The sequence below is a fragment of the Nyctibius grandis genome, chromosome 2 (genome assembly GCF_013368605.1).
Source record: "Nyctibius grandis isolate bNycGra1 chromosome 2, bNycGra1.pri, whole genome shotgun sequence".
Taxonomy (NCBI): Eukaryota; Metazoa; Chordata; class Aves; order Nyctibiiformes; family Nyctibiidae; genus Nyctibius; species Nyctibius grandis.
The window spans coordinates 17,106,099-17,177,986 of record NC_090659.1 but is presented as its reverse complement, the minus strand read 5'-3'; the positions used below and the strand labels follow the sequence as shown (position 1 = coordinate 17,177,986).

General features: G+C 43.9%; 1 protein-coding gene across 1 annotated transcript; it reads left to right on the top strand.

The window, feature by feature from the left end:
* The first annotated feature begins 13,068 nt into the window (after positions 1–13,068).
* CYYR1 (cysteine and tyrosine rich 1) lies at positions 13,069–70,988 on the top strand. Its single transcript, XM_068421612.1, has 4 exons — positions 13,069–13,138; positions 13,861–13,963; positions 66,861–67,018; positions 70,142–70,988. Exons 1-4 carry the CDS (start codon positions 13,069–13,071, stop codon positions 70,273–70,275), a joined length of 465 nt encoding a protein of 154 aa, XP_068277713.1. The 3' UTR covers positions 70,276–70,988.
* The last annotated feature ends 900 nt before the right edge of the window (positions 70,989–71,888 follow it).

Sequence of the window (71,888 nt, the reverse complement as noted above, 5' to 3'; positions counted from 1 at the left end):
TGAGACCATTCTTAGAAATATAAAAAATGAGGCTTTTTCATCCTTTTATTTTTGTACAGAAGAAGAGTATGCCCGAATTGATGAATACCCAGATTTATCATATCCTAGATACCTGTAAATGGCTTACAACAATTAGACAAGTCATTTACTGTCAGGAGTAAGAAAAGCAGTTATTTTTGACAAACAAGTGAAATACCATTGCAGATGTTTAATACTGTCATCTCTCAGCATAACCAAATGCATTTTTACAGGGATTTTTTAAAGGTTTTTATGGAACAGAGCATTTAGGCAAGAATTATTTTTGAAACTAGGAGGATTGTGGTGGTGATCTTTGTTGAAGAATTTGAAGAAGAGATTGAGCAGGAATCCCTGGGCTCAAAGAAATGCTTCTTTTTTCTTTACTCAACAGAGAGAATGGCAATAAAAAAGCAGCTCTTGTAGGAAACAGACCTTTAAAATCCAAGCCTATTAAAATCTGTAAAATGACCTCTGTTCTGGAAAATGTGGATGATGCTGATTCTTTTTCTTCCTCCAAACAACAAACGGCCTTGGATATATTCAGCTGCTTTCCAGCCTTCAGACGTGGATGCTGCCATGAACTATGCATTCACTTGCACAGCATATTAGTAAAGATTTCTTTTATCCTGGTATAACAATGGAATAAACAATAAGAAAAGTTTAAAAAGCCTTGTTTTTACATTCTCTGTTGGCAAGCGATCAAGATTTTTCTTCTCTGAATTTTGGTTATGATGTTTCTTACTATAGCACAAGTTCATCAGCAATCTTAGTGTTATCAAAAAACCCTTCCTTCTTTTACTGTCATGCTGGCAATGCTAAAAGTGTTATACATTTAAAATTATTACTTATTGATTTATTATATCTGTAGCGTTTGAACCATAAGATATAACTTACCTTCTATTGCAGATTCTCTTGATGGTTTTCAGTGTATTGTACAAAACAATAGTGAACTAAGCACTCTGTGGGTAGCTGTTATTGTCCAATTTAATTTATGGTTTGATAAACAAGGAATAGAAAGGTTAGGGAGCTCACAAAGGAAATCCTTGCCACTTCTGAGAATAACTCTCATTTTTTGCTTTCAGCTCTCTGTTCCTGTTATTCTTTCTGTTTCTTATTGTGGCTTCCAAAAAGTAATTGGGATTTGATCCTGTGGTTCAATACCTTCCCAGTTTATGACTTTGCATTTATGTTTTCCTGCAGTCTGCACCTTCTACAAGCTTTATGCATAGGCATGGAGAGCCAGATCCTTATTTTCTGTAGACTGGTGTAACTGCTCAGATTTCAGTGGCTCTACAGCAGTTTACAACAACAGAGGCTCTAGTCACGAATTCCAAACATAAATGGCATGTTTCAAATATCTTTCATTAATTTAGTGGGGTTTTCTAATCTGAATGCTAAAGCAGGATTTACCTAATCCTCAAGAACACTGCTTTTTTATGGGTATTTTCCTTTTTTTTTTAATTATCCCAGGTGCCATCGTTCCGTGTAAGAATATCTCTGTCAAACAGGAGTTAGAATATCACTGTTTCCTGAAGAGGTCACTCCTTGACTGCTCGTCATGTGAACACAGATACTATTGACCAACAGTACTGCCTTTAGGAAGCCAAACCAGTATTTCTTTCGAGAGTTATGGTTACAAACACATATGTATTATATGTGCCAACTTCTTTTTTAATGTTTTAGTATAACTGTATGTGGCCAGCTGGTGTAATACAATGGTTATAATTAAGACATCAGCTTTTTTTTAATAGGTAGAAATATTTTCTGTTCTGAATAGAGAAAATATCAATCATTGTGCAATAACTGTCTGCAAATCCTAATTTTCATTGACAAACACTTTATTGTAACTAATGACATGTAAACTTATGCATAGGCTCTGAAACATCTTTGAGATTACTTGTATTCATTGCTACTTTTTTTTTTTAATCAGTGTTGCATTACTAGTGAAGTATACCACCAAAAGTAAGAGACCTTTGGAGAAGATTTTCAGGAGAGGAACTGATTAAAAATGGTCTTTCATAGCTTCATTTTTCCAGCTAATTTCCCTGAAATGACCCTCATTGGTCATCAACCAGTTACAATAATTACCTCTGAACACCATAAACAGGTGAATGGAATTTTAAACTCATGCTTTATCACAGGAATGTTTGACAGGAAGAGAAATCATGAATACAATGTAGAAAGCTGGTATCTTAGACAGACAGGGACTCCAGACAGAACAAAGGAAATGGACAAGGATATGCTCATTATATATGTTGTGCCTTGCATAGACATCTGGCCCCATTTTGCTCTCAGAAAATCACCCAAACAGAAAAGTTAATTAAAAAAAAAAAAAGTAATAGTGGTTAACTCAGAGCAGTTTCCCAGTCCTCTTCACCAGGTGATCCCACCAATTCCCAAGTCAGAACAAGCGAAGGGGATACCAGAAGCAGAAGGGGAGCATGGGTGAATGATGAGGTGGCTTCTTTTGGAGGCAGAGGTGGTACAAGGTGTTAGCAGGACTGAGCTCAGTTACAGCTGTCTGTACTGACATTGATTTTCACAGGGATTGCTCCGAGCTGGTAGGAGAGTCTAGGCAGCTCTCCTGTAAGTGAATTACGTGACTGCATTGGTGTGCTCTTAGTAAAATCCCAGCCCTATCACGTTTGACACATGAACAAGCTAGGTGCCTAAGAGCTGTAAAGACACAATTTTCCAAGAGGACAGATTTTTAGTCACTCAGCATCAGCACATGGATATAGAGTTTCCCTATGTCCCTTCCTCCTACATCTCCCACCTTTCTGGGACCCTAAATAAGTGTGCACAGAGTGTTGCTTTCAGGACACGGTGAGGACAAGGTCCTGTGCTGCAACAGTTTTCACAAACTGACCCATTCTGGTGTCTAAATGGGATCTTCAGAAAGCATGTCCCTACGGGTGAGGGCTGAAGTACTTGATAACTACCGCATCCAGTGCATGCAGATTAATACAGGAGGGAAGAGCTCACTTTTTCCCTACCTTTATACAAAATAGTTACTAATTGTATATTGGGTAATCCATTGTGTGATCCATTATAACAGGATAATTCTGGATAGATGCAATTAAATCTAAATGTACACGGAGATGCCTTCTCTTCTGATTAAGTTAGTAATCTCTTGGCTTAACTCCTACAATCCATTTTACCAAGTCTTTCATCCCTCTGAAAAGATAATTTTTCAGTTCCAAACCAGAATGTATATGGCTTGATGATAACGATCCCCTTTTATGATTATACGCCTGTGCTGTTCCAGCCCTTTGCTTTTCAGTTCCACATCTTGTGTCACCACATGACGAACTCTACAGAATAAAATTAACAGCTGTTGTGCTGCTGGCAAGGGTGACATTGTGTATAAGCTGCCTCCCAATTCAAAAGAAAAACCTTAAAAAAATGTTAAGAGAGATTGAAAACCTTCCACCCCACAAAGTTAAAGCATACCATCAAAAGTGGGCCATTGCTTGAAAATCAATCAGCTGAACTGTTATGGTAGCTGGCCATGAAATCTCTAGAAAATGTTTTCCTCTTCCAAAATTATTCCTTAAACAAAAGCCTCTGAGCTTTGATCTCTGTAGGAGAGAGCAGGACCTCCGAAGACCCAAGTGTCTGAGAAGAATAAAGAAGGTGCATTTGTCACCATTAATGGTATTTTTGTGCGTGTGTTAACAGCTCCTTGATTCCAGTAAGTCCTTCTTATGGCAAGAAGTCATTGTAAGATGTCTGTGGGGCATTTCTCAGAAGGGTGAGCTTTAATTTTTCATTTATTAGCCCTTGGCACTTAGTTCTGAATCCCTGTGCTTTTTCTCTGTCTCTAGCCCCAGGATTGAAGACTGTCAGATCTCAGGGTCTGAGGAGGAAGACTGTGGCCGCCTTGAATAAGGGCCAGAACACAATGCCACCACAGAAGAGCATGGGGAGAGTCTCTGAATGCTGCAGTTCCTTCCTCTGAATCCAGTGCCTGCTATGGACATTGCCTCTTAGCCTTAGCCAGAAGCACTGATTCTCCACAACGAGCATCTTGTGCAGCTGGTGCACCCAAAGGCCAGACAGCCAAGAATCAGACCAAACAGCTCTGGTTTTCCATGCTGTCTGCTACAGTGGAGACTTACCACTACTCACTCTTCTGAAATCCTGCTGTAACATCTTGTGAATCTTGGAAGTGAGGAGTAAGGCCTTGGGTTACCCACTGTCTAGCTAACAGAACGACAACAACGTTAAGAGGATACCATTAGCCTGTGTCCCTTGTCCTCTTTCTGCAACATTCAACCTCTTCCGTTATTACACAGGTGATAGGTATGAATTCTGCACTGCACTTCAGTTTCCTTCCTCCAGCTTCACTAAACTTCCAAATGGATGGGTATATCAGAACGCAGGCTAATTGCCTATTTATATAATTACACATATATAGTGGGTGTGTAGGTATGTATGTAAAAATATTTATATATACACACATATATATGAAATACATATATATGCATGTATGTGTGCATTTAGTGTATTACTAGGAAGAACAACATGTTTATAGCTTTTATATGGTTTAAAGCTTTTATAGCTTTAATTTATAGCTTTATATGTTTAAAGTTTTCATAGCTTTAATTCACAATCTCTGCATTTTGAACCAGAGCAGAGCCACAGTTCTTCAAGCAGCTTTTTTCATTTATGTGCGTGGCCAGAGTGTGATGGCACAGTATGGCCAGTTTTACCTTAACTTTCTCACCAGAACCTGTTGATGAAACTAGTCTACCTAATATCTCTAGTGCTGTGTTCCGGATGTCATTCATGACTGCACTTGAAGGAGGAGCTCAGGATCATTTAGATGCAAATCTTGATTCTGTCACTGGTTTCTCATAGTGGATTAGAAAAGGCATGTAGTGTCTCTGCCTTATTTCCTTACAGACCAGGGAGCAGAACACCACTGTAAGAATACTGACAATATTTTTATTCTAACATCCTCTACTTCATGTGGATTGATACAAAGATGCTTGCATATAGCATTGAAAATAGGAGACATAAGTTGTTCAGCTGAGTTTTTTTGGGAAGATGAAAAACATCTAGCAATTGTGAAGATGTGCTTTTTCCCTGCAGTTTATTAATAAAAATCACTTGCTTCTATTGCCAGTTCTAGTGAACTAGCAAGTTGCCAAGGTGCTGATGAGTGTGCAGTCTGAATAGTAATTCCAGTGCCACTGGCCATGATGATTAGGAACATTGCTGAATATAGATGGTGCTGTCTTGACCCTTCTCTCTGCCTCCAACTTGAATGAGTTCTACCCTGCTCCAAAACATTTGTCATCTTCTTTAACTGAACAGTTTAGAACATTTTGTTTTGTTTTTCAGTGAAAGCACACTGCCACTTCTGAAAGCATCCTTATGTAAGACAGAGAAATAGCCAGAGATTTGCTTCCATACCCTGAAGTTGCTCAAGGAAGAGCAACTGCATTTTGACTAGAGCAATTCAAATACCGAAGCTAATAAAAGTAGTCATCTTCAGACATGTGACTTTGAGCCCTTTCATATTTGAAGAATTGTGATTATGGTAGTTGGGTTTCTCTCTCTTCCCCATCTCACCAATTCCTACCCAGTGTGCTCCTTTTCACTTGCCACCAGTCTTAGCTGGTTTCTGCTACTTGCTATTTCATTTTTATTCAAGTAAATAAGTGTATTAATTTGTAATTCAGTTGACGAGTGGACTGGAATAAATAATCTGTAGTCTGGTGTTTGTTTCTATAAAACATTTTACTATATAGATCTGTTTAGCAAAGAAGAAAAGTAAATTTAGCGATATTTTTCACAAAGTTCTCTGAAGGTCACAAATACCAGCCAAGCATCAGTAATTACAACGGACACCGATAAGGGAACTTGAGGCTACTCACCCTATGTGCTGGATGCTGCAGGAAAAGGTGACATTTGGCTGTTTGCACAGTATATTTCTTAGGAAAAATAATTGCAGTAGGCTCATTATATGAGGGGGCAAAAATCCCCAAACCCGGAGACCTTCCTACCAGCCCTTCATTCTGCTCTTATCATAGGTGCTAAATAACAAACTGAGATAATACATGATGTGCTGGGAAAACACAAGATAGAGAAGACTTTGTAAGAGAAAATGTACCATACCAGACAGAGCTGTTCTTTGGATGCTAATGCTTCCTTCACCAGCAACTGCTGATCCAAGGAAACTTTCATCTATCTGCTCCCAACATAAGCTTTTAAAATCCCACTCAGCATTGAATGGTGGAGGCATCATGACTGTGCTCTGAATTATTCATTTCAAAACTAAAAAAGCATTCTGTTTGGAGCAGAAATTTGAAGTTCACTGAGTTAATTGTTTCTTAATTGGGGATATTCATCTGCTTCTTGTAAATAGTTCTTTAATGTTAACCTCTGTCATGTCTTCAGAGGTCTTGCTTTGTTTGCATTGAATGTGACAGAGGCCAATGCTTCCTATGAAGTTTACAGCACAGTAATATATATTTGTAAACAAACAACTTTATTAAAGAGAAGGTAATCATATTTTCTAAATATTTTCTGCAAGTATTTTATATAATTTAAAAATTCCAGGCCAAATTCTTAGGTGTGGCAACCCCAAATCAACGTGAGAGAGAGCTTTAAGTCATATTCATGGTTCCCCAAATCCTGGGCTGCTGGATTTTTCCTAAGGTACAAAACTAAGTATTAGAATAATGCTAAATCTTGGCTGCTGGTAATAGCCCCTGAAAAACTGTGGGGATTTATTCCTTTCTGGGGTACATCACTTTTCTTGGCACAGAGCTCTTCACAGTATTTCACTGCTTTCCAATGTAATTGAAGGTTTGGCTGATCATTTAAAACATTCTGTATAAGGAATGTGAAAAATAACAGTGACCAGGACATTGATACCACAATTTAGCTTACTAATCTCCAGGTTGTTGCTCATCCCTTTACATACATTCCTCACTGACTGTCATTCTAAAAAAGGATGCCGTTCACAAAAACTTACCATTGTCCCCTAAAACCATGTGCAGGATAAAATTTTCAAAATAAAACCCCTGAAATTTAAAAAAAAAATAGGATTATTAATCAGATGGTAAGCTAGCTCTCATGGTACATTTTACTTTGATAGTTAACTCACTTCAGCCACTTATTTTATGTCATGAGTGTTTAATGGCTAACACTTAGTTCAAAAGGAAATAAAAGTCTAATTTGGATTAAGTTCTTATATTTGTGATTTTGATCTTGTCAAATCATACATCCTCAAAAGCAATATAGATATTTCAGAAAGACTATTTCATGACTCAGATTCTGAATTTCTTATTGAATTATGAAAAAAATTGATTATTTGGGAGGAGGGGGTTTGGAAGAGAAAACACATCAGTGCTAACTCCTAGACCCAAGACTTCTGTGGTTAGTGAATTTTCCCCAGATGTTGTTACTATTTGCTAAGCTTCACCAAGCACTACTGATTAGTTTATTAAATAAATGTTTCATTAAGGAAACCAATAAAGCACACAAATGCCTGTATTTTTAAATAGTGTTTACCAAGTCTGAATGAATTTCAGCCTTTCAGCAGGTGCCTGCTGTCATCATAGGTTTATAAATCACTGTCTGGTGCTCTGTCAGGAAGGGTACAGTGTTTTTGAGACACTCCTTTCTCTTAATAGAAATAATGCCAAAGGTGTTCCGCTATTTCCCTTCCTGTATGAAGATGGTATGAACAGTGAAATTTCTGACTTGCAAATAATTGAAAAACATCCACCTATCTTCTTGTCTGCTGCCTTGAGTTTTTCTGTAGGCAAAATACAGGTAAAGATTTCACTAGCTTTTATGCAAGTTTACAAAAATAATGTATTTCTACGTGTAGAATTAGTCTATTCTGTGTAATATAACTGCTATACTGCAGAGATTACGTCTACCTTAACACGGTAGATATACGTGAAGGGGCCATAAGGTTTGCTGTTTGCTGCCTAGGAATAATGGCATTCCTGCATTATGCTTTTTGCCAGCTGTATACGGCAACAGGCAGGAATGTTGAATACATTCCTCCTGTGAGAGAGACCGGCAGTCTGTGCAGAGAAGAACAAGACTGTCTCGTAGCCTTCTAGGAGCTCTGTGATAAATTCTCCAGTGTCAAAGATACTGGCAGAAATCAGAAACCCCGAAGGACATAATAAAGTGGCTTTTGTGGAGATAAATAGCAATGGAATCATAGACAACATTTTTGAAAAAGAAAACAAGCATGTATTTTTTTGTGTTACAGTCATTAATAGTGTATGTGTAACTATATGCCAATACTACAATAGACCTAATGCGTGCTAATGGAGTGGTCAGGAAAAGACATGGCACTCTGTCAAAGCAGGACAGAGTTTGATATCGAAAATCCATTTTAAATATTGCATTTAGTATTCAGACCATCCTCAGAAAAAGATTTAGCAGAAAGAGCAACCCAAAGTGGCAATGAAACTGATTAGAAGTGCAAAAAGATTTCCATTTAAAGGAGGAGAAAAAATTAAGTCTTTTTGACTAGTGATAAGTAAAGGGAGACAGGAGGGAATCAGAAATCAAAAGCCCAGTTCAGCTAACAGTGGAGTCATTGGGAAGCATTCTGTTAACTTCAGCAAAGGTTGGAGTATGCCCTCTTTCAGCTAATGCTGGTTGTTCTTTCATGGTGGAGGAAAAGAGAAGATATGAAACGAAATGTACAATGAAATTATATCTCCCATCTGAAGTACAGTGTATCTGTTTTACACCCTTTTGCTGGACATGGACACATGGAACCTACAGGAAATAAGGGTGAGATCCACACTTCTCCCAGGTACCAGAGCAGATACGGCCACCACACGTGACTGAGAACCACACATCTGCAGAGCCAGGAGGAGACGGTGGTGCTCAGAGGCGACTAAGGCTCAAAAGATGAAACTACCCTCAGTGCCATTACGGGATAACATGGGGCAGAGATGAAAAGACATCATCCCAGACCCCCTCTTTCCAGAACCAGGGGTTTGCCCAACTCAACAGCTCCCCTTCTGCCACGAAGTATGTCCAGGCTCTTTTGGAGGTGCCCTTAAGTTGGTTGGCTGGTTACATGCTGGAAAACATGTAGAAGATTTATCATTCCTCATGTTCAGCCAGTTAGCAGCTTGAGTTCAACAGAAGACGTCTTCAGCATGTATATAAGATATCCTCTTAATTGTTTGAAGTGATTTTTCTAGAGGTAGTCTAGAGATAAAGCAGTTTAAATGCTTGTGTTAAGCATGTGCCTTTTTCTCTATTAGTGCTCTCCGTGCGTAATTACTGTTTCTAAACTGCTAATTAAGCTTCTGGAGACAGAGATGCCTGCTTATAGTGAGTTTCAAAACACTAGTGCACCGGGAGTGGGATTTTCTCCTTGAATGGTGCCTGAAGATTAGCACTTCAGGGTTTGTACACTTAAGATAATTTTATCAATCCTGCATGCTTTTCAAAATCATCTTTCAAAAAACATTTATGATAAGATATGATTTTGCCATCATGTGGTGCTGATATGGAGTTTTCTAAGGAGTATCGTTGTGGCTAGGACCTTAGCTCTAATCTTTTGTTGTTCTTTGCTATGAAGTAGTCAACCTTTAAAATCTCTTTCTGAGAACAAGAAATAGCTTTTGGTCCCACAAGACCCTCACCTCACCCCACCCCAGCACAACCAGATGACACCACCCTGACACAGTTCTCCCTCTTCTCAGCCTTCTGCAAATGCCCTCCATGATGCTGGGAGCAGTGGAAAGAGAACAGAGATATTTCTTTTTGTGTCAGATGGACCTTTCAATCATTTGTCCAAAGGACAGTACTTGGGAAGTAAAAATTAGGGCTGGAGAGTATTAGAGAGGTTCAAAGGACTTGTCCACTGCTGACAGAAAGAAGTAACAGCCACAGAAGGTCCATAAGCTTGTTTTGTGCAAGTCAGTACTGAAGTCAAACGTGCTACACTGGCTTACAACTACTGGGAAAAATTTAGCCAACATTTTTGGGAAATATTGAAATGTGACTTGCTGAGAGAGCTATGAAGGAGAGGGGACTACAACAACAAAATCAACAACAAATCAACAACAAAAATGGAAGAATAGAAAATAAATGCCAACAAAAGACTTTTCAAAGACAGTCTGGCATGGTGATCAAAGATGATTAATTAAAATTAAAAAACCTGGAGATGTCAGAGTTTCTGGGAGTTACCTACCAGATCTGAGTCTCCTTTATCTGCTAAGTTCTTTCATTGTGCTACCAATGCTATCTATTAGCAAAACTGTGCTATTTTTTCAGGGATTTCTTCAGGGACAGACTGTGGCCTGTGACCAGACAAAGACACAGGGAACAGATGCAATTCTTTTGAAATGAAGTTACACCCCTGGTGCAAGTTTTACTCTCAGCAGCTAACATGTAACTGAAATTTCCTTTTATACATTTAATTCTGGCTGTTGCATAAACTAGGGGATACACACTGCAGGGTAGTTAAAAACATGAAACGTTGTTTTTCTTTGTTGACGGTCAGGTTCTGGCCTAGGTTTGAAAAAGCACTCAGCTGTGCCTTGATAAACAAAACAATCGGCTTTCAAGTGATTTGTCTTTGTGGTTTGGGTTTTTGTTGCTGTTGTCTGTGTAGAATAGCTAAATCCTTTAAAAAAAATTTCATTATCTGTTTCTGTGTCAGGCTTCCCCTCTAAGCTGGCAGCAGCAGGAAGCCCTTTATGAGCAGAAACACCTGTGGATGTTTCTCATTTTTGTGTGCATACTTCAACCTTTCAAAGGGCATTCCTCGACTTGCAGCTCCTCATGCAAAGTCAGAGCTAACTCTTTTGTTTTGTGAGACCACGGGGTAAATGTTTTGGCCTCTGGGCCCTGTCTGTGGCAATTCTCACGCAGGGTTAGTTACGGCGGCATTAGCACAGTTGTGAAAAGTGACTCTTGAAAAACACTTCAGGCAGAGTATGGTTCTGGCCTGGTCATGGAAAATCTTTAATGTCGAAGAGCGTGGACAAGCGTGTTCGCGGTTTTTAGCCAGCGGCACGGTCACACCATGGGTCCCCGCAGAGCGGAACACCGAGCTGGCTCCGGCAGAGAGCGACGGGCACCGGCAGCCGCGCTGGGACAAGTCCGGTTCTGCGGCCACTGCGGCCACCAGCACGGCCGGCGTCCCCCCGTTTCCAGAGCCCACCCTGTCCCACCCGTCGATTCTGCTCTTGCGCTTGCAAACAATCACGATTTTAATCCCACTTTGCAAACAATCACGATTTTATTCCCACTTTACAAACAAACACGATTTTATTCTCTGCAGAAAAAGCCCTCGAACGCAGCGTCTGACCGGGGCAGCAGAAGGGAGACGGGCGCAGCCCTTCACACCCCTTCGAGGCTCCCCCCGCGGGTCCAGGCCCGGTCGAGCGGGGACCGAGGCGGACAAAGGCGGCGGGAGGGCGGGGAACCGTTGAGGGGCCGTGCCGCGACGGGGCGGCCCCGCCGCCGCCACCCACGGCGCAGCCGGCCAGCCCGGGGGCGGCCCCGGCGCGGCGGGGGGCAGCGGGCCCGGCCCGGCCCCGACGGTGCCGCCCGCCACCGCCTTCCTCCCCACCCCGGCCCGCCTCCGCGCCGCGACGGGGCGGTCGGCGGCTCCGCGCCCGCCGCCGGCATGGAGGCACCGGGGCGGCGCGGCCGGGCCGAGGGGCTCCCCGCCTGGGGGGTGCTGCTCCCCCCCTTCCTCCTCCTCCTCCTGGCAGGTCAGCGGGGCCGGGCGGGTGCGTGGGGCAGGGGGGAGGTGCGAAGCCGCAGGCAGCGGGTCCGAGCGGGGCTGGGCGGGCGGCGAGGGCCGGGGCCCGGCGGTGGTCCCCGCGCTGCCCCCCGCCGGCAGCCGCCGTGGGCAGCGGGGCCGCGGGGGTTTAAGGCAGACGAAGGGACTTTTCCGTGTTGCCGGTGATTGACTTGGCAGCCAGAGTTGGCGTAGGCCCCCCGGGGTGTCTCGGCAGAGCTCCCTTGGGCAGGGTGTGCTGTGTGTGCCGCTGGTTACGCCCGCGCCCTTCGTGAGAGGTGCCGTGAGGTGTCCCGGCCCCGCGCCCCCGGGCAGGGCATGGGCACCCCTCGGTACCGCCGGGTTTGGCGAGCAGGCGGGAGGGCGAGCCACGGGTGGCTGCTGAGCTCACTTCTCGTCGAGTAGCTGGGCTTGCCGGGCGCGTTATGGCCACAGCTGGAGACACAAGCGCTGGTGCCAAAAATGGGTCACAGCGCAAAAGCCTGGGCCGGGGGAGTCCCGCACGCTGACATGGCAGTCGCCTCGCCCTGCTGCTCTGTCATAGCGGGGCCCATGCCAGCCACGGGCCTCCCTGCTCCTCTGGGAGATTGCCATCCCTCCGGCTGCCCTGGTTAACTTGCTGGGGGGGAGCTGGTCTTCAGACGGATGGGTCAGTTTTGTGCACGTGCATTTCCTCAATACAGGGGTGTCTGCACAGATTTAGGGCACAGCGGCATGAGCTGACACCCGCGCTGCGTCGCAGAGCCCTCTCTGGCCCTCACCCTCAGCTGGCACTTGTTTCCAAGCAGAGACCGAGCATGAGCAGGTTCAGACAGCTGACCTGCTACAATCTAACGAGCAAGATTGAGGTGCTGGGTATTGAGATGGGTCAGCAGCGCAAGCCGTTCACTGCGCAGTCAGCGTGCGGAGGAGCCTTGGTGCGAGGTGGCAACTTGCAGCCAGAGGTGGGGCAGGACCGGGAGCCTGGCAGCAGCTGAGATGAGGTGGGGTTGCCTGGATCCCGGCACACCAAAAGCTGGGCTGGCATGGATGAAAAGCAGTAATGGGAATGGGAGTAAAACCTATGGGGAGGGTGGGAAACCCCTTAGTGCGATCTGCTGACGGGAACGGGAGCCACAGCGCATTGAGAACGCAGAAGCATCGTTTGTCATCTTCGCTTTCAGGCCTCCACTGCGGCAGCATGTGTTTGTGTGACTGAAGAGGTGACCGAGGGTGACAGCGTGTGGGGCAGGGAGTCCATTTGGTTTCATCCAGGCTGCAGCTGAGGTTCTGGCAGTGGGGAAGGAGAGACCAGGATGAGATCTGGGAAGAGTGGGACTCGTGAGGACACTTGTACAGTGCAGCAGCAGTATCCAGAGACAAGAGGTCGATAGCTTTAAAATAGCTTCTCACAGCAATAAAAGAATGCATGTTCTTCCATGTTTCTTAATTGTAAAGACTCTCTTACTGCTGTTTCACAATTTGCATTGTTGCTCGGTCCGGCAGAGCATCGCTGCTGGAAACGTTTGTGGTCCCGGCTGAGCAGGACAGTCCTTGGTGCGCAATGGGGCAGAGAGGGCACCACTGGCCATGGCCCTGGAGCTGGCCTGGAGCAAGGGGATCTGCTGCCAGCTGGCAGGGGATGAGGGAGCCCCAGGCAGCTCTCATTTACACCCTGGGCTGGGGCTGCGCAGGGAATGGGGGAGGTAGCCAGTTCCCAGACAGCTTCCTTCGCTCCTGCAGCTCAGCCAGCCAGGCAGCCCAGCCTCAGGTTTCCCCCTGGACTCCTTGCTGGAATGGAAAAAGGTGATCTGTGGTGTCCTGACATTTCAAAATGTTCTTTTTTATTTGAAATGATTAAGTATGAGAAGGAACTGATACGGCCAGCTATAAAATAGCCATAGACAAAGCACCTAACTCTGAACTTCCTACTGAAATGCAGAATGAGTGGGAATGGGCTGCCGTGGGGATTACAGGGTCAGGTCGCACCTCTAGTGAAGTCTTATGATTGTATAAAACTGTTAGATTGCATTTTCTTTAAAGCTGTGCTGTACAGCAGTTTGTTGTTGCTGCTGTTTGACCGCATGAATGTTATTTTTATTCAGCAGAAGATTGTCTGGCTCAGTGTGATAATGACTGCAAAGCTTACTGCTGTGATGGGACTACTCCCTACTGCTGTTCATATTATGCCTACATTGGGAATGTCCTTTCGTAAGTATTATTTGCGCTTTAGAAAAAAGCTGATGTGCTGTGTTCATGGACTTGAGGTAAACTCGGGTTGGGGGAAGACGTGTTTTTGCAATAAACAGTGGCAAGGTTTTGCATTTTTTGGGTTTGGTTTGGTTTGGTTTTTTGCTTGCCGGTAACAAACATTGGTATTCCTCTAAAGTTTCATGTTGCATATATTTTTGAAGCATACCAGAAAGCTTGCTAAAATTGAGGGTTATGTCCTTAGCTTGTGTACAGTTATATAATCTGTGGACATAAGCTTTAGAGGTGGTGAGAACTTTGTTTCAAGCTCTTCCGATGAAAAGAACTGTGAATAGAAGTCTTGTGGGTTTTGTTGAAATGCTTTGTTACAATACCTGAGTCAAACCACGGTGAAACGGGGTGGGTGCAAATATTTCCTATCTGTCTAGAGAAAAACAGAGGAGTAAACTGTTGATTAAGAACATAGGCTCCAGTGCAGCTGTTAGCTCTGCATCAGTGGGGAAGAAGAGAAGCCTGTGTGCTAGTGGACCTGACTCTAGGCCCTGGGCTTAAGTGACAACACATAAGTGTTACATTCATGTGTAAGGACAAACCTAAACAAAGCATAAAATGTTGTTCGTCAAGATAGAACATCCTTCCTTCTGTTTTGTCAATCCCACCAGTAATTTCCTTAACATTTAGCATGCAGTCTGTGACGTATTTTTGGTTTATATTCTTGACTAAAACCAGAAAAGGAAAAAGAGGGATGTCTTAAGGACTGCTCGGTGCGTGGGGAGGAGTGAGTGGGAAGGTGGCAGTTGCTTTTTCTAAAAAGACTCCTCTGTTGCAGGTTTTGTTTGAGCCACGCTACCTGGGGAATATGCAAATTTTATAGCACTTTGAAGGAGTAGGCAAAGTGATGGTATTTTAATACAGAATTGATCCACAGTTTTTAAAGCAGATCAGACACTTCCTGGGCTAAAGTAAATAAAATTATGATAGAGCACCAGAATCCTTCGTTCCTCTGGAACTAAAGAAGCATGTACTGAAGATTGATTACTGTTGGAGAATGACAAGTGATTTTTTCCCCGCTCACCTAGGGAAAGGCTGCTTTGATATTTGTTTTCTTCTCTCATTCCAAAATTGCTTTCCCATTTACATGCATGGAAGCAGGTGCATTTTTTGAATACCTTATTCTAGCTCACATGTTGTTAGGAATGATGGACACAATAGCATAGGATATCGCATTATAAGGAGGCAGCTTCCCATAGAGCAACAAAGCAAGTGGGTTTCATGTCGCACTTCCACGTGAACATCACTGGCTTTTGTCTAGTCTAATGTCAGAGCTCTGCTTTGGAAAGGATCAACCAGGGGATTCTTTAGAGTGACTGCTGAAATGTTCAAACCATGCCTTCAGCGCCAGGTTGACACCTAGTCTTTTGTATGTTTATTTAAGAAACGTAAACAGCTATTGAATTAGAGCTGAGTACAAGAGGCTCTGACACATTGGAAAGGTTTGTGTGTATCTGGATGGTTTTGAATACTGGAGGGGGTTTACAAGTGCTCTTTGCCACAACATGTCTCAAAGGATTCTTCTAATTTTTTATGGTTAAGCACTCCAATTCATAGACTCGAAGACCAGTCAGGAGTCGTTATGCTCCTCTGACCTGACATTTTGCATGATTGAGCCATAGATTTTTTTTTTTCCCCCTAAAAGCTGGTTTGGGTGTATGTCTTTAAACCTGTGTAATCTCATTTGAAAACTTCAGGCATTAATGAGTTGACCATCTGTCCTGGTAAACTGTTCTATAGTTCATTTGCAAACATTGCTGGGAAATTTTGCTGGGAAACGAAGGTTGAAATTCCTACTGTCAGCTCTTAACTTATCTGCGAGTTTGAAATGTGGCCCTAAATAGTCATCATGACAGCTCTCAACCTTATGGCTGAGCTGGGTGAACTCTGTCAGCCTCATATGTAAGATTTGCTTTGTTTTGCTTTGCCCTGCCCAGGGGTCAGTTCTTTAGCCTTCCTTTGAGCTCCCTGTAGTATTTTCACTTCCTTCTTGAAGTGTGGCTAGCAGGGCTGAACACAGGGTTTTGACAGAAGCCTTGCTAGGATTATTTTTTCCTGTATCTTCCTTTGAGTACCTATTTTGAAGCAGCTGTGATGATCACAGAAGACATAAATAAACTTAGAAATTTGTTACAGCTCTAAGTCCTTAAGTCATGGTCTTCAAAGCATGTCTACTGCTTTAAGCCTGCAAACTGTTCTTCTCTAGGGTTCCTACCTTGCATTTAGTTGCATTGCAAAAGGTGTTATTGTGACTTTAACTATGGTCCATAAGAATAACCTTCCCTTTTCATTATTTGGCACTATATTGGTCTTTTTTTTTTATGTGCAAGCTTTTCCCGCAGAACTTTCATGTTGCCTCACCCCCAAATGACAAACCAATGAAATTGTGTTAGAAGAAGACAAGAATCCTGGAATTTGGAAGGTGCCACTAGTGACCTATCTGCTTATGTCTTTCTGTTAACAACTGTGTATTGAAATCTTTTAAAGAACCATTTTTAATCCAAAAAACTATGTGTCTTGATAATTCCATGTAATGCTGTTCTTTAAATATCCTTCTTTTCCCGTGTCATGATTTTTGATCCTACTGTCTGCACCAAACAATGGACTTGGTTTGAGTGGGTGCTTGCAGAAGTGCCTTTTTGCTGTCTTAAACGCCATTAGTAGTCCTCAGTGTTGTATTGGCTCCTCTGCTTCTTTAGAGGTTGCCTATGCTTCTTCATTTTACACTATTTTCTCTCCTCTCTCTATTCTTTATAAATCTGCACATCTTTCTGAAGCTTCTGCTCTTATCTTCCCTGGGATCGTTTTTTTTCACGAGCATAACTCTCTCTTGCAGTTTTGGAAAAGCCTTTTGGCGTGCAGTAGGTTCTTTTTAAACAATTCTGTTTTGTTTCACGCCTCTCACTCTTCTCTTTCTAGACCCATATGCCAGCAATTGTGCAAACAGACTATAAACACCAAGCAATAATGTATACATTGATTCTAAAACAAAGTGTGACTAGAGCGTGATCACTGATACTTCAGTTGCTTGTAGCTCTTAGGTGATTAATTAACTCTCTTCACTCATTAAAATGAGATTCAACATTGAGATATTCCATGTAGGGCTTTAGAATTTTCTATTTTAAGAAATCGTCATCTTTTTAGGACACAGGGGAATTTTTTTTCTTTAGTCAGATGAGGTTTTCAGCAAACATCCTCCAGGCTGTGTGCATCTGTGGTTAGCCTGTTTTTCTTTCTACACAGAAAGAACAGATGCAGTTATCGGCTCACTCTAGCACTAGCATTTCAGGGCCTGTAAGAGATGTTCCGGTAACTCCATCTGTAGCTGGACTACAGGTATAACCTGTAAGTATTCAAGATCTGTGACTGAGTCATCTGTAATCCCACGAGCATCTCTCATATAAAGTAACACATCCTTCCTCCTCCTCCCTCCCCTTCTTGATACTGTTTCAGAGCAACTTGTTACAGCATTAATGTTCCAGCTATGTTTCCCTTCCTATTAGTGTTCAATAGATATAGCCTGTCATTATTTCCTCTGATGCATATGCATTTCCTCCTGTTTATTTGCTTGGCGTCTAGTGCTTAATAGTTAGCCCTTCTAAGAATGTTTTTTTCTTGGGCAAATTACAGATTTATGTTTGGACTTTTGCAACATAACAGAGCTGTGTCTGTGGGATGAAGGAAAAGGTGCAGAGATGCTTGAGTGGTCAGTGTGCCTCCTGCCCACCTTTTCACTCCCCACCAGAAGAGAGCTTGGAGGCACCTTTGCCAGCCTTCAGCATCGTCTCAGCCCTTTGAGAGAAGAAACTCAAACTGCCCTCCTTTTCAGAAGCTAGTTTCTAAGCTATTGAATCACTTGTGACTGACCTTTTATTAGTTCCCTGTGTTGCATCTGCTTCTACAGCTTGCTACCAGGCTAGGGACTGCAAGGACTGTAGCGTGTTTTCTCTGTGGCAGATGCTCCAGGTTTGCCCACAACAACAGTATCTCCCTAAGTAACCACCCGGCAGCGTTTTGCCTTCTGTCACTCAGAGGAATTGGAGACATCTGGTTATTGCCTTCAGCTCCAGCCTCAAACCCCAGAGCTCCTCAGAGGTGGCAGTCAATACGAAAGGGGTTTCTTCTGCAGAACCCAAATTTGACTCTGTGTTTCTGACAGTGCTCTTTGTATTTGCTTCTGAGAGGCCCCAAAATACGTGGCTCTCATGCTTATCCTGGTGGATTTTCTGTGGGCTAATTTCCAGTTTAGTCTTTTCCACCATGTTGTGCCTTGTGTTTATCATGGCCCACAGGTAACTTTTGAGCCACAGGGAGCTCTCTGGGCAGAGATGTCAGTTGTTGCATGCTGTCAGGGCTGGTTCTGGATGCTGCCTTTGCTCTTTCACATCACTTCACAGCCAGCAGCTATGAGTTGATGTGAAATAATCCCAGATTCCAGGTAAATAATGGAGCAAAAAGAACAAATAGTCCAGCTGTTCTTTCAAATGAATACTGCTGGGGCAGTTGAATGTTCAGTGGAAATGAAGGGACTTACACCCAGATTTGGCCCACAGTATTTAAGAAAACTCACTGATTCATTCAGCCCTAGTGATCGGTCCGTATTTTCCTGGGTAAGTCTTTAAGGGTAGGAAACTGGAGTATAGCCTTCAGCAGAAGAAGAAAGCTAAGATGCAGTGATGGTACATTACATTGCAAAGTGTATGAAGTTTCTTGGTAAATGTCTTAGGAATGACTTACTCTAAGGCAACTTTTATTTAGAAAAACAAAACAAAATAAAACAAACGTGATTCCAAGGCAAAAGTAACTGGAGGAAAAAGTAAATAAAAACTCTAGAGAACTGTGATCTCATTACAGGTAGTGGATGGTGATTTGCAAGAGAGTAGGTAGACAAATCTTACCAGAGGTAATGAGGAAGCAACAGCCTGTTCAGTGACCACTGAAATATCAGGTGTTATCTACATGAACTTAATGCATTAGAGGAGGTGAGTTTTTTGGGTGGGTTTTTTGTTTTAAGTCTAGAGGTTGCACAATGTGGCCAGGAAGGAAGGAAGGCAGACAGAGAGAATGGGAGGAAAAGAGGCAGAAAATACATTTAGCATAAAAATTGTGTGCATACCTCAGCCTGAAAAACAGAAGAAAAAGCCGTGTGTAGTGTATCTAAGCGTGGCGTTTGACGTGAAGTACTTTATATCCAGTAGTACTTTTGAGACAAGCAGCTGACCTCAGAGAATACCATTTTTGTTCATGAAAGGAAGAATGTTCCTTAAGCTGATTCACTTGATATGAGAATATGGCATAGAGGGTGGATATGGAGGAGTAGTGCGCCAAAGGACAGAATTAACATTTTAAGAGTTAGGAATATAGACATGTAGCCTCTGGAGTTCATAGTGTATAAAAAAAAAGCTCAGGAAGCTTGGAATTTGCTGTATATTCCAAATAATTAAAATTAGACACTTTTAGGCATCCCACAGTAAATATGTGAAGCAGCATATGGGTTGAGGATGATTCTGTGTCTGCACTACAGTTGTATGATACTCTGCTGAAAGTAAAAATGTGTTCCACTTCATCAACATAATGTTCAAAATTTCCCATGATTGAAGCACTTTGGGACAGTATGTAAAACTGCAATTTACCTGGCAGTTGCCATTTCATGCCTCTGATTCTGTGACTTCTGATATGACGTCAGAGGTGCGCCAAAGGCCTGGTTCAATAATTATTTTTTCCATTTGGCTTGAGTTGTGGCTTCTGATTGGGAGAGTCTCCCTGAACGAGCACATGAAGCAGAGCCTGAGGATGCTTGTGTTGAGTGCTGGGGGCTGGCTCTAAATGTGCCATCGGCAAGGGCAAGACTGATAATTGGACTAAAACCGTTTCCCTTCCATTCTGTCTAAGAGGTGAATAGTAGTTCAGTCTTTTAATCCTTGGTCTTCAACATCTGGAGTACCTGTGGAAGCATGCTATCCGTGCTTCAGCCTGGGAAAACCTCCACAAGAGAGGTATCCAGCTCTCTCTGTGCGGGGGGTTGATTAACCACTGCTTAGAGAAAGATCTAGGACCACGTTTTCATTGTAAGATCTGCTGGAGAGAGAACTGGTATTCGAAATGTGACCTTTGCGAAGTGTTTCAACTTCCAGTTGTTTTTTGTTCCATGCCTATTGTCGCAGTTCATATCCTTCATCAGAGAATGTGCGATCAGATTTATGGCCAGAGCAGTATCTGCTCTTGACGACAGCTGCAGAGGAAACCCTTGTCAGCACCAGAATTAAAACACAGGGCACCTCTTCTTTAGCCCTTTGTGTTTTCATTATGACCCTGTGTTGTGACAAGCAACTCAAAATGGGAAAAAAACTGTTTTGCTTGCCAAACAGCAGCTCTCAAAAGGTAGCTCCCACTTCACGTCTCCCACCTCTTTTTTTTGGGGGTGTCTGACTAATTGTTTTGAAAAGTTTGGGACTAATGGGACCGTGTTCTTTTGTTTGTTTGATAGTTTTTGGAAGTTTAGGGTTTTTTAATTTGGTAGGTAGCCATAAGAACTAGAATACTTTTTTTAGTGAAAACTGGAAGTCTTTGTAAACCTGCAAGTTCATTTGTTCATAAGAAAAAAGGCTAGCATGGTTTTGTGCTAAAACTTGAGTTGTTGACATCCCTGTGGATCATCTGTTTTTCATCATTGGAAGACTTAGAATTTGGCCTGAAAATGGAAGCATTAAGGTATAAATCACTGAAATGCTCTCTGTGGCTTACAGAAAACTCACTAAGGGGAAAAAATAAACATTCATAAGGAATTCAGTGAATTACCTTGCTTATACTGCCCTGTTTATTTTGAAAAGATTTTTCAGTGAAAAGGAGAGATAATTTTGTGTTTATCACTTGCAGTGGTCTGTTTTGGAAGCCTGAAGGATTTTCCCATAAGATTCGGTCATGTAAAAGATAAACGTTTTCTTAACACTTAGGAAGACTGACGTAAAGACTGAGCCTGGGGATTATGTTGATCACAAGAGGACTGTCCTTTCTTCTGTCTGTTACTTTATACCCCCTCATCTTTTCCTTTTTCAAGTGGGGGAAAGGTCCACCTCTGAATTTGATAAGAATCTGTAACTTTGTTCAGTCATCTGAACAAGCAACATGCAACACTTTTGAGAGAATTCAGACAGTCTGCTAGGCATCAGTTCAGCAAAGGAGTTAAATGCATTTGTAACTTCAAGGCGGCGAGTAGATGCAATGGATAGAGTCCTCATCCTGCTGAAATCAATAAGCTAATTACTTCAGTGGGGATTTCATGCACTGGCTTTAACGGGACAAGTTGTAAACTCAAGTACCTTGTTGAATCCAAGTGTTAGAAAAAATCTTTTCTTTTTTTTTTTTTTTTTTAATCACCATGGTACCTTCCACGTTCACTGCCACTTCATGCCTCCTTGCTCCCAGTTCACGCACTACTTAATAAGGTGTGTTGCTCCTGGAGGGTCAGAAAATACACGGGACAAATCCCACCTCAGCTGACTCATCCACTCCCTGCACATCCAATGCATACATCCCTCCCCTATGCCCAGCTGGAGAATTTCTGTTTCATTGGCTAATTCTGAGATTTCACTGAGCTCGTGGGATTCTCAGAGGATTAGCCTGTTGCATTTTGTACTGGTTACTCTGTAGTAAGTAATATCACACCAACTCAGAGCAGGGTTATTAATGAAGATACTTCTGGGTCAAAAGCTGTGCAAAAGGGCCATTTGATGCTGTGAACAGTGTGATTGCAGCCAGTCCAAATAAAACCTGTAGCACTAATTCAATATTTGAACAATATTGTCCTGGAAAGATAAACTCTCGTTCTAATCTTAATGTGCCTCTTTAAGGGACAGAAACAAAGTTCGGTGTATGTAAGCGAGTTTTTAAAAATTAAAGGAAATGAACTATTAATTCACAGGGCAGCCACAAGTTCCTTTGATATTTATAACCACAAATAGATAGAAATTCCACAGTTAATATGATCTTTAGAAATTCAATGAAGTTTTCTCAATGATTTTTCTCTGTTTAAAAAAGAAAAAAGTTGTGACATTTACTTTCAGAATCACGTCCGCTATCGTAAAACCCTTTTTTTTTCCCCTGTAATGAGTTATTTTTTGTGAAATACAAGATTTCTCCTGGGACCTACTCCATACATAAGTATTTAGCATGGGATGGAGAGGCGCTAATACCACAGACTGGGCAGGCATGTTTCATCATCGTGTCTCCCCTCTGTTGGCTCATCCACACAGATAAGAGATTTTTACTGCTGTCATTAAATGGCGTTATTCCTTTTGCTCACAAGGGAGGCTTGGTTTAATGCTGAATGTTCCGGCTTCTCTCTCTTTATTGAGGCCCGTGGTACAGTTTGTCACAAGCACAGGAGGTACTAAGGATCTACAGCTATTGTTGAAACACCTGTTCATCAGCCAAGACTCAGTGAACCTTATTTTTAGGTGCCTTGTGGACTTGCTACGTTGTTATTGAAGCATAAAGGGACTGTACAAACTATCTCTACTCCAGTCCTTCATACGGTCCATGGTCAAGATGATCTAAAGAAGGTATAATTAGGGTACTGCTGCCCTGTAGCTATTTCCAGCTGCTGAGCAGCCCATAGGGGACCAGTGTTAGTAAACTAGGAATAACATATAAAATGCAGTCCCAAATGTGTGTGTTTATGCTATCACATTAACTGCAGTTTTCGTCTCTGATACTTCGTACTGCATATTCCTGTTGTGCCCATGCATTTGACTTTTTCCTTCCAACAGCAGAGTAAGAGAGGGACTGCATGTAAGTAGTGCCCCTTTCTTTCCTTCCATTCCCTCACCTCACCACTGCTGCTCCCTCCTCCTCACTGTAAAAGGAACAGAATAGAAATAATCATTTGGGACAGGAGGGAAGTAGTTAGCCTTGGAGAGTGGCATGCCCTACCATGGAGCGGGAGGCTCCAGCTTCACCAGTAGATGTCTGGCACTTCAGACAACAGACCCCCCCCAGGAGCAGTTTGCAGCTCTCTGGGTAAGGTAACATCAAGGCAGATAAACTGGGGAGAACAGGAAGGTTGTCAAGGAGAGGGCAGGGGATTGCAGCTGCTGCCTGTTATCTTTCCTACATGATGTGTGTATGTATATACACATGTATATATGTGTGTGTATGTATATACACAATTATTATCTTAAAATGTTTTTTCTTCTAAAATTCTACTTTGACATTTTTCTACAACACTAAAACCATCTAGAGTACTGACTGGCGTTACGATCCTGTTCTGGTATCTGTGTTGTTGAAGCACCACATCGGTGGTGCCCGTTGGCAGTGCTCGGCGTTCGGAGTTCAAGGCTCCGTGGAGCCTGCGAGACGCCCTTGCCAGGAGCACTCCAGGCCGGCCAGCCTCTGTGACTTTGGCTGGGGTGGTGAACGGGGAGGAGGGAGGAGCGCTGCAGAGCGCTTGTTCCCATATCACGGCACCTCTGCCATAGACGTGTGGAGAAAAAGAGGTGCAGAAATATTCCGATAGCAGACTGAGGAGAATTCAGAAATGGAAGACAAGCAGTGGAGAGACCCAAAATTAATTACTTGCGTATCAGTAGCACTTATAATATGATGGTGTTTAAATGGTACATGACAGCAGCTCTTAATTCTTTTGTTTGGATCAAATCCTTCAAGTCCCTGAGCTTTTGGGCCTCTCCTCATCTGCTGCTTTGGAAATGTAAACCAAGAGGAGAGAAAATAAGCAGCCAGCATAAATTTAACACTTAACTTTTCAGTGTTGGGACTAAAGCAACTCTAATAGTATTTTGTACAAGACCTTGTTGAAATACATCTCTTGGAATCTTTGAGATTTTCCTGGAAGAGTAACAAGAATTTTGTTAGTGCGAAATTTTGTATAAAGAATAGAGCTTTTTGTAATCATCTTTGCTTTCCACTTGTGTAGCATATTATCTTCCGAGCATTTCAAAACACTTAAAATTGTCAGTTGTTTCAGTCTTACACTCACAGCATCCAGTCAGGTTAGGCAACAGTGTCTGGGCATCATTGCCTGTCTGCCATCCACGTAGCATGTGCTCCTGCTGCTGATGGGCTCCTCAGTTCTAAAAGCAGTATAAGCTACCACAAATAAAGATGAATTATTTGGGTTAGGGGCAGAATTTTGATTACTTGGAGCCAAAGTTTGATGTCTGAATATAGACATTGAATATGCCATGGATAAGCATATCCAGATGAAAACCTCTTGGGATGGAGGATGGCCTTCTGTGTGAGGAGTTCTTGTGTGCCATGTCCAGCACAAAAGCTCTCTCAGCTGTGAGTGAGAAGCCTTGGTGTTAATCTAATATAAGTAATTAGTAACCTTCCCACAAACCTATTTTATCAGAGCATTTCATGTGCAAACGTTGCATTCTTTTAAGACAACAGTTATTTTTGGCTGCCTTCCTGTTTGCCGACATCTCTGCTCCGGGGCACGGCTTGTCCCACACTGCAGTGTGCCGACCACTTGCTATGCTGCATGGTCCTAGTCCCCAAAGACCTCGGTGAGGCTGTGTCCGATGATAGCTAATATATTTACATGGCTGAAAGCTAATATTCTTTGTTCAGTCCACAGTGGTATCCCTGTGTTTGGCTTGGAAATAGATGGGCTATTTACATAAACTGAAATTATGAAAATGGATGACAGGATTGCCAACCTGCTTACCTCGCATTGCTTTCCTCCAGTGGCTCATTGCAGGGATAATTTGATATTAAATTCCGGTGGAGAGTGACAGAATAGAGCTTCAAGGGGATGGGGGATGGCTGAAAAGTTATGGCCCTCATTCTCCATTTTCAACAACATTTAAAATTGTCTGAAGTAAAGCACAATATGTCTTTGTTCCTGAGCCTTCACGATTGTTGAACGAAACTTAATGATTGAATTAGTGTATTTCCAGAAATGTAATAAAATGTCAGCTTGACAATAATGCTTTCAAAATTGCTGTGTGACAGGGGTGCTGTAAACATAGTGGCATGTCTGCTGTATGTTTCGAATGATATGCTACATTAAGATAATGTGCTGAGATTAGGAGGGGAGCTATGGTATTTAATGCCTGTATTTGGTAAGCTTACGTTGTCACTATCTTCTAACATAATTTATTTTGCATTAAAATTACATATTCTCCTTCAGGAGAGGAAATTTTTCCTGCTTGCTCCTCACGCCCTTCCCCAGTCATCCTTTCTTCTGAAGTAGGTGTGTGAGGAAGCGTGATCAGCTTGTCAAATGGCCTTTATGGCGCGGCTGCCTGTGCTAGCAGGGGATGGATTTGGTGACCTAGGAAGGTCCGTTCACATTAGCCACAGAAGTGAGAATTTGTTCCATTTTGGGCCTGGGCTGATCAAACATTTTGAAGCTCTCGGCAAGCTGGTGGGTATGGGGTCTCTCTGCCGTATTTCTCTGCAGTCGCAGGCTGACAGCAGCTGCTTATAAGCTGACCTCTAGGCTGGCATTTGCACAGCAGAAGGTGGTCAGTATTGTTTATCCAACGGGGACAATCACCTCTGCGTGTGAACTGGCCCATGCACTGATAGGGAAACAGCCCTGGTTTATATCACTCCAATTTAGCAAGTTACAAAGCAACTTTGTTTTGGTTTTTGAGCCCTGGGTCCTTGTTTAAAGGAGGGAGGGTCTTTTTTTACCTCCTACAAAGGAGGTCTTGTTCTGTGTATGTGTGAGTAGTTACCCAGAAGGATGCCCTAGTAGGCACCTGCAGAGCCCTGCGGTACCCTTTGAAGGGCTAGGAAGCCTTGCTGGAGAAGCCCAGTTGGGCAGGTGGGTGGTGGGAGGCTGCAGGGAGGCTGTGGTGATTGCCAGCCCAGGGCTTCTCCCTGGGCTCTCTTCTGAGTGTCCACGAGATCATCAGATATTTTTAGGAGTCCAGAAAAATAACGCCTGTAGTTTATGTCCATGTCATTTGAAAACTGTCAGGTACAGGTACAGTCAGGTAGCTTTGAGGCAGCATCAGTTAAGTTTCTGTATACTTCTGGTTTATTTTCCTTCCAGAGATTTGTTGTCATTGCAGAGCTTCTTCCAAATTACCCCAGGAACTTGCAATGACTGGGTTATACTCTCATTAAAGTTGACTCTTCTCTTCCGTGAAAAAGTTGCATTACTTGGGAGCTCTTGTTGCTTAAAAGGTGAGGAGGCTTGCTGGCTTATCCAGAAAATCACTGGGACTCATTCTGAGGAGCTTCCAGCTGCTTGGACTGCGTGGGGGAGAGCAGGACTGTGTCGAAGATGGCAAACTGCTTCTTGGTACTCTTTTTCTATGCCTTGTCGTATACTGGGGTTTAAAGAAGACTTGTTCACGGCATTTGTGCTCCATAATTGAAGAAAAGAGCAGGTTGCACCTCGGTAGCTATGAGCTCTTCCCCCGAGCGTGCTCGCTCGGCAGGCGCCTGACCCCGCTGCCCATCACTGGTGGACACCTGTGTTTTGTCCTCCCTGTCCTGCCCATGGTGCTGTGCTCCAGAAAGGGCACGGTTTTGGGTGCGTTGGTCCTACCTGGTGCTCAGCCTTCACCTGGTGAGTAGGGGGTGGGCAGAGGGGCCTCCCAGCAGAGGCTGGGACCTTGGCGGGGAGGACACGGAGGCCTTGCAGGTGGTGAGGATGTGCTCTCGCTGCACGGGTGCCCCCTTGCACCTTCCCAGTAGGCTTCCAAGGCCACCCCAGCAGGATACAGCCCTTGCGTTGAGGGAAAACGCAGTACCTCTTTTAGCTAATATAAAACCAATTACTGCTCTGTGAGACCAGTAACTGGAAAGCAAGTTACCAGTTAGCAGCCATTGTTTAAATCTGCAGGAGCAATACGTCAAGTGAGGATTTTCACTCTGGCTTCGTTATGTGTCAATAATCTAATGTATGTTGCAGTTGCTGATAGGGCTTTGTAATGAGGTGCCATTGTTTTTCCAGGCTGAATATTTGCTGTGCTCACAGAAAACACTGGATGTGTGGATATGTGAAACAAGTCAGCTGTTTTATTACTGTTATCTGTCACTTGCGTTGAATGGTTTTAATAACTGCCAGAACTAACAGCTCCTTCATAACCACCAGTAGCACCGCTATAGCTGTTGCTATATTTTTATCACTCTCTTTTTTTTTAACTTGTGTCACAAGATACAAACTGTCAATTAACTGGGCAAAATCCTCAAGTCACTTGATTTATACTGACATGCACCGGCTGAATATATGGTCCAGCATGAGAAGAGCTACGAGATTTTCATCCAAAACTGACAAACAAAACCTTTCGGGCTGTCTCTGACCCATCCAGAAGAGCATTACAGCAGCTCTGCCACTGTAAGGATTCCCTGTGCTCCCCTGGCTGTGCTCAGGTGTGAGAAGTACCTTTGTCCTTGGTATTGTCAATAAAATCCTTATATTGGTTTTGCAAGAGCAACACAAACCTTTCTGTCCAGGTACCTGTGCCATAAAACAAGGATTGACGTTTTCTGCCTCTGTAAATTCAAATCTTCAGCTTTGGGTTTTGTGCTCTGACCTACTTAAGAAGTTGCTTGAGGCTGAACTTCAAACTGGCCACTGTTTTGTCACCAAGTGTTTCCAATTGTGTTTTAGTCTTGTGGTTTTTAGCTGCTTCTTCCTCAGAAAACAGACAGCTGATTTTATTTGTTGTCTCTGTCCCACCTGCCTGGCCTGCCACTGAACTTGGAAAGCCCTCACGACAACTGCAGCAACACAAAAGCCTTGGCTGTGAGCACGTCGCTTGGAAGAGTTCCCCTCACCAGGCATTTGCTCCTCTGCTGTGGCAGCTCCAAACAGGCCCAGGGGCCAAAATAAAAACAGTTTGGGCTAGGAAGTGCAGCTTGTCCACCACAGGACCATAATGGTTTGGAGGAAAAAGCTCTGCTTTCTGTTCTTCGCATAGGCTCAGCATCGTCGCTGCCATTCCCTGGGAGGGACGATGCTGTGCCTCCCGTGCTGTAGGGATGTGTGGAGGCACGGATCAGCCGTCCTGCGGCAGGTCGGGCTGCAGCCCCTGGGTGGGAGCTGTTGCTGCCTCCACCCAGGGAGCCCAGCTGCAAGCAGGACATCTCTTCAGAGGGTGCATTGCAGCGGTGTTACTTCTCAACCCTAAATGCCTGCTGCTGCTTCTCCCAGGCTGGGAGCCCCATTCCCCCAGAAGGTGTGTGTCCCAAAGCTGTCTGTCCCTGTGAGCAAGATCCCAGCCTTTTCTCTCTGCCACATGCCAGGGAAGCGCTCTCAAGGGACAGATCGGTGACCTTCCACGGGATGATGCCGTTGTGTAACTACTCCTTCATTAAGAAGTTAAAAGGATTAAGAAGTGGCTGACATGTCAAAAAGTGGAGGCAGCAAAGAATTATTGTGTAATGAGGGTTGTTTGCAGTGAGGTTCTTCAGGGATTAGTACTAGCACTGAAAATTTTCCAGTGCCAATCAGGACCTAGGACATAAATGCAAAATCCCTGGTCCTAAATGTGTGTGTGTGAGAAAGATACATTTAAAATGAATGCACTTTGGAAGTTCTCAGATGACAGATTTAAGGAAGTTTCTGTGACCTTAATTTGTTCCTCTTTTGTATACTTTGTGGTGCAGCCTTCAATTACATGGTTTTCACAGAGCAGTGGGTTTATAACATTTGTATAGGTCTTCATGGAGATGTTTTCAATGTGTAAGGGCATGTACATCTCTGTACAGGTTTAAACTTGGCCCCTTAATGCATATTGCATGTAGTAGTGCAAAAGCCCCTCTGCTCTTGACACGAGAGATTTCAGACCTGTAAGTGGCTTCGGCCTTCGATGGCCAAAAATCTTTACCAGATCACATGAAATATGTTGCTGGCCTCATTCCAGCTGTTACTAATTACAACCAAAATTCATCACAGCTGGTGCCAGGCAAAATATTACTTGGATAGCTCAAACCAAAAGCACAAGGGACAGAGAATTGAATGTGCCCTCTTGGAGAGGCAGTACCTCCTGGCCAAGACAAACAACTAGCAAGGCAGTGCAGGGATGCTATTTTCTTGGTTTCTGTGGCATAACTTATCTGAACTTAAACAAGATGTGTTCTCCTGTGATGTTAGCACATTAAGAAAAGACAGTAAGAATTTCAGCATACTAATTGTCATTTTTATTGTGGTGTTTCAGGAATTCAGTGACAATACAATGAGAAATGATCTGTGCAACCTAATTAGAAACATAACAAAGCGTTTTCCAGCCCATATGTTCAAAAGTGTTTAGGGATCCCAGATCCCGTTTTTGTGTATCCAGCAAGAGGCTTACTTCCAGAGGAAAGGTTCGGGGAGGCCTCAAAAGACTCAGGCTTTCTGCAGGCGGTCTCCTGTGGAGTCACCTCTGGCTTTTGGGACACTCACTTTCCATGACCAAAATTTTACCTCGTGTATTGGAAAACTGCATGTCTTTGTGTACGCTGACTTCAGTGCACTTACTTCCTGACTTTTTAGTCTCGGCACCATGGCTCTTTCCTGTTCCTTTAAAAAAAAAAAAACAAAAAAACACAAAACAGAAAACGCACACGCACACCTCAAAAAGCCCTTGCATTCTCTGCTTGCTCAGTTACTCTGGTTCTTGATCCTTGCATGCTTTCCACTAACATCTTTACATTATTTCTGCTAAACCATGAAAAATAATAAATAAACTCTTAATCAGATGTGACTGCATTCCTATTTTTGAAAGCTGTCCAAGATGGTGAATTAAGTGGGGGAGGGAAGGGGGGTTTGGATTGTGCTGTGTTCTCTGATACTTGAATATAGGTTGAAAACTCCTTTGAATTAGTGCCATCAGATGTAATACAAAATACCTAGGGTTTCAGGGCATCTTCTCAAATAAAGGTCAAGAAGAGAGTGAAAATAAGCTCTGTCCTGTTTGAAATAGATTTCAGTAACAATATATCCATTCTCTTAAGCTCCTTAGCATATTTTTCGTAGCAGTGTTACATTTAATGTATGACATAGGATTTTTTTTAGTTGTATTTTTAGCAAGATATTTTCAAGACTGTCTTTTTTAAAAAAATTAAAAATGTGCCTTTATATGTCTGTCTCAGGCTTAATTTCTACAGTCTGAAAACAGATTTCTAATGGTCATGAAAATGCCAGCTTGATTTGTCTTGAAATCAATAAGAATCTTATTGAGGCTGTAGAACTGGACTGGTAATAAATGCCTTTGGTCCATGTGCACAGCAACGGTTGATGCATGGTTCATGTGTGCCATTTTAATCCCTGAAATAAAATAGATGGACATGATGGTTGGAGCCTGATCATCAAAGCAGTGCATTATCAGTGTAGAATCTTTGTGGCATTCTTCCATCTCTTCGTGAACCAGGGTGTCGTACCATCCAACTTCGCACAGTAAGCGGGCTCTAGAAAATTTGTCCAGAGACTGTCCGCTGAAGGGGACTATCTCCCCCTTGGTTTACTGCACACATCTAGCAACTGTAAGAAGATATTTCCTTGATTCAAAACCTCTCCCATGCAAAGTCAGGGTGAATTTACTGTTTTGCTTCTTTTTACATTCTCAAAGTGTTTGATTATTCCCTGGCAAATCAGTTGTTGCCTGCATCTTGTCATTTAATAGCTCTGTCAAGTGATCGGTTTGGTTTACTTTACATAATTGTATTAGTTCATGGTAAGCTGTCTGTCCGGAGGAACTCACAAAGGTGGCGGCAGGGCTCATCAGGCAGGTATGAGAAATGAGGGATGATGGTGGAGCATATCTGCCCCCTCCCAGGGTGCTTCATGTTCGAGGAAGGGGGTGGCAGGGGTTGTCATCCTCCAAATATAAGTGCCAGTTCCCAGAGATGTTTCTTCTGTCTTGCAGAGCAACCTGCAGAGTGTGGGAGCTGAAAGGGGTTGTGGAGGAACATCATCCACCTAATCCCTCTCTTTCTGGAAGCCTGGCCTGTTTTCAGGATAGGAGAAACCGGCCACAGCCATTTCATTAATCACCTCCTCTTTCTGCCAGGTTGCTGGCATGCTGCCTGCATGAGCAGCACGTGGAAAGGCAGCTCGCTCCTCTCTGTGCCCAGCTCACCCATGCCCACATGGAGGTGACCACCCATCCCTGAGGTCTCCCACCCCACCAGGGCAGCAAGGAGGAAGAGGAGGAGAAGGCAGCATTTTACTCCAGTGGGGTCTGCAAGGCAGGACGGGATGTGCTTCCAGATAGCCTGCCGGAAGGGTTCTCACAAGGAATGGGGCGTAAGAAAGAAGCGTCTATTGCAAAATACATAGTGATGTCTGAGACCAAGTGACCTTTCCAACACTGGTACAAGTTTCTGAAAGCCTTCATGTTTAGTGGGAACCAGAGCAGTTTAATGCTAAGGCATGTTGTAACATTTCTTGAATGGTTTTACAAGGGCCAAAGTGCTGTTTAAAATACTGTTTGTTTTGTAAGTACAAGTGATTGTGCCGAGAGTGTATGGATTTGCTGTAACTCACATAGGTGGTTCCTTTTTTTTTGTTTCATTTGTAATGAACTTCTTTTAAAATCTGCTTGGTTTGTAACCTGGGTCCCAGTTCAGTGGTGGAGGAGACTGGAGGACTGTCACCTTCCTAGCAGTAATGCTATCCTCTCCTCCACCTGAGCAGAGATGGCATTTGCTTTTCAGTCCTACTGCTGAGTCGACCAGTCAGCATCATGACTGGCACCAGTTATGGTGGCTTAATAGCCAGGTATTATTACTGGGAGCTGGATCCCTTTCAGTTCAAAAAGTAGACTGAAGCTATCAAATAATTTTGCTGCTTATCTTACAGCAGTATTTCTGAACTGATCACATGGAAGTACAGCTCCTCTGGATGTCTCAAGCTTGCAAGCAGTGCATTTAAAAATGAGTGTAATCTCCATTTAGAACCTAAAGCAAAGTTGTATACTAAAAACAAGACTGCAGAGTTTGGCTCCAAGAGACGTGCTTTGATGTAAAGCTGATAACATTTTGAATCTATTCGCTTAATGCCATGAAGCAGGACAGTGAATATTGCAATGTATAGTCCACGTCTGGCAGTTTGCAGTGAATTAGTTGTACTGCCACAAAGAAGGCGGTGTATGACAGAGACAGCCCCTGCAAAAACAGCTAATGTGCTGTCAGCTTTAGGGCACCATTTAAAAGGCAGCGTGATAATGGAAGCACGTAATGTTGCTCAGACATGAATATCTACTGCTGTGGTCTGCAGGTCATGCTGTAACTGCTCTCTAGATTTAAACAGGTACTTGCTGTGTGTGTCTGCACCAGGTTACATAGGTTTAGTACAGCCTGTGCTGCACTGAGTGAAATGGAGCCTTTTTTGTTGGTGGTGGTAAGGATATGTCCAGCAAGATAGAAGTAGATTAAGTACAGAGTTTTGTTCCCCATGTAGTGCCTTTCACTGCAGTATCTGCCAGTGAAGCAGATGATGCTCTGTAGGAACAAATGACCAAAGGGGAGTGATGACTCCAGGTAGGAAAAAAGTTATCCACTTGAGCAAATGGCTGATTTCCCAGAAGATTCCTTATACTGAGATTAGTGGTTAAAGCCAGACCAGCTACCCTTAATAAAGTAAAAGTGCAATCTTTTTAGTAACTCACTTTAGTACTCTCCTATTATCATTTTAGTAAGGGGATGCAAATGTCTTCAGAGGATTTGCATTTGCTAACTTAGCTGTGGTGCATCTGTCCTGATGTTTAAACAATGCAGTTTCCAAACTAGGAATTTAGAATTTCACAGATAATCCAAGTTGTAACTAATTTTTAGTGTTCTGTTACTGGACTTCAGGTTTTTTTGTGGTCTGTTTAAACCAGGACCCTTAGGAATTACCCGTTCCCTCTGAAAGCTGTGCTCCCCTTAGACGGCAGAGGCTGCATGGCATGCTCGGTTGCTCAGCTCCGCGCACGTCTCTTGGCTCCCTGGGACGGATTCACAGTGGTCCTGGCATTTATAAGGATCTCTGCACATGCAGTACCTCCACAGAAGTCTATTTATAGTGCAGGCTTGAGGGAAATATAAATTAAGGCGTACACTAGCAGGTGACAGAGATAGCACATGTTTTAAGGCTGAGTGGTAGACGGTCAGTTAACCTTTGTTTTGCCAAATAGGAAATAGAAAAAATATGTAGGAAATCACTCCATGTTTCATGAAAAATAAAAGTAATTAGTTATTCTGTAATCAAATGACTTCAGGAATGCTGGGTACTAACAACTGCTGTATTCCTGCTTGCGAGGTGCTATGCATCTGGAATTATTTTCCTGATGTTTCAAAGGAAGTAAAATTTGGGTTTGTTCTCCTGAGAGTCAATTAGTTCTCTGCTGGTAAATATTTCTAAATATGTAGGTAAAAAAAGAGTAAAGCTTCATCAGTGCTACGGAGAACAGGTCAATTGTGTAACTGCTTCTGCAGAATTTGTTAGCAGAGTAACATGTCAAAGCAGAAGGTTGATTTGCAGAGATTCGTGCTCTTCAGCCCCAAGTCCTCCAAGCTATAAGACTGCTGCACTCGCTGAGGACCCCGCTGTCCACAGGGGACCAATTTATCTGCAGCTTTTTTGAAGTTCCACCTTCTGGTTTCCAACTAAAACAGGAGTTACATTTTACAGGTGTAATCTGGTAGAGCAAGGGAGTCTGCCTCTCAGTGTCTTTTTCTGCTCACTGTATTGTGTTATGGGAATACTGGTTTGGCCCTTAAGTAGTCAGATTTGCCTCTTTCAGTCCCCTATGGCTTTCCAAGGACCAGCTCTTTGACGGTGTGTCACTGTAGACTGTGACCACCATTTTAATTACAGAATACAAAGTGCTGCCAAGGGAAAGATAATTATGATACAAATACTGTTATTTTTTCTTGTCTACAAAAAATGTGTAGGTGTGGTGTTGAGAGGTAGTGTAAAGAAAAGCAAAATAAGCCGTAAGATATAAAATTACCTGCTTATTCCAAGTTTAATTTTTAAAGAGAAATTGGTTACGAGGTGAAATCTCGGCTCCTTTTGTATGGATGAGGAGTGGGGACTGGGCTATCAAACCCAGGATGTCAAACAGGTTGCAGATCCTTACGAGTTGCGCTCACACATTTAAAAAAAATTCATTACACTTTTTAAAGAAGCAGCCTGCCCCTGTTCTCCAATTTATAAATATTTCATGCTGAAATAATGCGTGAGGTAGCAGAGCTCACACCACGCTGCAGGGCTGGAATCGCTCTTCTCAGATTCTGATTGAAGTGGGTCACTGGGGAACTGAGCGTATGCTGAAGCCGGCGTACCCAAATCTGCCACTGCAGGGTTTGCTCCTCAGCAGAAGTGTATGAGGGAAACCATTTGGCTAGCAGGGACTGCGTGCGGTCTGTGTTGCTTGCTCTGTGGGTTGGTACAGAGGTTGAGCTTTAAGAAAACAGGGAAAAAAAAATAGTGTTGTGTCTAATGTTATTCTGTAGTGCAATTACAAATGCATTGCCCTTTTCACCAGGTAGCGGGTAAGTAAATCAGTGCATGACTGATTAAGAAAAAAGCTGCGGTTTTTTTCCCCTTCTTTTTTCTTTTTTTTTTTTTTCTTTTCTGGCCCAGAGGTTCAGATTTTCAGCTGCTGGTGGTTAAGTAGGGTAATTAAAGAGTTGGTCTCAGGAGACAGTTATGGGAAAGAAGGAGAAAACCTCCTTTCCTTTTTGTGGCTTTGGGGTGGAAAGGTAGATTCCCTGAACATAAAGTCGGGAGTGCTTTACGGAAATGGGGTTTGGCTGCAGCAGCATGTGGCAGTGGAAACCACGGGCGGGTGGGCTGCCCCCACCCCAAGCATCAAGGGGGTTTCGAGCCCGGCGGCCAGCGCTCCCTGCACAGAGCTGCCCCCGGACCCCCGGGAAGTGGTGGTTGCCAGCCTCTTAAGCAGGACGTAGGAAGAGGCAAAGTGAAGTTTTGGGGATGCTGTGCAAGGAGTGCATGAATGCCCATTACAGCCTGTCATTTATCATGGAATTTGGGTGTACAGGGCAGACTGTATAGCGTAATTTAGTACTGTTTGTATTCCCAATGTCAGCTCATTTTATCTACATAAAACAATTTCCTGTGCTCCGTCACTCCTAATACTTGATTTTGTCATGAGCCCCACAGAATATGGGGATTCCTGGAGGTCATATGTTTCCAGTTATCTGAGAGGGAAGATGTAAAAGAACTGGAGCCCAAATAAACGTTCTGTCAATTAAAATATTATATGCTTCCTTTTCTGAATCACTAGTAATTTGCATCATCTGGTGAGAACTACTGGGAAAAAGCCCTTGGAGAAATATTACAAAATGCCCAGATGATTTGCATATTTAAACAATTTATTCAGCAATCTGTTAAATCTTAAATGATCTGTTGAAACAGAAAATAACTCACCCAATATTTTAGTACAAATGAGGTTTCTTCAATGAAAGATAAAACTTAATTGTACATTGTGCTGTTCTGTTAGCAGAATTTTTTATCCTGTTAAACCTTTATAAGGTCAGTAATTAATTGTTTTGCCAAGACAGTGGTTTGTTGGGGATTATCTGCATCGTCCCTGATTCTGATGCATGGGAGAGAAACACGTGTTCCAGCCAGACTATAGTTTTTGTGATTCATCAGAATTATCTCAGCTAATACTGGGATTTCCTCCTACTTCGTTCATTTTGTCAAAGTATGAAGGACAGAATTCAGGCTGAAGTGCTGGATTAGGACTAGTGAAAGTCACAGGTAAATTCTTGGCTCTGGCACTGACGTCCCGGGCAGCCTTGGACAAGCTGGCATCAGCTTGGCCTATAAACACATAGAAGGAATCAAGTGTTCCCAAATCTGTGAGTGTGTGTGTATACTCTCGTTTATTTTCTTTTTTTTCCTGGCTGACTAGGTTCATAGTCTTGGTTGAAACCCTGTGGTACTGTTAGTCATAATAAAGAATATTCCCTGTTTACTGGATGCACTTTGACAGAATTTAAGGGTGAAATTAAATCAGAATTACCTCCACATTTTACACTGCCTGCAATCCCAAAGCTGCTAGGAACCAGATACTGCTTTACAGCTCTTTTTGGAAGTAGCTGAAAATTATTTCTTCCCCCTACCCCCATGCTTGCAGTGAGGCACCATGAGATGCAGTAAGTTGTCTAAACTTTAAATGAGGAAGGGATGGAATTATATCACAACTCAAGTCCCATTTCTCTTGATATCCAGTCCCTTGCTCCACTAACTGCATCTCTATGCAAATCTTCACCAGATGCAGACTGGCAGGGCCTGGCATAGCTTATGGACTCAGTCCCTGATCTTACCCTGCAGACAGTTGGCCCTGAAGTTGGAATTTGGTTTCTTTAAAAGTCATTTTGATTGTTTGGAAAGAAACAGGCCATTCTAGCTACTGACATGGGAGACTTAGAAGCTGACTGGCAAATTTGAATGCAGAAAACAGACTCTGGTTAAAATCCAAGTGCACGTGTGATACCAGTTGTTTTTAACGTTACTGTAATCAACTCATTTCTTGTGGTCAATTAAGTACTTGGAATTCTTTTGTCTTGCATTAGCTGTTTCAAACATCAGGAACAGGGTGGTGGTTGTTTTTCTCTAGAATGTAAACTCACAATTAGATTAACAAGTAAAAATATTGACAGACTGGCAAGGAAGATGTACGAAATGTGAAACTTTAGTCATGGAAAGAGGATAGCATGGGTGCTCCTACCTCAGCAGCCTGAATTGTGCAACATCTCTTATGTTGCTGTGGGGGGTTCTCCTTGGCCGGCTGCCGGATGCCCACTCGGCCGCTCTCTCACTCCCTCTCTTCAACAGGTGGACAGGTAGAAGAAAATAAGATGAAAAAGTTCGTGGGTCAACGTCAGGACAAGGAGATCACTTACCAATTGCTGTCATGGGCAAAACAGACTTAACCTGGAGAAAATTAATTTAATTTATTGCCAGTTAGAATAGAGTTGGATGGTGACAAACAAGGACAAAAACTAAACCACGTTACCCCCAACACCCCACATTTTCACAGGCTCAGCTTCACTCCTTCATCCCCAACTCCTCTGCCTCCACCCTCCTCCGAGCAGCGCAGGGGGATTTTAGGGAATGGACGGTTGCAGTCGGTCCCTAACAGCTCCTCTCTGCCGCTCCTTCCTCCACGCACTCTTCCCCTGCTCCAGTGTGGGCTCTCCATGGGCTGCAGTCCTACAGGACAAACCTGCTCCAGAACGGGTCCTTCCCATGGGCTGCAGCTTCTTTCAGGGCTGTTCTGCTCCAGTGTGGGCTCCTCCTCGGGCTGCAGGGCAATACTTGCTCCGCCATGGTCTCTCCAGGGGCTGCAGGGGATCCTGCTGTGGTACCTGGAGCCCCTTCTTCCCACCTCCTCTCTCCCCTCAGGGCTCCCAGGGCTGTTTCTCACACTCTTCCCCTCACCCCTCACTGCCGGCAGTGTTTTGCCCTTTCTCACACAGACTCTTCCCCAAGCGCCGCCATGGTGGCTGTGGGGCCCAGCCGTGCCCTGCGGTGGGTCGGATGGGGCTGGCTGGAACTGGCCGTGTCCGGCACGGGGCAGCCCCGGCCGCTCCTCACAGAGGCCCCTGCAGCCCCCTGCCAGCCCCTGCGCACCTGCACACAGCAGAGTTCCTAAGTCTCTAAAACCTAAAACTATTTAGGATCTAAGTTAGTTTAGGTCCTCAAAATAAACCCTGCAGAGACAATTCAGCATACCTTCCCCAGCTTGGGAGGCCGGTGTTTCAAGGATTAGCAGTGTCCCAGTCTTGGTGTTTCAGGTAGCAGTAAGCTTGATGGTAGTGTCTTTACTGAAGCACAAGCATCTCTAGCATGAAGATATGCTGGTGGGAAGCAGTGCTGTGAATGCTGTGAGCTGAGCCATCACTCTGCGTGTTTGGGGGTGCCCTGACCCAGAGGAGGATAGATGCAGAAGGGAGGTCCATCAGAGTCAATGTCAGGAGGTATCATCAGGTTCATCAGCCTGGAGACAGCCATGTTCCACAGACAGCTGTCCCAAACAGTGGGTTGATCACCCACCAGATCCTTTCCTTCCTTTATGTCTGCTGCTCTGGATGAGCTGGGAGAGGGGACACAGCTGGGTCTGAAGGAGGAGGTGGTCTCCCATCAGCCTCTCTGGGGCTAAGAGCCCTGGCTGTTTCCCTGCTACGGCTCAGGACAGGTGGTGATGAGCAAGCAAAGAAGGTACTGAGAAAAAAGTTGAAGACATCTGTGCGTCAACGTTTCTTCTTCTCCAGCACCCATCTGGCTAGAAGCCATGCTCCTTGTCTCCCCTGTCTTCGTGGGAGGCAGCTGAGGCTTTTCCAGATGATCTCGTTCAATGGTAGGACACCCTGACTATTCCCGTGGCTCTCACTGATGAGGATGTGACATGGTTCGAAATTTGTGGGGCAGGGTTGCCTGATTTTTAATCATGACATTAAAATTACATTAACTGGATTTACCACACAAAAATCCTCAAAAGCTTTTGTAAGTGAGAAATTAGATTTATAAATCCTTCCATGCCTTTACAGTACAAATCCTGCCAATAAATCCTAAATACGCTTTCAAATATAAATCCTTTCTTTACCTTTGGGATGGAAATCACGATTTATGAATCAGAACGGTAAAAATCCTGAGGTTGCATCAGGTTTACAAATCCTGGCATAATTTTTAAATGGAAAATTCTGATCTTGAATTTCTGGGGTTTGTGTGACTTTATTCCTAGAAGAACAGTGTATGGTTTGCATCTGCTTCTACTTCTGCATGCACTGGTATGTCCTGGTGTTTTATTTCAGCCTGGGTCGGAAGTAAGAAGCGTCCTGCTGGACATAGTAGGAAGGAGGGGTTTTTTCTTTCTCTGGAGACTTCCAACAGTTACATGTGAGAGGCAATGGAGTGTGATTTGTTGCTGGCCCTTCTTGGCAGTGGTATGGCTCCCTTTGGTTGGTGCATTTACAGGTGGGCTTCTCCCAGGGCTGACTGTCCAGGCCACCCTCTTGCTCCTGATCCTGAGATGAGAGGCAGGACTGGTAGAGGTCCTGTGAGGATCAGAGGAGTGGAGGGCTCACGAGCAGCCCTTGGCAAGAGATCAGCCTGGCCAAATGTGGAAACCAGCAGGATAAAAATAATCCTGAAAGGCTGCTCAGAAGGAAAAGTCACTTTTGCCAAAATGGTAGCGGAGACTGTCACGTATTTAAAGTGATTTCTGATACAAGACTAAATTTACTTCTGAATTGAATGGAAAATAACTTTTGCATGTAAGAAGTTCTTTTTTCCTCTTCTGGCAATCATGTTTGTGTCTTCCTGCAGACTGACCTGGTCTCCATCTTCTCCACTGTTTTCCTTCATCCTTGCTCCCCAAGGCAGGTTGTTTAGGTCCTGAAAAAGGGAGAAGAAAACATAACTGTTCCAGATAGCTACAACCATGTGTTCAGTCTGCACCGATGCAAGTTGTTGCTCAGGGTTGCATGGACGGTCTTCTCCACGCATCCATCGCACTTTGTTTTTCTTTGAAAAGTTTGCTCCCCGCAGCCAAGGTGCATAGCAGCAGCTCAGGTAACGTGACTAGGGGGTACTGGCTCGGCAGTATCAGTGCTCGCTTTGTTGCTTTGTGCTTTGAAAAACTGAGTCACTTTCTGTAACAGCTCCAGAGGCTCTCAGCATGAAACTGTCTTTTCAGAGACGTTGCAGGGGCAGCAGGCACCTCAGTCAGCAGTGGCTTTTATTGAGCCCATCCCTATACGGGAACAGATGCTTTCAGATGCTGACTGCCTTCCTGTCCTGTTTGACCCCACTGCCACAGGACCCTCACAAAACTGAGCACAGAGGAACTTTGGGGGCGTGCAGCACTGTTGCAGCCTGTGAACTCACCTGACGTGCCGCTGCTCTGGTGCGGACACAGCTTTCCACAGCTGTGATATGCAGACCCAAGATTGCCCTCACTGAGTAGCTCCCATGAAATAGCCATATCATCTTTCTGTCTTAGGCTTTAACTGAGCAAACACCTATGCACAGGGATATAAACCAGGAGGAAGGAGGTGTAGTGAAAGAAAGGAGAACGTAAACAAAGCCACAAGGAAATCTTTGAGCCCTGTCATTTGAGATTCTGAAGTGAAAGTAGACGGGATTTTAACAATTACTCTGTTTAAAAAATCACAATGGTGAGATGGGAAAACCAAATACTTCCTTCCATGAGGGGAAGTATTGTCACTAATGGAAAGCTACCCCAAAGACCTCTTAGCTCTATTTCCTTATTTTGAAACCACCAAGAAATTGTCACATGATATTTTGCATAATTTTTAGTACAAATGTTGTCATTGTACTGCTTGTACTATCATTGTACTCCATATAATCCTTGAAAGAAATACTGACTTGGATGTGATTAACAACGATACACCTGAGTCAGAGGCTTGAATGTTTGGTAGGTCCATGCCAGCTGCCGTTGCCAGCTTGACTTCTGCTCTGCAATTTAATTCTGCATATTTATCATGCTCACTGTACTATTATCTAGTACAAAGCCAAGAGTTTAAATCATACTGACTTTCTCTAAACCATCTTTTTGGAAACGCCTTAAAATAAGTTTGATCAGGTGAATAGTCACACTCCCAAGTGGCTGATGGGACCACTTAGAAGAACACGGTTACAGGCTGTCTTTAATTATCTCAAAGGCTGAGTTTCTTTGACATTTGAACCACTGCTAGCCCCTAGAAATTATTTGAATGGTTTTAAATTAGAAGAGGGTAGATTCAGACTAGGTATAAGGAAGACATTTTTTACAATGAGGGTGGTGAAACACTGGAACAGGTTGCCCAAAGAGGTGGTAGGTGCTCCATCCCTGGAAATAGTCAAGGTCAAGTTGGACGGGGCTCTGAGCAACCTGATCTAGTTGAAGATGTCCCTGCTCATTGCAGGGGGTGTTGGACTAGATGACCTTAAAAGGTCCCTTCCAACTGAAATCATTCTATGATTCTGTGATCTGTCAAAGCCATCTTTGGCCATTCTTCTGTCATGCTCGTGGAGAAGAGGGGTTGGGATGGACCATCTTAGTGCAGACCTGATGCCAGGTCCTGGGACTTCACATAACCAGGAGGGTTTCCATTGCGAACACCTCACGGGTCAGACTCTGATCATCTGTGCCCAGAGGTAAAAACTGCACAGAATAAGGCCAAAATTTCCATAGTCTGCAAACCTCATGAGCAGGCACTGCACCGTTGACACAGAGACATTTGGCCTGGCATTGTTTGAAGTTGTTTTTCCTGAATACCTGCAGCCCTGTTGTGTCCAGGATGCACTGCCCTTACCACATGCATGCAACACAGTGCGTATGCACGTATTGCTTCTTGGGAACCAATATTTGTTTTCAGGGTGGTTAATAAGAAGCTTAGGTTCAAAAAGGTAACAAAGCAAAGCTTAAATGTGACGCTGCATGAAGAATTTCAGCAGAACGCAGCCTTATGGCTTTCAGAGGAAAATTACAAGCTTACCTCAGGGCTGCTTCATTTTTTTATTTTGTTACAGCTAGAATTACCCCAAGAATGACTGATTTGTACCTTCTTTATAACACGTGCTGCCACTTGTACTGTGGTTGTGCTTGTTGTAAAGCATGCTCTCTCTTAATGTCATTTTCAAGGTAGTTTATGAACAATGCAAACAAATTCAAAACTTTATGAAAAGGAAGAACAGGAGTAAGTCTTATACTGATGCCAGCCTTTGAGTCAGTGCTCAGAAATGGTAAATAAAAGCATAGTTGAGAGGTCTTTCTTTATGAGAGATGTAAGATTTTTTTTGCTTTTGCCAGGAATCCAGAGCTTCTACGATAAAGGAAATAGGGAGTAATATAATGTGAGTAATCTTGTGACCAACTCCAAGATATGTATTATGCATGAATAGTTTTGCCTGGCGGGCAATGAATTTCAAAAAAGGTTGGATTTACACTGCATAGATAACATTGAAGGAATTATGTTGCCAGTGCCATCGTGGCTTCCAAAGCATTTTATGTTCATGCAGACTCAATGCTGAGGCAAAAGAACTGTTTCCAATCACCAAGCCCTGAGCCAAGAGCCTGCCTGGTTCCTGAAATGAAAGAAAATGTGTTAATAGTTCCTGGTTTATTTGAAACATGGGGAAGTTGACACAAAGATTAAAAGAACTGAAATGTTGAAGAGGGGAAAATGCATTGGCAGGGATTTTGATCAGACGTGTTCTACAAAAGCTCATTTACATTTTATTAGATACCGTCTTGACTTTTCTGCGTGGTTCAAAAGTGCACAGCAGTGCCATTAAGGTTCCCAGGGGAGCGGGTACTGTCTTCCCGTATTACATTTGTGCCACCATTTCACTCGTGGTTTTTAAGGTCTTTAACCATGTAATAATGATCAGAGAAATGCACGTTGCTTGTCAAATAACTCACCCTCTGCTACAGCACTAGTTGTCTGAAAGCAGGAGCATCACAGAGACTGACAAGGGGCTTAGGGCCATGCATAGCCCATAGGACATGATGGGGTCCCAGCATAGCAAGGGCTCAATGTTCTGCTTAAAAGGCTCTTCTACAATCTGCTGTGAGGATTTCATGGAAGCATTACAATCTCCGTTTTCCTGCCTCTTCTACCATCAATGCCCGATTCAATTCTCCCCACCCTACACTGCTTTTCATCTTGCATGTTTATGCAGGAGCGAAGTGAGTGTAAACTCGTACCCTTCTAATTTGTAGATTTTTTACTGTCATTTCGCATGGATGTAAATGGTCACACCAAAGTGGAAAACACAATGAAGAATGGGATGTACTACCAGGTTTTTTTCTGTTTATTAACAGATAGGTGAGAAGACCTATGTCTTTCTCCTGGGGAGTGACTCCATTCCACCCAGCTTCTTGCCCCATGACTTAGTGCCAAGTAAAAGAAATATTCTGTATTTACGTGGACCTCAGGAAAGCTGGAGGCCCTTCTACACAAGAAGCAAATCTACAAAACTCTTTGCCTTGGATTCACTCATTCCATTCATCCTCCAGTCCAAGAGGGAGAAAAAGTCTAAGGGTTACTGTACAAAAGATGCCTGAAGTTTACTACTTCTGTCAGCTACAGTCAGCTTATCTGCAGCCCTCAATGCTTATGTATTGAGCACATCAAGGATCAGTGTTTCACTAAGTGTCCTGTTTGCCACAGCACCTGAGGCAGGAGAAACACCCAATAAACCCAAAGACTGTTTTTGAGTAGAGATACCTGGATGAGATTGAAATTACTTGTAGTATGTTCTGGGGCTGCACTTCTCCATTTATTGCCAGCCTTGCTTATACGTCAGTGCCCTGACCTGTAACTTCTTCAGCTTTGGCTCATATAGCCCAGATCCAAACTAATGGATCATGGATCATGGAAATTTGCTGGTAGCCACAAGCCACTGTACATTTATGACTGCCAGCCTCCTTGGGTGAGAACTCCTTGCGAATAATGGAGGAAATTCAAGCCTGGAGTCAGATTGAATCACTGGAGGGCTCTTCAGCTCAGCACCAATTTCTGGAGCACGTTCTTTATGTGTTAGACCCTTTGAAAGCATATGCTAAGGGAAAGGAAAGGATCCTACAGCCTGCATCAAACTCTGCATTTCTGTGCCCAGAAACGCCCTCTGACTGTTGAGGAAGCCTCTAGCACTGCTTTTCAGTACCTCCACATCAATGCAGTAAAACACTTGGAAATTATAAAGCTTTATTTTGCAATAGGGAGATGGATGCCTGTGGGAAGCAGCTAATATGTATGAGGATTGGAAATTCTGGGTGCTTTTTCAGGAGCTGCTGCAGTTCAACCTTATGTACCTCCTTTCGTAAAAAGAGTTGTTGTTTACTTACTTTACAGGAGTGCTTTTATAAAGCTAATTTGCTGTCCTAAACAAGATTTGTAAAACCCAGTTAGGGACACCAGCATCAAATTCCACAACTTAAAAAATGTGATTTCTAGTGTTTTATTTTGGCAAAGCAAACCTGGTACATAGGAGTGAATGTATGAAAAGTCCATTTGTCCTTTCAGATAGTGAACAGAAGACAGGCACTGGAGGCAAAATCTAGCCTGTGACCTCTAGTTTGTCCAGCTATGCTATCCCTTCCAGCATGACATCTCCATTTTATTTGATTGCTCCAGTCAAACTTATTCACATCCTGTCCCCAGGAGTGGAGACTGGTAGAGTGGGAAAGGACTAAATGTCATCCACTTCTCCCTGTTAGCCCCAGGACAGCAGCAAATCTTCTTTCTGCCACCACTGTAACTTCTAGGCTATGATTTTCTTGGCTGCATTTCCCAGCTTTGCCCTTCTAGCACTGACTAATTTCTTTACAGCTCCACATAACAGGATGCTGCACACATCCTAAAAAAAAGCACCTAAGGTTTCCCTGTGGAAGGTTAGTAGGGTGGGCACAGGTATTTGTGAGAGGTGTGATCTAGCTTTATCTTCATAACTTTAGGTGATACACAGGTGTTTGCTGAATTTAGCCTTAAAGACAGAGAATGTGTTTTTCTTTTGTAGTATTGGGGTCGTCTTTATTTTTCTCTTTCCACATTAAATCATGGAGATTTTTGTTTTTTCTGGAAATGATGGTTACCCAGCTGCTATCAAGTCTTTTTAAATGTTACTGGACTGCTAAATAGGGATTTTTTTGCCCCTCATTCTATTTTTGCTTTCTATTTAAACTATTGTCACTTATCTCCAGTTTTTCAGTATGACATTTTAATGAATGCCCTGTTCCCTCAGCTTGGTTCACAAAAGCTGTTCTACCTCTGATTTTATGTCATGTCAGCTTGAGACCAGAATAGGTGAGCTTAACCTCTGAGCACCTGTGTGTTACACTTTTAAATATAATGAATCCTTTGCCGGTCTGTGCCAGTTCTGATATCTCTATAGTGAATTGCTTTGTATTTGCTCTCACCAAGCAGAAAATTTTGGAAGAGGCAGAACTTTCTACTGCCCTGATTCAGAGGTCACATTAACATCACCAAAACAAACAAAAAAAAAAGCCCAGACATTCAATGAAAAACTATGGCACCTGCCCTAAAATGGCACTCAAGCTTCATGCAGTTAAGGTAAACTGGCTCCAGTTTTGTGCTTTCTTAATACATCAGGCTGTAATTTGTTGCAGTTGAGTAAGTAATTAGCAGAAACCTGAATGGTCCCTGCAGCGTGGATGGGAATCTCTGGGGAGGAGGTGGAGCGGGCAGCCAAGGGCCAGCCCTGGGGGTTTCTAAGATAGATCCTCCCTTCTAATGAGTTGAAAATCTGACTCCTCCTGGCATAGGTGCTGGGTACTTGGATATCTTGGAACATCTCTCTCTGAGAGCTGGAATCATCAAAGAAAATTAGATTTAGGGCTTTAGATCATTTATCTGCTTGTGGTGGTTTGACCTTGGATGGCTGCCAGATGCCTACCCAGCCGCTCTCTCACTCCCTCTCTTCAACAGGACAGGTGGAAGAAAATAAGATGAAAAAGCTTGTGGATCAAGATAAGGACAGAGAAATCACTTATCAGTTACTGTCATGGGCAAAATAGACTCAACCAGAGGAAAATTAATTTTTTTTTTTGCCAATTAAATATAGAGTTGGATGGTGAGAAGCAAAGACAAAAACTAAAACACCTTCTCCTTACCTCACCCCCCACCCCAGGCTTCATCCAGGGCTCAATTTCACTCCTTTATCCCCAGGTCCTCTGCCTTCCCATCCTGAGCGGCACAGAGGGGATGGAGAATGGGGGCTGTGATATGTTCATAACAGCTCCTCTCTGCCGTTCCTTTCTCTGCACACTTTTCCCCTGCTCCAGTGTGCACTCAGTGGGCTGCAGTGTGGATACCTGCTTGGTACAGTGGTGTAGGAGTTGGAGAAACTATTTTTTCTGTCGTTGACCATAGTTTTACACAGAGGAAGTACAGTAAGGGTCATTTGAGTGTTACTTAGGAGAAATTATTATAAAACCCTCTGAGCTAGGTCCTTGGCTGGTGAATACCCACATTAATATTTGTCAGCTTTCACAGACCTACATCCTTGCGTGCCAGCTGGGGATCTGAAACAACTTTTTTGTCCTCTGGAAAGAAAGGAGAAGCTATTTTCCATATTGTGAATATTGTCACAGATGCATGGTGTCAATTAATTAAAAAGAGGTGAGGCTCTTTAGGAAGCAGGGAAAGAGATCTTATCTCTCCCCACCTCCTGCTGTCCCTCACCCTGAGGTGGCTTGTTCACCTGAGGCTGAAGGTTGAGTAGTGGGACCAGAAGCACAGTGCAAAACGCCAGTCAAAGGCAGTCAAAACCCATATCTTGGTGTGCATCTCTGGAAATCCAGCACAGCTGTAAGGCTAGGAAAAGCAGAGTTTTTGATTATAACTTCTGAATCGAAAACGCATGTAAACTCTCTCTTACTTCAAATCAGGCCTAACTGCTTACCGGTAGTCCAAACTGTCAATGATTGAGCATGATTTACATTTTGGTTTTGTAGAGTTTAATTCTATATGGAACTAAATAAGCTAAATGAAACAGCTTTCTGTGCAATTAGTAAATGAGGAAAAGGCAAAATTAAAACATGGATATTCCCTTTGACAATTAAATAGGAAGAAAGAAACACCATAGTTTAAATCATATGGGCTTTCAGCTAAGCCTCTCATTAGTAGTGAAAATCTTTTTCTCTGAAATCTCCTGAACCCTGTTTTTGAAGGGGGGAAATAGGAAAAAACACTTTGTCAAATTGCTGCTTTGAAATGGAAGGATTTAATTTCTCTGTTTTTCTGCTTCCCAAAAGTGAGTGTTTACAACAGGGTCTCCAGACCTACCCGTAATCTGGTAATGGGTCTAGAACAACCTTTGGTCTCTAAACAGATGTTTATCTGAGCATTAACTGATTCCCTTGTGGTGGGGGGGTGGTGTCTGTTCATAATCCCCAAACCCATCAAAGAAATGAGGGGTTGTAAAAACATTTTGAAATAGATGAATCACCTTGCAAGATAAGTTGCTGATAAAGGAAAGCAAAAGCACAGTGGGACTGAAATGATTCCTTGGATACTTCATGCTACTTCTTTGGCGGCTGTAGTATTTATATCTTACTGTGGTGACTATGAGGCATGTACTGAGCAGTAGGTCTGAAATGAACATCTTAAGTGTTAGAAATACAGAGAGACTACTTTTTATTTTGCTTTCTTATATTCACTTTAAAAAATGCAAATTGCTTCTTAAAAATAATGGTGCTTTGTCATTGACACAGTCCTGTTAGAAGCTTTGTTGTCTTTGATGAGTGCAGGAGATGAAGGCTGAAAATCAAGTGATATACTGATGTTTGACTTTAAGGTCTTATAAAACATGCAAGCATGTATGTTACTTTATCCACATGAGTTCTCTGATCAGAAAAAAAGAAGCTGTTAATCTCTTTCTTTGTAATTATCTATGTGATAAAGCAGGGTAGAAACACAACATGAAGAAAAGGATTATTAAATAATTCCTAAGCAAAACCAAGCTACAGAAACATTACAATAATTAAGTAGCTGGAAGATCACATACTTTATTATGCACAAGCTGACAGGTCACAGGCCATAAGCAAGGCACAAGTGCATTTTTATGGCAGGAAATGCGCCCATTAAATTACACCATTAAGTCATATACACCGATCATTGTATTCTCTTGCTTTATGGGTTTCGTATCGACTTTGCCTTCTATTCAGTGCTGTTGACAAGAGAGCAGCGTTAAAGACTGGCAGATAAAAATGCATCTACCTGATTGTTAAGTCATTTGTTTTGTTCAGGCAGACATACATAGCTAAAGTATGAAATAGTGAAACTGCAAAAAGGCCACTCAGAGTGTAAGCTGTCCATTGCAAAAGCCTGAAAAGGAGAACTGTATGATAAAACACCTTCATAATTTTCCCTGTTTTCTCTGGTTTCTTCATTATACACAGTAATGTTTTGCTTTTCTCCTTTTTTTGAAGTCTTAAAATTTTTCTTTAGTGTTCTTGGTGGTCCTTTGCTTTTGTGCAGTGATTAAATTTCCTCAAATACAAGAGTGGCTAATTTGCTAATTAATGCAGCTGACACCTTACTCAACTGCTGTTCTCATTCTCCATCTCCCTTTTTGCAGTTTGTGCCTGAGCGTATCTTCATCGTGTGGCTAAAATGTAGTGGCTTACCATGACGGGATCTCATTCTGTGATGGGAGTATGTGTGTGCCAGGTGATACAGCTGCAGGATTTTGGTGCATATCTCATCCTTCTGGATGCTCTCACAGAATCACAGAATCAATCAGGTCGGAAGAGACCTCTGGGATCATCAAGTCCAACCTTTGACTTAACACCACTGTGTCAACTAGACCATGGCACTAAGTGCCATGTCCAGTCTTTTCTTAAACACCTCCAGGGATCATGACTCTACCACCCCCCTGGGTAGCCCATTCCAATGTCTAATAACCCTTTCGGTGAAGAAATTTTTCCTAACGTCTAACCTGAACCTCCCCTGGTGCAGCTTGAGGCTATGTCCTCTAGTCCTGTTGCTAGTTGTGTGGGAGAAGAGGCCGACCCCCACCCCATTACAACCTCCTTTCAGGTAGTTGTAGAGAGCAATAAGGTCTCCCCTCAGCCTCCTTTTCTCCAGGCTGAACAATCCCAGTTCCCCCAGCTACTCCTCATAGGACATACCCTCTAGACCTTTCACCAGCTTTGTTGCCCTCCTCCAGACTCGCTCCAGCACCTCAGTGTCTCGTGTCAGCCAACCAGAATTTGGACACTCCCATCACCCCAACCCTTTCTCACTCCCACAGTGCATGTGCCATTGCTGTCCTGTTCCTAAAGCATGCCTGTCCCAAACCTTCAGTCTGGTTGAAATGTTCACTATTCACATAAAGGGTGAGAAGCGTCAAGGCTTGTTTGAAAAGCAAGGCACAGTCCAAATGTAGAGCACCACTGCTCGTAAAACTCTGCTCCGTTTTAGAGAAATCAGTGTGCCTCATTAGCTTCACTTAAGTTCAGGATTAGACCTTCTCAGCCATAAAGTCATCTAGGCTGTTGGTACTTAAAACCCTGATAATTCTTAACTCTGTTCCCAGCCTCCTTCTGTTTCAGCCCATGTCACGTATTAGACGCAGTGCATTCTGCTGCTTCTGCCAAGTCCAACATGCCACCACTTATTTTTCTGTTCCTGCTTTCCTCATTCCCCTTAAGTGCTGGAGTCCCAGTGCCACAAAGCTTTTAAACATATGTTCAACTCTGAGTGATGAAGTGTTTTGTTGAGTCAGGACCTTTGCATTCAACTCAGCCTGTTTGAGAGCGAGTAGCCTTTGAAGTTTGAAAGGCATAAGGAGAGATCCTCAGCAGCACAGAGAGGACCAATTAATTCTTTCTTTTATTAGTCTCTTTGGTTCTTCAATGCAGTTGCTCTTAGACTCCCATTTTTTACTTTCTTTGCCTTATTGTACCATTTGCGTTTTTGCTTCACATCACCCTGTTCTTTCATTTACCACTTGTCTTCCCCAGAGCTGGGAAGCATAATTCTACTTTGTACCTCAAAAAATTTGCTGTACAGTACAATTAGCTTAATTGAGTTGGCAGGTCAGATTGGCTGGTCCATGACATGCTTCTGGTACCGCCAGGCATGTGACCAAGAGTGCCACTCCCATACCGTGATGAGACCTGTCCGAGGGTACTATCTCACTTCCGTTTGTCCTGAGGGGATAAAAATATCTGTGCTGGATTAAACGTTTCCTTAATACAAGAATGTTCTTGTGTTCTCTAGGGGAACAGTTGATGCATGCAGCTGCTTCAGAAAGAAAAGAACTGAAAATTTGGGAAGTTTGTAATGGAGGCTGCTAATTAGATCCCTCTCTCAATCTCTGAGCCCAGAGCTTTCCCAGAGCTTTGGTGACTTAGCACTGACTCAGAGAGACGTGAGTCCTTTTGATGTCTTTGCATATTTTTTTTTGAACCTGCTGCAGCTTAGCTTTGAATACAGAACTCTTGCTTGCGTTGCACTCCTGGGTCACTACGACCGGGCTGCCGCTATCACAGGCATCCCATCGCGTGACTGCTTTCCTAAATTTGCCAAGCTCAATATTCACACCTCTCAAGTAGCTAACCCCTGCTGCATCTTCTGGAAAACTCTTCATAGCTCTACTCTTCCGATCGTTGAATCTCTTTTCTCTTGCAAGCTTCCTCTACAAGTGTGTTAATTCTAGTGATATGTTTCTAAATTGACCCTGCATATGCCATTTTGATATAAAAATGTGAAATAGCTTTTTTGATCCCTTCTTAAGTTATGATGTTTCCAGACTGGAGTTGTTTTGGGGAGCTGCTGTGTGGCAGAGTGTATGTCCTTGCATGTATCACAGCATTCCTGTCAACTGTGTTGGCTAAAGTGCATTTCTTGATTCAAGAGTATAATTCTTGTTTAACAGGTGGGGTACATGGCTCGCTTACGCCAAGGGACAGAATTCGGTCCGTTTTCCTGGGGAAATGTTTTTCTGTATTACTTCACCGCTCTGTTCACTGACCTGTCTGCTCTTTCCAACAGTTCCATGTGTGTCTGAAGTGACTGTAATGGACTGTGACACTTGGAAAAAAAATTGACCCATGAGCATACATCTTAATGAAAACTGTATTAATATGTGGTTTAATGGTTGTGGATGCTTTTGATGTTGAATATTTTGCAAGCCATATGGCGGCATTCCATCATTTCCTTCACTCTGTTGCAAAATGGTGTAGAGCTTAGATTAGTAACAGGTCGTGACATAACAGCAGTACTTGAAGCCTCAGGAAAACTTCACAAAATGTTATGTTTACATATCATTCTGTCAAAATAGCTCAGATTGTCGCTACATCTCTATTTTTTGCTGCCAGAGATACTTGCATGGATATGAGCTCTTCTGGTTTTTGTGGATGCCATTGTTGTTTCACAGAGCCGTGACGAACGCTCAGCCCTATTAAAGAGCACGAACTTGCTAGAGCGAGCAGTATGGCAAAGGACACCTGAAGGTTGGCTGCACTTTGGTTTTCCTGGTTGTGTTTAACTACTGTCAAATGTGATAATCACAGCATGGGAGAGCCTTCTGCCAGGCTTCCTCACGCTTCCAAGAGGAGGGAGCAGAGCGTTTCGTTTCAAATAGTCAAGCGAGCGTCAAAGCTGTTACCTTAGGCAAAACTAAAATGGAAGGACAACATTTTAATTGTCTGACAGACAGTGGATTTAGGCTTTTATTCAGCAAAACACATGGAGTCTGTTGACTGCATTGAGAGTGTGATATTTAAACCTAAGCATATGTTTAAGTTCATTCCTGAGGTTTACAAGAGAGGCCCTCAGGGAAAGCACTTCTCACCTTGCCTGCATAGGAGGGGCTCTGTGCCGAAAGAAATCAAGGCAGTTAATTTGCTACATCTCATTAGCATAAAAAGCAAGGTAAAGTGGCACCAAAAGCCGTGAGGAAGGGACCAGGGCAAAAGGGTGTCTCTTCTGCACAGCTCTACAGGAATAAGCAATGTCCCGTCTCCCGGGAAAGGGGAGGAGGGGACTGGGTCCTCGGTCTGCACTCCCTCGCTGCTCAGTGGGGCTTCCCTGTCCTTGGTCCAGGCCATGCAGGCAGATGAGCAAGGATTTCATGCACTTGCAAGGGAAGTTGTTGCTGATTCATCAGTAACTGGCTCTTCTCCAGCCCCCAAACAGCTCGTGAGGTGGAAGAGGTCAAATCTAGCTCAATGTTACTTAATGTAGCGTGTGCACACGTTTTTATCGTGCAGTGACTTCTGCATCCTCAGCATAGCTGCCTTCAGATAAAGCAACTTCCATAATTTTATGGAATCTGTAAGAGCCACAGCATGTTTTTGTAACTGCAGCTTAATTTTCAGGTTTTTTTAGTTTTCTGACTCATAGTCCTTTTCTCCAGAAACACAAAATGATTCATATATCCAAGCACTTAACTCCTTTTACGTATGTAAATGGCACTTCATGCATGCTTAACGAGGGCATTCCAAACCACTAAAACCATAATTTGCTTATGCTACATAATAAGGTTTGAATCCTGCCAAGACTTAGGTAAATACTTTCAAGTTCATTGTAGGTTTTTGCAAATGGTGACTTAGACCCAGAATGTCCACTGGCTTAGACTCAGTGGGTCTTTGTGGTCCTCATAAGCTCTGACACAGCACCTGGGAAGAGAGAATGAGGAAGAAAAATGGAATTGGTGCTATAAATCTGATGCGGAAAAGAATGCAGAAGAGGCTCTTTTATTGCTTTCACAGGGGTAAGAGTTGAATATTAAAGTACATTAGAAAAAGGAGATAGAAAGAGAAGATGAAAAACATTTTTTTTCTTTCTCTCTGCTCCAGAATTTCTAAAATTAAACTCTCAGTGTCTTATTATTTTTGTTGGAAGATATGAGGGAAAAATCCCTATGCTGGATAATTCAAAGCCCAGATAGATTTATTTAGACTCAAAATATACAGTACTAGCTAGCCCTGCCTTTTTAAAAAGCCATTGCAGTGTTACTCAGGCAATGCACATAATTTATGCTTTTCTTTTTAAATGGAATCAAATAATTTATGATGCTGGGTTTTTAATATCTTAATCCAGACTTCTGCTCCCAGATCTTCCAGGAACCGCTACAGATTATTCAATGTCCAACAAAAATCCTATGTCTTTTTCATTTGTCTGTCTAACAGACGGAATTCTAAAAGCAGTAAAATCTTCCAATTTGAGTTGAAATTTAATAAAACGTAAATGCATTTTGGGGCCACAGTTTATGTTCTGAGAATCAGATTTCTGAAAAAGTCAAAAACCTTTTTTTCAGGTCCATAAAGTAGTGTTCTTTGCAGACATCTGTTCATTTTCAGGTATTTTATTGCTTTATCTTATTCTATGCTATTTTCACTTTGTTGTTGTGAAAAGGTATTTTTGGTTACAGTCTTCCTCTTTGTTGCATAAAAAAGGCAAAATTCTCTCCTTCCTCCCTCAATCTCCAAGAAGAAAAAAAAAAAGACTACTCAATTGAAGAGTACAAATGAAACAATACTGTTAGTTAGGAAAGGACCTGTCCTAACCTGGACAGACTGGAGAGTTGTGTGGAGAGGAACCTCATGAAGTTCAACACAGGCAAGTGTAGGGTCCTGCACCTAGGGAGCAATAACCCCATGCACCAGTACAGGTCGGGGGCTGATCTACTGGAGAGCAGCTCTGAACCTGGGAGTTCTGGTGGACAAGTTCACCATGAGCCAGCAATGTGCCCTTGTGGCCAAGAAGGTCAATGGTATCCTGGGGTGCATTAGGAAGAGTGTGGCCAGCAGGTCGAGGGAGGTTGTCCTCCCCCTCTACACTGCCCTAGTGAAGCCACACCTGGAGTACTGTGTCCAGTTCTGGGCCCCCCAGTTCAAGAAAGATAAGGAATTACTGGAGAGAGTCCAGTGGAGGTCTACAAAGATGATCAGAGGACTGAAGCATCTTTCTTATGAGGAAAGGCTGAGAGAGCTGGGTCTGTTTGGCCTGGAGAAGAGAAGACTGAGAGGGGATCTTATAAATACTTACAAATATCTTAAGGGCAAGCATCAAGAGGGTGGGGCAGACTCTTCTCAGTGGTGCCCAGTGACAGGACAAGGGGCAGTGGACACAAACTGAAACATGGGAAGTTCCATCTCAATATGAGAAAAATCTTCTTTACTTTGAGGGTGACAAAGCACTGGAACAGGCTGCCCAGGGCGGTTGTGGAGTCTCCTTCTCTGGAGATATTCAAAACCCGCCTGGACGCAACCCTGTGCAACGTGCTCTAGGGGAACTGGATTTGGCAGGGGGTTGAACTAGATGATCTCCAGAGGTCCCTTCCAACCCCAACCATTCTGTGATTCTGTGACCATGAATTGCGTGTTACATGCATTGAGCTTTGCAGGAACTGGAAGGGGCTTGGCTTTTTGCCATCAAAGCTGTTTCCTAGTCACGGCTGTAGTCACCAGGTAGCTGGCACCAGGAAGTGGGTCCCAGTGCTCCCTCCCTTGTGGTGCTGGTGTCCACACAACTTCCACCAGCATCATCCCAGAGGCTCCTGCCATTAAAAGGAGCCGTGGAGAGCCAAGGCCTCCAATTTGTTTATACTCTTCAGATTCTTTTCCAGTGATGTTGTGGATAAATATGTTTTGCACTCCTGGCGCTGCTGCATTCAGGTGTCTGCGGATCTCTCCCAAGACAGTACTTATTTCAGAGAGAGGCAATTTATGAAGAAATAGTGTGTTCTGCAAAGAAGTTACACTGGATGATCTGACATCCCAAGCAACTTTTAAATAGGTGATGAGGATATATCCTAGGATGCCAGAGGAAGATCTGTGATCCCTTTCAAGGGAGAATGATGGACTCCTGAAAAATGGGCTGAATGATCAGGGAGCATTTCAGGGATGAGGGTCTCTATGATGCTTTTCCAGTTCAGTTCGCACAAGAAAGAGCTGCAATCGGTTTTGTAATATCGGGTCTGTGGCATTTGCTTGGTGGCTTTTCTCTCTGCACTCTGTGGTCTTCATTCTTCTGAAAGGTCATATTTGGTTTGTGCTGTCTCTGTTGGGACCCGATAGTGCACTTCTTTGCAATGATTCACCAAGTGTTTATTTAGGGGCTACGTTGCAACTAGGCAGAAATCTTTCAATATTAATAATATGTCTTACTTAGCAATTTACATAAGCTACTAGATTGGCATCTAGGTTACTTTTGTCTTCAGAGCTGACCACCAAGAAGGAAAAAAATGTTTCTGTTGACCTCAGTTTTTCCATAATTGGGAAGGAGAGCTTGAGTGAGCAACATGCAATTTTATATGAAGCATGGAATGCAAGATACCAAGTTTGGGCTTTTGCCTTCATTTGAGTATTTTGAGACTGAATCACAGAATCACAGAATCACAGAATGTTAGGGATTGGAAGGGACCTCGAAAGATCATCTAGTCCAATCCCCCTGCCGGGGCAGGATTGCCTAGACCATATCACACAGGAACGCGTCCAGGCGGGTTTTGAATGTCTCCAGAGAAGGAGACTCCACAACCTCTCTGGGCAGCCTGTTCCAGTGTTCAGTCACCCTTACAGTAAAGAAGTTTTTCCTCAAATTTAAGTGGAACCTCCTGTGCTCCAGCTTGCACCCATTGCCCCTTGTCCTGTCAAGGGATGTCACTGAGAAGAGCCTGGCTCCATCCTCTTGACACTTGCCCTTTACATATTTATAAACATTAATGAGGTCACCCCTCAGTCTCCTCTTCTCTAAGCTAAAGAGACCCAGCTCCCTCAGCCTCTCCTCATAAGGGAGACGTTCCACTCCCTTAATCATCTTCGTGGCTCTGCGCTGGACTCTCTCTAGCAGTTCCCTGTCCTTCTTGAACTGAGGGGCCCAGAACTGGACACAATACTCCAGATGCGGCCTCACCAGGGCAGAGTAGAGGGGGAGGAGAACCTCTCTCGACCTGCTAACCACACCCCTTCTAATACACCCCAGGATGCCATTGGCCTTCTTGGCCACAAGGGCACACTGCTGGCTCATAGTCATCCTGTTGTCCACTAGGACCCCCAGGTCCCTTTCTCCTACGCTGGTCTCCAACAGCTCTGTCCCCAACTTGTACTGGTACATGGGGTTGTTCTTGCCCAGATGCAGGACTCTACACTTGCCCTTGTTATATTTCATTAAATTTCTCCCCGCCCAACTCTCCAGCCTGTCCAGGTCTCTCTGAATGGCTGCGCAGCCTTCCGGCATCTCAGCCACTCCTCCCAGTTTTGTGTCATCAGCGAACTTGCTGACAGCACACTCTAATCCCTCATCCAAGTCATTAATGAATATATTGAATAGAACTGGTCCCAGAACCGACCCTTGCGGAACTCCGCTAGACACAGACCTCCAACTGGACTCTGTCCCGCTGACCACTACTCTCTGGCTTCTTTCCTTCAGCCAGTTTACAATCCACCTCACTACCCGATCATCCAGACCACACTTCCCCAGTTTAGCTGCGAGGATGCTGTGGGAGACCGTGTCAAACGCTTTACTGAAATCGAGATAGACCACATCCACAGCTTTACCATCATCTATCCACCGGGTAACATCCTCATAAAAGGCTATCAAGTTGGTTGAGCATGACTTCCCCTTGGTGAAGCCATGCTGAGTGCCCCTAATGATCCCCCTATCCTTGATGTGCCTAGAGACAGCACCAAGGACAAGTTGCTCCATCACCTTTCCGGGGATGGAGGTGAGGCTGACCGGTCTATAGTTACCCGGGTCCTCCTTCCTGCCCTTTTTGAAGACTGGAGTGACATTCGCTTTCCTCCAGTCCTCAGGCACCTCTCCCGTTGCCCACGACTTAGCAAAGATGATGGAGAGTGGCCTAGCAATGACTTCCGCCAGCTCCCTCAGCACTCGTGGGTGCATCCCATCAGGGCCCATGGATTTATGGATGTCCAGGTTGCTTAATTGGTCCCTGACCCAGCCCTCATCTACCAAGACAGATTCCTCCTCTATCCTGACTTCTTCTGAGGCCGCAGGGGTCCAGGGCTCCTCAGGACAGCCTCCAACAGTATAGACAGAGGCAAAGAAGGCATTCAGTAACTCCGCCTTCTTTTTATCCTCTGTCTCCAGGACCCCCACCTCATTCATCAGTGGGCCTACATTGCCTCTAGTGTGGGTTTTAGCTGCAATGTATTTGAAGAAGCCCTTTCTGTTGTCCTTGACCTCTCTTGCCAGGTTTAATTCCAAGGAGGCCTTAGCTTTCCTAGTTGCCTCCCTACATCCTCTGACAACAGACTTATATTCCTCCCAAGTGGCCAGCCCCTCCTTCCACGATCTGTACACCTTCTTCTTCCACTTGAGTTTGCCCAGCAGTTCCCTGTTCAACCATGCAGGTCTCTTGGTCCCCTTCCTTGACTTCCTACCTGCTGGGATGCTCTGATCTTGAGCTCGGAAGAAGCAGTCCTTGAACGCTAACCAACTATCTTGGGCCCCCTTACCTTCTAGTATCCTGTCCCATGGGATTTCCCCTAGCAATTGCTTGAAAAGGCCAAAGTTGGCCCTCCTGAAGTTCAGGGTTGTGATTCTGCTAGCTATTCTGTTCCTGCCACATGAGATCCTGAACTCTACCATCTCATGGTCGCTACAACCAAGGCTGCCCTCAACCTTCACCTCTTCAACCAGACCCTCCTTGTTAGTGAGGATAAGATCCAGCAGCGCTCCTCTCCTAGTTGGCTCATCCACCATTTGCATCAGAAAGTTATCATCAATGCACTGGAGGAACCTCCTGGACTGAGGATGGCTGGCTGAGTAGGCCTCCCAGCAAATATCAGGGTAGTTGAAATCCCCCACAACAACCAGGCCCTGTAATTGCGAGACTGCTCTCAGCTGCCTGTAGAAGGCCTCATCACCCTCCTCATCCTGATCCGGTGGCCTGTAATAGACACCCACAACAGTATCACCCCTGCCAGCCTGCCCCTTAATTCGCACCCACAAACTCTCAACTCGCTCCTGATCCGCCTCTGGACAGAACTCAATACATTCTAGCTGCTCACTCACATAAAGAGCAACTCCACCACCTCTCCTTAGCGGCCTGTCTTTCCTGAACAGGACATAGCCATCCATGACCACATTCCAGTCATGCGAGGCGTCCCACCATGTCTCTGTAATTGCCACTAGATCATAGCCCCCCGACCGAACACGGATTTCTAACTCCTCCTGCTTATTCCCCATGCTGCGTGCATTGGTGTACAGGCATTTCAGGGAGCGAGCTGGGCACAGCGGTTTCATCCCAGATTCACCCCCTGACTTCACCCCAGGGGGATGGGGGGCCTCCTGGTCTACCTCAACACTAGAGCATTGCCCCAGTGGTGCAAGCCCAGCTACCACCCCATCCCCCTTCGAATCTAGTTTAAAGCTCTCCGAATGAGCCCTGCTAATTCCTGTCCCAGAACCCTTTTGCCCCTACGACATAAACCTTTCCCATGTACCACTGTCACGCCTGTTGCCTTATAAAACCAGCCATTATCAAAGAACCCAAAGCCCTGCCTGTAGCACCAGTCTCGTAGCCAGGCGTTAATACCGAGAATCCTACTGTTCCATCCCAATGAATGCTTGAACCATGGCTGCCTTTGGGAGGTTTTCTGCCAACGACCAGTTCATTGTCTTTCATTGGTTTCTTTGTTCCAGCTAAAGGAAACATGGCAGTAGAGGTTGGTTAGCTCACACCTCTGCCAGCAACTACAGCTCCTGCCGCAGTGCTCACGGTAGTGGCTAGATGGTACACACAGGGCTGTTGAGGAGGAGACAGTCTTATGTGGAGAAAATTAAATACAGTAAGGACCAGCCTTCACCATGGAAAACTTTGCAAGTGAAGTTGATCGGAATGGGCAGAGTGGTGTGAAACTGTGAAGACAGATGTCGAGGCCAACAGCAAGAAAATGAAGGGAGGACACAGAAGACATCCTGGAGCGTGGCAGAGCTCTCCTTTGGTTTCCGTATCTAGCATTCACTTCTCTGTTCAGCCCATTGCCTTGGAAAACATGAGGAACTGCTCTTTTTAATTACAGCCATCACAGTTCTTTCTCTTTTAAAATTTATTAATCTGTGGGTCACCTCCGACCTGCCTTGGTGCTCCTCTGCCTCATGGACCAAGAATTAAGAGCCCTGTCTTTTGGCCCTTTCCCTTAGTGCCTGCTCACTTGTTTCACTGACCAAAAAACAGTTAGCCCTGTGCAGGATGCTCCTTGGCACATCAAAACCACATCACACGTGGCTAGCTTCGGGGTTTGTTACAGGCACAAAGCAGGCAGCAAGCATGCTAAAAGGTGCAGAGCTATCAACCTTTATGGCAACTGTGACTTTTCAGGCTTGGCTTCAAGCTGGGTGAAAATACTCTGTAGATGCATGCCTGGGTAAAACTAGGCAGGTTTGGCTGTCGATAGCTCAGTGATTTCAGGATCTGACAGGCAGGAATTCCAGAAGTCACAATAGTAAGACAGGCTCCTGGAGCAAGAGCTTCCCAGGAGGGGAGCTGCGGGATTCTCCTGTGCTGAGCTCATGGAGTGTGCAAAGTTAAGCGTTTGCAGAAGCTGGTATAAATAAAATCACTGTCAGAAAGAGTATGTTAAGAATTACCAGAAAGATAATATTCCTGGGATTCTCCGAAATGTTTATACCCAGTAACCTGGCTGCCAGAAGTGAGCTATTACTGGGGTTTACTAACTTTTTGGTCTTCTTGGAAGCCCACCATATCATCCTGACCTCTTGCACTTTGATGCTCAAAGGGCTGGAAGCTGGGCAGCAATTTCAGCCTCTCCCATTGCTGTTGATTCAGAAAGTGTTTTAAATGGCAGGCTCAGCCAGCAATGCAAACTGCAGGCATAAAAAGAATAAAAATCCCTAAATTAAAGCAAAGGCTACATTAGGCACGATTGTGCCGTAATTTTCTATTTAAGTCAACATCAGGTTGGGCCTTGGATTCGTGAGCACAATGAGGAACGTTTTGGAAAGTGGAAATTGCATTATGGCTTCTGTTTCCTTTCCAGGGAAGCATGTGAAGCACATTACAGAGCGAGGGAAAGTCATGACTGCAGGGAACAGCACAGGATGTCTGAGAGGGAAAGGTGGGGCGAGAGGAGCTGCTGCAAAACAAGGGCAGAGAAGCAGCAGGAGAGCCCGAGGGTGTAAAGTGGTAACTGGAAACCTTGCAATATCTTAATCAGAGTTCTTTCACATAAAAGGTCAAAAAAAAAGCTTCCCCCCCCCCATTACTTCTGACTATTTTTTAATCTCTTGTTCTAATTTCAATATGCATTGTTGGGGGTTTTTTTCCACATTCTGGCAATGTTCTGAAATTTTTGAACTGCCAGACAGATAGTTTCAAAACCAGTGTTTCACCCAGCATCTGCCTGTGTGCACGTATTAGTCTGATGAAAATGCTGGACAGGCTGGGACTGATCAAAATGTATTTGCTTAGCCATGATCAGTTAATAACACCACTGTGTATTATGTATTGTGCTTGCTATAGTGCGGCACGCACCTCACAGCTATATTTCATGCATCGTTCCCTCTGTCCATACAGCTATTTCTGAGACAGCCCTGCACTGAGCCTTAAGGAGGGTGGAAGCCGTGCCATCCCGCCTCCACCCCCTCTGTCTAGGGCAACAGGAGGATCTCTGGCCTGTCATACACAGGCAGGGGAAGCAGTTTGGGAACCAGCTAGAGGAAGAGCACGCTTTCTCTACTTTCTCTTTACTGTAGCAGCTACCTTGGCCTTTTCAGGATCGCTTATTTGAAGCACTTTGCAGCACTACTGGCCAAGCAGCTCCTCCAGGAAAAGCGTATGGTTTGGCGTAAAGGAAGTAAGCATAAAATGTCTACATATTTCTCAAAAGGCAAATGGTCTGAGAAGTCTGTCCAACCATAGTCCAAACCAGAACAAGCTGTAATTACATATCCTTTTGGTTTGCAGTTTATATGATTTTCTCGCTGGTTTTTAAAGCGTGCCACAGTTACGCTTCAGTGGCTCAGCAGCGTTTTAACGAGCTGTAGAAGGTACCCTATTGCTCAGGCACTGGCAATACTAAAAGACAGAACATACTGTCCTTTAACCCTTTGCAAGATTATGTAGCTGAAGAATATGGAGCAGTCTCAAAGTGATGACCTGTCCACGAGGAGCTGGGAGGAGGGAGGTCAGGAATTTGGATGATTAACCACTACCTTTTCATTGTACAGCTGCTACTCAGGATATTTTGGTGCTTGAGTTAATAATCTTCCAAATACAACAAGGTAGAGAGGCAACGACACAGAGGAAACAATTTGGAGGGAATTAAACATTAACAGCACACCTTAAATACAACCAAGTAGGAGCAAAAGAAGGAAAATACCATCCAAGTACAGTCTGTACCCAGTTTTAACAGGCAAGTGGGATTTGTTTACAGAAGCAGACAATCATCTCCTTCCTCCCTGCAGTAAAATGTGTATTTAAAGGTAGTACTAGTAGGAATTTTGTCTAAGTACAACTTGCAAAGTAAAGACTCAAAGACAAGCCTGGTCCATTTGAGTTGCTACTCCGTAAACTAATTATGTAATTTAAAACAGGAGGCATCAGCTAGCTGACTATTTAACTGATTCCCGAGTTGAATGGCCTTTCAGTCCACACTACCCTGGTGTCTGTGTTGCAGGGCTGTACAGCTCCATGGTGAGAAGGCTGCTGGCTCAGCCAATGGGTACCCTGGCTGATTCAGTACTTCTCCATCTGCTTTTGCCATGGGATTCTTAAGGTACCCCAGCTGTAAAGCCAAAATGCCACGGACAGCAAAGCCAGTCTCTTAGAGGATCACTCACTAAGTGGTTTTGTCCTTATGAAAATAAAGGGACAACCATGGAGAGGGGCAAACCCCCCAGAACGGGTCTGCCTGCGCCAGTGGAGGCAGGAGAAAATGGTGCGTGACCCCGCTGCACTTCTGCTGTCGGTCCAAGTAAACCGGGGTTTGCCAACCAAATTAAATCAATAGCCCACCCCCTCCCTCCAAGTAACATCAAATCTGATGAAGAGTCCAAAGAGTACGTTTTTCAAAATGTCAATGGCTGGATCAGAGGATCAAAGATCATTGATTTTTTTTTTATTTTATCTCAGAGGATGAGTTTTTAAAAATCCCTTATCAGCTGCTTTTTGAATGCCTGAAAGTGGAAAAAATTAAAAGGTGTTTATTAGTATTAGCAGTAGCATTCCAAAATGTATTGCAAGCATTATTATTAATATTATTCTAGAGATGCAGTGCCAGCAAATTATAGATACAGAGAGTTGGCAATAAATTAATTGGAGAACTAAAAAAGTACTGGAAATTAGGAAAGATGATGAGATGGAAAAGATCAGCTGAGCAAAATGAAGACTGAGAATGACATGTCTTTCTTGCACTAATATGGTAATGAAATAGAGCGAAGGCAGAATGGGAATACTGATCTTCGCATACTTCTAACAACTTGCCATACTCGGTCAAATTTCCGTAAAATTGCTAACATGAGCTATTACAGGATGAAAAGACCTTTATGCCAATATAATCGCATCTCTGGCGCAGAGCTCTGTCACTTCTGCAATGATAGTTTCTAAATTGATACAGTATTATAGAGTGAGCTGGGCTTTGGAAAAACTCGTGGCTTAAGTTCACCTGTGCCATAGCTTTAGCCTGTGTCCTCTGGTAGAGGACACGAGTCCAGGCAGGAGATCCAGGGCCCATAAACACTGTGTAACACATACAGGGAAAAACAACCCAAACTCCCACACAAATTGATGGGCTCTGGACTGACATTACCTCTCAGAAATGAGACTCAGTATTATGGTAAATAATGCCGTAAAATCTTAGTTCCTGACTGTGTGACAGTCAAGAAAAAACAGATCTAATACCATGGATTATTTAAGAAGAAAATAGAGATGAAAACATCAAATGTTATTGTGCCTCTGTCGTACGTGCTTCTGCTGCTGCTCTCAGAAGAGGATGAGAAAACATGCAAGGACGGGTGGCCGGGGTGTGTAAAACACCCAAGTTACCGGTTCCCCCGAGGGACGGGTTCTGTGATCCCGGGCAACTCAGCCGCACCGGCTGCAAGAGGGGTGAGAGCCCTGCCTGGCTCCAGCATCGCCAAGGTGTTGGTGCCACCCAGCAAAAGGCCTAATCCCCTGCACAGGGTTCTCTCTGCTGGGACAGAAATGTTAAGCTGTGAATTAGATTTATATTCTTTCCAGTGGGAAGTTCCTAAAAGCATTGGAAGACTGCTGCTTTGCATATCCAATTGTTACCCCGACAATATCTCTAGACATTTACACAACTTTAAAATTACTTTTCCTCCCTCCATTTTCACTTTTCTGTGCGTTGCTTTTCTGTGGCAGTCTTTTTGTCTTCATTGGGTTTGCTTCTATAAAGGACTTTGCATAATGTTTTCCTTCAAATTGTTCCATTTCGAAGTTTCCCCTTTATTTCAAACTTCCTAGTTGCTATGTGACTCTGCTGTGTGGTTTCCAGGTCTTCTTTTGCTTTACAGTGTCCTTGTTCTCTGAGGCACTTTCCCTTGAACAGGTCTATGGTGGTGATATAGCATGAAAAATTGCTGTATCCCTAGGTCTCTCTATACAGGAGTCTAAAATGTCAGTGAGACAAAGACAAAGCAAGCATTTTTTAATATAAAATAAGGGATATTTTCTCATAGGATATTTATTTTCAAAAATTCCCTAATAGCGCAAAGAGAAACTTCGCCATTTTATAAAAAATACATGCTTATTTATCTTCATACGTTCTAGTCATACCACAGGCTTTCCACAAAAAGAACAAGCATTTATTTTTGTGCTGTGTGCCCAGAACAGCTACTGCACAACCGTCTTCCTGCCAGGACTTGGTGCTGAGAAGGTGCAGCCTGATGTTTAGAGGCAGAGTGCTCCTAGTTTTACTGGGGCCCGTTGCGAGTGGCAGGGGCTGCAGGTCTCTGAGGCCAGATGGCTTTACGTTTTTGATTCACCATCAGAGAGTGGTATAGCCTTATAGGTATTCTGTTATAGATGTTTGGGAGAGTACATCTCCTGAAGTCCTCTCAAACAGATCCTTTTCAACTCAAACACTCGATTCCTGGAACAGTTTCACGTGCGTGGCACTGGGACTGATCTGAAGCCCACCAAGACCAGCCAGTGCCTTTCTGCTGGTACTCAGTCAGACTGCAACCAGATTTAAAAAGTGACCTACATCTTTTGCTCCACATCTCAGGCGCTCGTTGCATAACCATCCATAGGTGGTCTAAATTTACCACTGCAGTGTGAAAACCTGAATCTAGGAGCAGCAGTGGGTCTATTTAAACCGCTTTTTGTCCTGATTTCAGAACCATTAGCAAGACTTACCAGTTTTGTCAACAGAGCTAAGCTGGTGAATGTTTAATTTGGTCACCATTTTTGTTTCTGGTTCATGGCTATACCAGCAGGAGCTATGGTGGGGACCAGCAAAATAATTCTTTAGCTGATATTCATTACTTTGCTTACTGACCCAGGTTTGCTAACCTGGCAGAAGTGGTTTTTGCTTTCCAGTATAGTTGTGTTTAGACTGAGAGGCCTTTTCAGACTTGGAAGTTTTTGCCAGTGGCTTTCAGCCCTTTTTGAATTTCAGCTGCAGGCAGATACAGAGGGGCTTTCTACAGCTGTCTTGCCCTGCTGCTGTTTCTTTGCAAAGGCAAGATCGTGCCAGTCGGCCAACACCGCCAAAGGGTCACTAGGAAAAACAATAGGACTAAGTCCTCGGGTCTCAGCGCTGTCACCCAAAGCAAGCTGGCAGCTGTATAAGTATCTGCTTAATATCTCAGGGAAGGTGGAAATTCCTTTTGAAGATGGTATCAGAGATTTTTTCTGCTTTTTTCCTTTCCTTATGAACAGTCTTCCTATGTAAACTATCACGGAACTGGCATTTAAATTAGTGGAGTGATATTGCTTTGGAGCAGTTGCCATTCATGCAGAAGGGGAGAGGTGGCTTTGGGTGTGAGGCTGGGGTGCCTGGTAGGCACCAGCGCATGAAGAGTGCAACCCGTCGCTCAGGGCAGATGACTGAATGGCATCTGGCTGACCGCTTCTGGAACAAATGGGACACCTTTGCTTTGGTAGACAGCTGAGACAAACTCTGTTTAAGCTGTGCTTAAAATTAGCTTTTTTAATATAGAACTTTTAACTTAGCACTGGGAAGGTAACGTGTGCTGTGTGTTACCCACTTCTGTCAGCCTTTAGGATGGAGATTTGCTGTGCGTTACCACTTCTGTGAGCCTTTAGGGTGGAGGATGGGTGTTCCTCAGGGTGCAGCTGGTTAGAAGTGCAAGAAACTGTTGTGGTTTCTGGGATTTTAGCAGATCAGCCAGGCAGAGTGTACCTGGGATGCAGGAGCTGGGCAGCAGTGGCCTGTGTACAAAGCAGAAATGCTGTGCAGAACCTGAGTCCAGGGGTCAGCAGTGGCTGGTTCTGCCTCTTCCACCTGGGAGAAGGGTTATTTCAGCATAGCAGAGTTCCCCACGACTCTGCGATGCGGTGCCCCAGTGAAGGGCACAGCGATTCATGCACTAAGTGGATGTAGCAAAAGCGCTAGCGATTCACTGTTGTCTGTCGTAGGGCTACTTTGCATTATGCCTGATTTTTTAATTGTGGAGTTATAAGGAAACTTTCAGGAATTAAGAGAGTATTATGTTAAAGTGTCTCCTGAATCAAACTGTTTTCTCACACGGCAGTTTCTCTCAAGGTAGAGAGAATGTTCCCAGAGAGAGCTGGATGGGAAAGCTGGAGGTCTCTTGATCACATCTTCCAAGAGCATCAGACTTCCTTTTTGTTAGATGCAAACTATCAGGGATGCAGGGGGGCGGGGGATTGTTTCTCAGTTACTCATGGTGTTTAATACCAAGGCGCTTTATTACATCAGTGTTTTGAGCTACCGGTTTTACGGCCAGGTGCTTGCTGACATGAGTTAGGGTTTTGTGAATTAGGCCTTTATATATTCTGCAAAATATTAACAGGTTTACTGTCACTGCACACTCTTCATTTGTTGCTACATAGCAGCAGAGAACAATTTAGCTCCCTGGCAGTGTTATTTTAGTAAGACAGCAAATTGTGTTTACTTATGCTATACAATTCAGTAATTGTACTGCAAATCTTGGCCAAATTCCTGAATAGTTTGGGCCTAAAAACAAGCTCTTAAATTCATATTTAGGTTCCTAAATAGAAGGTCTGGTTTTTCAAGTATTGGGTACCTCCTGACTCTTGGTGACTTTTTGGAAGCCAATAGGCTATCAGCACTTTGAAAATCAGGCCTGATACTTATTCCCACACTTGTATGGGGAAGCCAAACTATGTTTTAAACTCCTTTTAATATTTGTCTTTGTAGTATTGTGGTGCCTGTTTTATTCCCTGCATTGCAATAATTCCTAGTGGAGCTTATTCATGTTGACAAACTATCAGTTTGGATTGATTAAAACATCCAGTAAAAAAGTTGCCAGCAAGGTTGCTATGTGAAATCTTTGCTGGAAGATGAAGAGATGCACAGAGTAAAAATATTTCTGGCAAGTCACTGGGATTTTTTTGTAAAAGGGCAGGCTGTAAATACCATCTTTCATATAACATATGTTTCACTGCCTGTGCCTGACAACAAACCTGGGTGAACTAGGGTTCATCAGAAAGGCTGATTTTGCCCTCAATATTATTGGGAGCTATTCAGTGCCTCTTGGTGAGGTTTTTCTCCTGTGTGTCAGTGCAATAATGCTTCCTTTCCTTTCTCTATATAATTTCAAGGAAAGTCTGGTTCATTACGTCAGGGGCTGAGCTAAATTCTTTCCTCTGGACCATTTTAAAAGAAATCATTTAAACCTCAAATGCTTGTGCTGGCTGAAGCAGCAGATATGTGCAAGAGTGGGCATTCACTTTGCTTTTTGCTGCTCATCTTCGAGAAGAGGAGGCTGTCCTTAATCTGTGGGCTCAGAAGCACAGCAGAAGGACTTTTTGACCTGAGATAAAACAATGCAAAACCATTCCTGTGGAAGCACAGCATGCAAGCGCTTCGGAATGCTTCTAGAATATATTACTGGGGATAGCTTACTCTTTTCAAAAGAAAATCATACCAGTGCCTTTAGGAAAAAAAAAGTCTTGTGTGATGAAGGGAAAGGGAAGAAATTATTCTTGGTAATATTTTAAAGTTGTTAAATTCATACTGTATGGTAAATCAGCAGAGCGTTCTGGCATGATTGCAAAGGCGACTTTGAAAGAGTTTCTCATTTTGGTCTTGGGGATCTTTCATTTCTTCTATTCAGATGCCCTGATGGCTCAAAATTTGCAGCATTTTCAGTAATCAATATGCACTTTTTTTTCTCAAAAAAAGCCACTATTGAGAAGACAATTTTGTTTTGTAAACATTATTCAGCTGAAACTGACGGCATGTTTCCATTCCCCTTGCAGAGGCACAGCGATAGCTGGAATTGTTTTCGGTATAGTATTTATAATGGGAGTGATTGCCGGGATTGCCATCTGTATCTGCATGTGCATGAAAAACAACCGTGGGACTCGAGTAGGGGTCATCCGAACTACACACATCAACACGATCAGCACGTACCCAGGTAAGGAAGCGAAATGACACCCCTGCAAGAGTGCCGGCACCCCTGCAAGAGTGCCGGCGTTCATAGTAGGAGCGTATCTTTGGGTAGTTACAACTCCTCAGTAAATGGGGGATGTGAAGACAGCAGGCGGCTCCTCTCAGTCCGGAGGGGAACGGCACGACTCCCTGCTGAGAAACACAAGGCAGCTCAGCGTGCGCAGCGTTCGTCAGTGCAGCACTCTGCCTGGGCTAATTTATTCAGCTACTCAGTGGGCTAATGAGGTCTGGCCAGGTGCCATACTCACACAGCTGTATGGCTTGCGGTGCCCGCAGTAGCACGTTGAGACCTCACTCAGGGCGGTGCTGCATTGTGCAGGATAGACCTTCTCCCTGTGCCAGAAGCTCTCTGGCAACGGATCAGTTGTTCTTTTGTGTTCTGGTTCTTGTATTTGCTCTTGTCCACATGCAGTCAGCTCCCTTTCATTGTCCGATACAATGGGGGCCCAGCACACCACAGAGAGGGGAAAACCTGGACAATAAGGTCTGTGGATCATAGCGCAAAGGCTTCGAGTGGTGCCACATGGAGTCTAATGCAGCCTGTGCTGGCTGGTACTCGGCCAGAGCTCACAAGCCCTTCTGGGTGCTGCGGGATCCCAGATGACTTCTACGAAGGCACACAGGCGTCTTTGCAGTGTGTTCTCTGCAGTGTGCCCAAGGAGGGACTGCTGGCTGGCACGCAGCGCTGGATCCAAGCTAGCTCTCTGCATCCACCTGGCACATGCCTGAACTGGTGGGAACTTGGAGCGTGGTGCAGAGATGCCCGTTGTGCCTTGGTCAAAGTTAGCTGAGATCTGGTGATGCTTGTTAGCTTTGGCTTAGTGTTGGACATGCTCAATGCAGGCTTGTCTGTGGGTTTACATTGTTTTGGTGTAATGGTTTTTTAGGTGCAGGGCAGCACCAGGGGAGGCACAGAGCCTAAGGCACATCTGGCACTGAGCTAATAAGCTGTCACAGGCTCTGGGGCACCCCAGGGGGATGGTAGGAACCCCTCATGGGTCTTCTCCAGTGCAGTTGTACCCATAGTGAGTGGGAACTGGTACATCAGGCTGTACCTGAGCCAGCTCTGTGCAAAGCCACTCTCTGCGCCACACTTGTCAACTCATGCCTGTCTAGGATTGGGGTACAGGAGCACCGAAGGGGGATCTGCACCGAGCCAGCTGGGGTCTGCAAGGCTCATTTGTCTGGGCTTCCCCCACGTGAAAGTGACCACATTGTTGAAGAGCAAAGCTGACCCTGGAAGCAGCATGACGGTGTTTATGCAATGCAGCTATGTCTCTGCTTCGGTGACATTGTTAATTACAAATATAGGAGCAATTGCCTTGGGATAACTTGACAGTTCACTGTAATAAAAGGCAATGGTGTTTCATGGATGAAGTCTCTTCATCCCACTCTTAAGAGATCCCCTGCCTTTATATTCCCTCCTACTGCAAAGGTTGCAGCAAACCCCAGGTGAATTATGTGTACTTATAGGCAAGCTATGCAATATTTATTATGTGTTCCTTTATCAGGTTCACTGCTCTGAGTGTCTGTTTTCTCCCTCATGCTCTTACTTCCCAGTTAAACTAAAACCATCTATAATCATCCTTATCATTGCAACATTGTTTTGCATAGAGAGATGAGTAATGAAAGAAAACTGCAATATTCTCAGCTATGAATTGCTGAAGAGCTGCTTCAGAATCTAATAGTCACTGCAAGCTGTAAAAACAAGAGCAAAATGAAGACTCCGGGGCTGTAGTCTTGTCCTCCCCAAGTCTGCTTCTGCAATGACTCACCCCTGTCTCTCTACCTCCAGGCAGTTTGATTCTGAGCGCTCCCCGTTCCTGGTGCAAACATTAGTTCGAGCAGTTCTTCTTCTCAGCACCAGCAGTCTTTGGAGGATGGAGAAGCTCTGAAATGATTTCTGTGTTTCACATTGTCATGAACACTTCTGGAGTAATGACTGACCTGGCTTTGGCTGCAGGGTTTGTGACCAGCCCTCCCCCTGCCATCACCTGTTTTGGACAGGAACAGCAAGCAAGAGGTTGCCCTTCCTTTGGCCTCAGCCACAGTGGTAGCTGGTTTTTCAGAGAGGAGGGAGTGCTTTTTCTGGCAATCTGGGATTCAGTCTCTTTCCCCCATTACAAACATCCTAGGTTTCTGTTTCCTCTCTACTAAAGTGCTATTTCACTGCCAGACTGCATGAGACATCTAGGAAGGGGATAGGAAAGCATTCATGGTGACATGAACAGAGACATGAGCAGACTCTGGACCTTAACAGTGACATGGTGACATGAGCAGACTCTGGACCTTAAAATTTGTAGAGATTACTCTAATGGGGTCTTGACATGGAGCCTTGCATTCCTAATATGCTATCATTCTGCAGCATTTACTGTCCTTTTGATCACTGAATTAATCCTTCTTCTCTAAGGTTAGTAGAAGGAGATGAGAAAACATTTTCAGCTGTTTGTGAATATTTTTGTTGTTTCCTAAATGCCTGACCCAGTTTACAAATGCTGGGCTTTCCTCAGATGTCTCCATTGGGGTGAACAAGGCTGAAGCTCTGTTCTTCCTCAGCCCGAGCCGTGGGAATGTCCTGGGGAGATGTCTGGCATTTGCCCTGGGAGGTGTGATGCTGATGTGTTTGGCATGGCATGTTACACATCTCCTGGGGATCCAAAGGGTGTTTGAGACATCTGTGGAGATCAGTGAAAGCCTGGCTACCCCATCATTTTGAGGTGACAAATCTGTGTTACTGTTAAAGGGGGTAGAAGGGAATGGAACTGATAAAAACCCAACCTTCCTCCCCTAAAAAAGTTTAGCTCTGCCACATCACTCTGGTGACATCCTTCATATGGCCACTTAAACACCGTTACCAGCACAATGTATCGGTGGGCACACGGCTAAGAAGTGAAGGAAAGGGCAATAAGCAAGGGCTTGCATTGACGTAAAGTGACCGCATAATGACAGTCTGAAAAAAAAGTGAGTGCATTGCCAGGAGACTTTACATCTGTTGTATGGAAGTCTGAATGTCAGCTAGAAAATACTTGGGTGCCTGCATTTGAAAAAAATGATTTTTAACTATGTCTTCTTTTTTCTCCCATTTCAGTGGCTCCACCACCATACAGTTACGAATATGAAATGGAGTACCCAGCTGACCTACCTCCACCTTATACTCCAACTCCACAGACTTCGATACAGTATCCCCCACCCCCTCCTTACCCTGGATATTTAGGGAAGTAATTATGTGGCTTCACAATGATATTAACTTCACAACGATTGAAACAGCCAGCATCGTTGGGACAAATATTATCAGCTCAGGGACAAATAGGGTTGGTGTCTGCATCAACACATACGGCAAGGTGTTGAAATAAAGTGGGAGGGTTGCCACGGCTCAGGATGAAGAATGCTGTCCATTACGGACCATCACATTTCATGATTAAACAACGCGTGACCAAAGAAACAGTTCCTGTAAGTTAGTGCCTGATGAACAGTGCTTAGCATCCATGCTTACCTTCAGCTGCAGCCCGTTACAGCATGTGGGAGTGGGGGTCTTCCCATGTAAGAACATGCAAGTGGTGCAAATGGTTCAACAAGCTGTCTCAAAAGCACAAGAGGCAGCTGCTGGGGCTTATTTTGGGGGAAAACACCAACTGTTGTCTTCAAGCATGTGTTACAGCTTTTCTTGAAACGAGGGGAATAAGGAAGAACAAGGAAGACTGAAGCCATTTTCAGTTTCTACTTCAGGCTGATAATACCTGATGATCAGCTGTGCATATTGGTCTGATGAGCATATTATCAAGAGAAGTGCTGTTGGAGTTATTCAGTAACCAAAAATGATGGATATTATTTTTGGCCAAGTGCAGGTTGTTTTAAGTGCCTACTTTTAAACAGTTTGAGACTAGTTTGTGGCCTGAAATGTAAACGTAAAGAGCATTTTTATATGTGAAATACACTAATTTATAGCTGATTTACTTTTACCTGGACTTAAATACTGTATACATTGGACATATGCTACAATGCCTCTTTATCAGCAAATGATACTTCAGTTTTTAAAAAAATACTGAATCCAGAAAACTCACAAGTGGGAGAAGAATACAAACCAAATATTAAAACATCATAGATTTGTCTTCAATTGGATTGTGTAAAGACTAGTTTTTTTAAAAAAAAGAAACATACTGTTTACCAGTATTAATGATATTCAGCCTAACCAAAGAGATGAGCAGAGAGACTGTGAGTGTCAGATTACTTTTGCATGTTGTCTTGGGCATTTTAATACTATAAGTCACCAAATAATATTTTTTGCATTTGTCACATATATTGTTCAAAATTACTTAATCTCTACTATGGAGAGTGTCACAGTTTAAAGCTGGGCTGGCTATTAAACCTGTGGCAGATGCTCTCTGTTATCCCCCCCCCCACCAAAGGGAAAGGGAAAGGGAAAGGGAAAGGGAAAGGGAAAGGGAAAGGGAAAGGGAAAGGGAAAGGGAAAGGGAAAAGGAAAAGGGAGAGAGACTTCCGGCTTGGAAAGTTAAAACAGTTTTAATAAACTATAATAATGAAAAAGAGTATAATAACAATAATAGAAATAATCAAATATATACAAATATATACAAAACCAAGATCGAGCTCCCTCGATGTCGGCCATGTCACCACCGGCACTGCCAGGGCAGGCTCCGGGAAGGCCCAGGCTGGGCCCAGCGACGGTCGAGAGCTGGATTCGGGAATGCACGGATCGGGATCGGGGGCAGCAGGAAAACAGGCAGAGTCCTCTTTGGACACCGGCCATAGCAGAAAGAGAGCTGAGACCCCTCGTGATCCCCCCGCTTTATACTGAGAATGACGTGTATAGGATG

Bases quoted from the DNA above. Each gene is read 5' to 3' on its own strand.
- CYYR1 (XM_068421612.1), top strand. From the start codon at position 13,069: ATGAGATCTGGGAAGAGTGGGACTCGTGAGGACACTTGTACAGTGCAG. The intron at 13,139-13,860 runs GTCGATAGCTTT...TTTATTCAGCAG, and splicing joins GCAGTATCCAGAGACAAGAG to AAGATTGTCTGGCTCAGTGT. The intron at 67,019-70,141 runs GTAAGGAAGCGA...CTCCCATTTCAG, and splicing joins CACGATCAGCACGTACCCAG to TGGCTCCACCACCATACAGT.